The sequence below is a fragment of the Gorilla gorilla genome, chromosome 21 (genome assembly GCF_029281585.2).
Source record: "Gorilla gorilla gorilla isolate KB3781 chromosome 21, NHGRI_mGorGor1-v2.1_pri, whole genome shotgun sequence".
Taxonomy (NCBI): domain Eukaryota; kingdom Metazoa; phylum Chordata; class Mammalia; order Primates; family Hominidae; genus Gorilla; species Gorilla gorilla.
The window spans coordinates 8932356-9004444 of record NC_073245.2 but is presented as its reverse complement, the minus strand read 5'-3'; positions in this window follow the sequence as shown (position 1 = coordinate 9004444).

Below are 72089 nucleotides of genomic sequence, written 5' to 3'. Positions count from 1 at the left end.
ATTTCCATGTTCATTCAGATAGCGGTGTAGCTATTTCCATGTTCATACTGATAGCGGTGTAGATATTTCCATGTTCATACAGATAGCGGTGTAGATATTTCCATGTTCATACAGTTAGCGGTGTAGATATTTCCATGTTCATACAGATGGCGGTGTAGATATTTCCATGTTCATACAGATGGCGGTGTAGATATATCCATGTTCATACAGATAGCGGTGTAGATATTTCCATGTTTATACAGATAGCAGAGTAGTTATTTCCATGTTTATAGAGATAGCTGTGTAGATATTTGCATTGATATACAGATAGCTGTGTAGATATTTGCATGTTCATACAGAAAGCGGGGTAGATGTTTCCATATTCGTACAGATAGCCGTGTAGATATTTCCATGTTCATACAGATAGCGGTGTAGATATTTCCACGTTTATAGAGATGGCGGTGTAGATATTTCCATGTTCATACAGATGGCGGTGTTGATATTTCCATGTTTATAGGGATGGCGGTGTAGATATTTTCATGTTTACACAGAAGGCGGTGTAGATATTTCCATGTTTACACAGATAGCGGTGTAGACATTTCCATGTTTACACAGATGGCGGTTTGGATATTTCCATGATTATGCAAATAGCAGTGTAGATATTTCCATGTTTACACAGATAGCGGTGCGGATATTTCCATGTTTATACAAATAGTGGGGCAGATATTTCCATGTTTATACAGATAGCGGTGTAGATATTTCCATCTTAATACAGATGGCGGTGTAGATATGTCCATGTTCAAACAGATGGCGGTGTAGATATTTCCATGTACATACAGATGGCGGTGTAGATATTTCGATGTTTATAGAGATAGCGCTGTAGTTATTTCCATACTTATAGAGAAATCTGTGTAGATATTTCCATGTATATTCAGATATTTGTGTAGATATTTCCATGTTCATGCAGATAGCGGTGTAGATATTTCCATGTTCATCCAGATGCCGGTGTACATATATCCATGTTCATACAGATTGCGATGAAGATATTTCCATGTTCATACAGATGGCGGTGTAGGTATTTCCATGTTCATACAAATGGCGGTGTAGTAACTTCCATGTTCATAGAGATGGCGGTGTAGCTATTTCCAGGTTCATACAAATGGCGGTGTAGATATTTCCATGTTCATAGAGATGGCGGTGTAGATATTTCCATGTTTGTACAGATAGCAGTGTAGGTATTTCCATGTTTATAGAGATAGAAGTGTGGATATTTCCATTGATATACAGATAGCTGTTTAGATATTTGCATGTTCATACAGATAGCGGTGTAGATATTTCCATGTTCATACAGATAGCGGTGTAGATATTTCCATGTTCATACAGATAGCGGTGTAGATATTTCCATGTTCATACAGATAGCGGTGTAGATATTTTCATGTTCATACAGATAGCGGTGTAGATATTTCCATGTTCATACTCATAGCGGTGTAGATATTTCCATGTTCATACAGATAGCGGTGTAGATATTTCCATGTTCATACAGATAGCGGTGTAGATATTTCCATCTTCGTACAGATAGCGGTGTAGATATTTCCATGTTCATACAGATGGCGGTGTAGATACTTACATGTTCATACAGATGGCGGTATAGATATTTCCATGTTCGTACAGATGGCGGTGTAGGTATTTCCATGTTCATAGAGATGGCGGTGTAGATATTTCCATGTTTATGCAGATAGCGGTATAGATATTTCCATGTTTATACAGATGGTGGTGTAGATATTTCCATGTTTATAGAGATGGCGGTCTAGATATTTCCATGTTTACAGAGATAGTGGTGTAGTTATTTCCAAGTTTATAGAGACAGCATTGTAGATATTTCCATGTTTATACAGATAGCGGTGAAGATATTTATATGTTTATACAGATAGCGCTGTAGATATTTCCATGTTTATACAGATAGCAGTGTAGATATTTCCATGTTTATAGAGATAGTGGTGTAGATAATTTCAATTTTATACAGAGAGCAGTGTAGATATTTCCAAGTTCATACAGATAGCGGTGTAGATATTTCCAAGTTTATAGAGATGGCGGTGTAGATATTTCCATGTTCATATAGATAGCGGTGTAGATATTTCCATGTTCATACAGTTAGCGGTGTAGATATTTCCATGTTCATACAGATGGCGGTGTAGATATTTACATGTTCATACAGATGGCGGTATAGATATTTCCATGTTCATACAGATGGTGGTGTAGATATTTCCATGTTCATATAGATGGCGGTGTAGATACTTCCATGTTTATGCCGATAACGGTATATATATTTCCATGTTTATAAAGATGGTGGTGTAGATATTTCCATGTTTATAGAGATGGCGGTCTAGATATTTCCATGTTTACAGAGATAGTGGTGTAGTTATTTCCAAGTTTATTGAGACAGCGTTACAGATATTTCCATGTTTATACAGATAGCAGTGTAGATATTTCCATGTTTATAGAGATAGTGGTGTAGATAATTTCAATTTTATACAGAGAGCAGTGTAGATATTTCCAAGTTCATACAGATAGCAGAGTAGATATTTCCACGTTTATAGAGATGGCGGTGTAGATATTTCCATGTTCATACAGAGGACGGTGTAGATATTTCCATGTTTATAGGGATGGCGGTGTAGATATTTTCATGTTTACACAGATGGCGGTGTAAATATTTCCATGTTTACACGGATAGCGGTGTAGACATTTCCATGTTTACACAGATAGCGGTGTGGATATTTCCATGTTTATGCAGATAGCAGTGTAGATATTTCCATGTTTATACAGATAGCGGTGCGGATATTTCCATGTTTATTCAGATAGCGGTGCGGATATTTCCATGTTTATACAGATAGTTGGGCAGATATTTCCATGTTTATACAGATAGCGGTGTAGATATTTCCATCTTAATACAGATGGCGGTGTAGATATGTCCATGTTTGTACAGATGGCGGTGTAGATATTTCCATGTTCATACAGGTGGCGGTGTAGATATTTCGAAGTTTATAGAGATAGCATTGTAGTTATTTCCATAATTATAGAAAAATCTGTGTAGATATTTCCATGTATATTCAGATAGCTGTGTAGATATTTCCATGTTCATGCAGATAGAGGTGTAGATATTTCCATGTTCATCCAGATGCCGGTGTACATATATCCTTGTTCATACAGATGGCGGTGAAGATATTTCCATGTTCATACAGATGGTGGTGTAGATATTTCCATGTTCATACAAATGGCAGTGTAGATATTTCCATGTTCATAGAGATGGTGGTGTAGATATTTCCATGTTCATACAAATGGTGGTGTAGATATTTCCATGTTCATAGAGATGGCGGTGTAGATATTTCCATATTTATAGAGATAGCAGTGTAGTTATTTCCATGTATATAGAGATAGCAGTGTTGATATTTCCATTGATATACAGATAGCTGTGTAGATATTTGCATGTTCATAGAGATAGCGGTGTAGATATTTCCATGTTCATACAGATAGCGGTGTAGATATTTCCGTGTTCATACAGATACCGGTGTAAATATTTCCATGTTCATACAGATAGCGGTGTAGATATTTCCATGCCCATACAGATAGCGGTGTAGATAATTCCATGTTCATACAGTTAGCGGTGTTGATATTTGCATGTTCATACAGATGGCGGTGTAGATATTTACATGTTCATACAGATGGCGGTGTAGATATTTCCATGTTCATACAGATGGCGGTGTAGATATTTCCATGTTCATACAGATGGCGGTGTAGGTATTTGTATGTTCATACAGATGGCGGTGTAGATATTTCCATGTTCATACAGATAGCAGTGTAGATATTTCCATGTTCATACAGATAGCGGTGTAGATATATCCATGTTCATACAGATAGCGGTGTAGATATTTCCATGTTCATACCAATAGCGGTGTAGACATTTCCATGTTCATACATTTAGCGGTGTAGATATTTCCATGTTCATACAGATGGCGGTGAAGTTATTTCCATGTTTATACACATGGCAGTGTAGATATTTCCATGTTTGTACCTATGGCAGTGTAGATATTTCCATGTTCATACAGGAGGCGGTGTACATATTTCCATGTTTATACTGGTAGCAGTGTATTTATTTCCATGTTAATAGAGATAGCTGTGTGGATATTTCCATTGATATACAGATAGCTGTGTAGATATTTGCATGTTCATACAGATAGCGTTGTAGATATTTCCATGTTTATAGAGATAGTGGTGTAGTTATTTCCATATTTATTGAGAAATCGGTGTAGATATTTCCATGTATATTCAGATAGCTGTGTAGATATTTCCATGTTCATGCAGATAGCGGTGTAGATATTTCCATGTTCATCCAGATGCCGGTGTACATATATCCATGTTCATACAGATGGCGGTGAAGATATTTCCATGTTCATACAGATGGCGGTTTAGGTATTTCCATGTGCATACAAATGGTGGTGTAGATATTTCCATGTTCATAGAGATGGCGGTGTAGATATTTCCATGTTTATACAGATAGCAGTGTAGTTATTTCCATGTTTATAGAGATACCAGTGTGGATATTTCCATTGATATACAGATAGCTGTGTAGATATTTGAATGTTCGTACAGATAGCGGTGTAGATATTTCCATGTTCATAGAGATAGCGGTGTTGATATTTCCATGTTCATACAGATAGCGGTGTAGATATTTCCATGTTCATACAGATAGCGGTGTAGATATTTCCATGTTCATACAGATAGCGGTGTAGATATTTCCATGTTCATACAGATGGCGGTGTAGATATTTACATGTTCATACAGATGGCGGTGTAGATATTTACATGTTCATACAGATGGCGGTGTAGAGATTTCCATGTTCATACAGATGGCGGTGTAGATATTTCCATGTTCATACAGATAGCGGTGTAGATATTTCCATGTTCATACAGATGGCGGTGTAGATATTTACATGTTCAAACAGATGGCGGTGTAGATATTTCCATGTTCATACAGAAGACGGTGTAGATATTTCCATGTTTATAGGGATGGCGGTGTAGATATTTTCATGTCTACACCGATGGCGGTGTAGATATTTCCATGTTTACACAGATAGCGGTGTAGACATTTCCATGTTTACACAGATAACGGTGTGGATATTTCCATGTTTATTCAGATAGCGGTGCGGATATTTCCATGTTTATACAGATAGCGGTGTAGATATTTCCATCTTAATACAGATGGCGGTGTAGATATGTCCATGTTTGTACAGATGGCGGTGTAGATATTTCCATGTTCATACAGATGGTGGTGTAGATATTTCGAAGTTTATAGAGATAGCGCTGTAGTTATTTTCATATTTATTGAGAAATCTGTGTAGATATTTCCATGTATATTCAGATAGCTGTGTAGATATTTCCATGTTCATGCAGAGAGCGGTGTAGATATTTTCATGTTCATCCAGATGCCGGTGTACATATATCCATGTTGATACAGATGGCGGTGAAGATATTTCCATGTTCATACAGATGGTGGTGTAGATATTTCCATGTCCATACAAATGGCGGTGTAGATATTTCCATGTTCATAGAGATGGCGGTGTAGATATTTCCATGTTCATACTGATGGCGGTGTAGATATTTCCATGTTTATAGGGATGGCGGTGTAGATATTTTCATGTTTACACAGATGGCGGTGTAGATAGTTCCATGTTTACACAGATATCAGTGTAGACATTTCCATGTTTACACAGATAGCGGTGTGGATATTTCCATGTTTATGCAGATAGCAGTGTAAATATTTCCATGTTTATACAGATAGCGGTGCGGATATTTCCATGTTTATACAGATAGTTGGGCAGATATTTCCATGTTTATACAGATAGCGGTGTAGATATTTCCATCTTAATACAGATGGCGGTGTAGATATGTCCATGTTTGTACAGATGGCGGTGTAGATATTTCCATGTTCATACAGATGGCGGTGTAGATATTTCGAAGTTTATAGAGATAGCGCTGTAGTTATTTCGTTATTTATAGAGAAATCTGTGTAGATATTTCCACGTATATTCAGATAGCTGTGTAGATATTTCCATGTTCATGCAGATAGCGGTGTAGATATTTCCATGTTCATACAGATGCCGGTGTACATATATCCATGTTCATACAGATGGTGGTGAAGATATTTCCATGTTCATACAGATGGCGGTGTAGATATTTCCATGTTCATACAAATGGCGGTGTAGATATTTCCATGTTCATAGAGATGGCGGTGTAGATATTTCCATGTTCATACAAATCGCGGTGTAGATATTTCCATCTTCATGGAGATGGCGGTGTTGATATTTCTGTATTTATACAGATAGCAGTGTAGTTATTTCCATGTTTATAGAGATAGCAGTGTAGATATTTCCATTGGTATACAGATAGCTGTGTAGATATTTGCATGTTCATACAGATAGCGGTGTAGATATTTCCATGTTCATCCAGATAGTGGTGTAGATATTTCCATGTTTTTACAGATAGCAGTGTAGATATTTCCATGTTCATACAGATAGCGGTCTAGATATTTCCATGTTCATACAGGTGGCGGTGTAGCTATTTCCATGTTTATACAGATAGCAGTGTAGTTATTTCCATGTTTATAAAGACAGCTGTGTAGATATTTCCATTGATATACAGATAGGTGTGTAGATATTTGCGTGTTCATAGAGATAGCAGTGTAGATATTTCCATGTTCGTACTGATAGCGGTGTAGATAATTCCATGTTCATACAGATGGCGGTGTAGATATTTACATGTTCATACAGATGGCGGTATAGATATTTCCATGTTCGTACAGATGGCGGTGTAGATATTTCCATGTTCATAGAGATGGCGGTGTAGATACTTCCATGTTTATGCCGATAACGGTATAGATACTTCCATGTTTATACAGATGGTGGTGTAGATATTTCCATGTTTATAGAGATGGCGGTCTAGATATTTCCATGTTTACAGAGATAGTGGTGTAGTTATTTCCAAGTTTATAGAGACAGCGTTGTAGATATTTCCATGTTTATACAGATAGCGGTGAAGATATTTCCATGTTTATACAGATAGCGGTGTAGATATTTCCAAGTTTATACAGATAGCAGTGTTGATATTTCCATGTTTATAGAGATAGTGGAGTAGATAATTTCAATTTCATACAGAGAGCAGTGTAGATATTTCCAAGTTCATACAGATAGCGGTGTAGATATTTCCAGATTTATAGAGATGGCTGTGTAGATACTTCCATGTTCATACAGAGGACGGTGTAGATATTTTCATGTTTACACAGATGGCGGTGTAGATATTTCCATGTTTACACAGATAGCGGTGTAGACATTTCCAGGTTTACACAGATAGCGGTGTGGGTATTTCCATGTTTATGCAGATAGCAGTGTAGATATTTCCATGTTTATACAGATAGCGGTGCGGATATTTCCATGTTTATTCAGATAGCGGTGCGGATATTTCCATGTTTATACAGATAGTTGGGCAGATATTTCCATGTTTATGCAGATAGCGGTGTAGATATTTCCATCTTAATACAGATGGCGGTGTAGATATGTCCATGTTTGTACAGATGGCGGTGTAGATATTTCCATGTTCATACAGATGGCGGTTTAGATATTTCGAAGTTTATAGAGATAGCGCTGTAGTTATTTCCATATTTATGGAGAAATCTGTGTAGATATTTCCATGTATATTCAGATAGCTGTGTAGATATTTCCATGTTCATGCAGATAGCAGTGTAGATATTTCCATGTTCATCCAGATGCTAGTGAACATATATCCATGTTAATACAGATGGCGGTGAAGATATTTCCATGTTCATACAGATGGTGGTGTATATATTTCCATGTTCATACAGATGGTGGTGTAGATCTTTCCATGTTCATACAAATGGCGGTGTAGATAGTTCCATGTTCATAGAGATGGCGGTGTAGATATTTCCATGTTCATACAAATGGCGGTGTAGATATTTCCATGTTCATAGAGATGGCGGGATAGATATTTCCATATTTATAGAGATAGCAGTGTAGTTATTTCCATGTTTATAGAGATAGCAGTGTAGATATTTCCATTGATATACAGATAGCTGTGTAGATATTTGCATGTTCATAGAGATAGTGGTGTAGATATTTCCATGTTCATAAAGATAGCGGTGTAGATATTTCCATGTTCATACAGATAGCGGTGCAGATATTTCCATGTTCATACAGATAGCGGTGTAGATATTTCCTTGTTCATACAGTTAGCGGTATAGATATTTCCATGTTCATACAGATGGCGGTGTAGATATTTACATGTTCATATAGATGGCGGTGTAGATATTTCCATGTTCATACAGATAGCGGTGTAGATATTTCCATGTTCATACAGATAGCGGTGTAGATATTTCCATGTTCATACAGATAGCGGCGTAGTTATTTCCATGTTCATACCAATAGCGGTGTAGACATTTCCATGTTCATACATTTAGCGGTGTAGATATTTCCATGTTCATACAGATGGCGGTGAAGATATTCATATGTTCATACAGATGGCGGTGTAGATGTTTCCATGTTCGTACGGATGGCAGTGTATATATTTCCATGTTCATACAGGTGGCAGGGTAGATATTTCCATGTTTATACAGATAGCAGTGTAGTTATTTCCATGTTAATAGAGATAGTTGTGTAGATATTTCCATTGATATACAGATAGCTGTGTAGATATTTACATGTTCATACAGATAGCGGTGTAGATATTTCCATGTTCGTACAGATAGCGTTGTAGATATTTCCATGTTCATTCAGATAGCGGTGTAGATATTTCCATGTTCATACAGATAACGGTGTAGATATTTCCATGTTCATACAGACAGCGGTGTAGATATTTCCATCTTCATACAGTTAGCGGTGTAGATATTTCCATGTTCATACAGATGGCGGTGTAGATATTTTCATGTTCATACAGATGGCGGTATAGATATTTCCATGTTCGTACAGATGGTGGTGTAGATATTTCCATGTTCATAGAGATGGCGGTGTAGATATTTCCATGTTTATGCAGATAGCAGTATAGATATTTCCATGTTTATACAGATGGCGGTGTAGATATTTCCATGTTTATAGAGATGGCGGTCTAGATATTTCCATGTTTTCAGAGATAGGTGTGTAGTTATTTCCAAGTTTATAGAGACAGCGTTGTAGATATTTCCATGTTTATACAGATAGCGGTGAAGATATTTCCTTGTTTATTCAGATAGCGGTGTAGATATTTCCATGTTTATACAGATAGCAGTGTAGATATTTCCATGTTTAAAGAGATAGTGGTGTAGATAATTTCAATTTTATACAGAGAGCAGTGTAGATATTTGAAAGTTCACACAGATGGCGGTGTAGATATTTCGATGTTTATAGGGATGGCAGTGTAGATATTTTCATGTTTACACAGATGGCAGTGTAGATATTTCCATGTTTACACAGATTGCGGTGTGGATATTTCCATGTTTATGCAGATAGCAGTGTAGATATTTCCATGTTTATACAGATAGCGGTGCGGATATTTCCATGTTTATACAGATAGTTGAACAGATATTTCCATGTTTATTCAGATAGCGGTGTAGATATTTCCATCTTAATACAGATGGCGGTGTAGATATGTCCATGTTTGTACAGATGGCGGTGTAGATATTTCGATGTTCATACAGATGGCAGTGTAGATATTTCGAAGTTTATAGAGATAGCGCTGTAGTTATTTCCATATTTATAGAGAAATCTCTGTAGATATTTCCAAGTATATTCAGATAGCTGTGTAGATATTTCCATGTTCATGCAGATAACAGTGTACATATTTCCATGTTCATCCAGATGCCGGTGTACATATTTCCATGTTCATACAGATGGCGGTGAAGATATTTCCATGTTAATACAGATGGTGGTGTAGATATTTCCATGTTCATACAAATGGCGTTGTAGATATTTCCATATTCATAGAGATGGCGGTGTAGATATTTCCATGTTCATACAAATGGCTGTGTAGGTATTTCCATCTTCATAGAGATGGCGGTGTAGATATTTCCATATTTATACAGATAGCAGTGTAGTTATTTCCATGTTTATAGAGATAGCATTGTAGATATTTCCATTGATATACAGATAGCTGTGTAGATATTTGCATGTTCATACAGATAGCGGTGTAGATATTTCCATTTTCATACAGATAGCGGTGTAGATATTTCCATGTTCATACTGATAGCGGTGTAGATATTTCCATGTTCATACAGATAGCGGTGTAGATATTTCCATATTCATACAGATAGCGGTGTAGATATTTCCATGTTCATACAGTTAGCGGTGTAGTTATTTCCATGTTCATACAGATGGCGGTGTAGATATTTACATGTTCATACAGATGGCGGTGTAGATATATCCATGTTCATACAGATAGCGGTGTAGATATTTCCATGTTCATACAGATAGCGGTGCAGATATTTCCATCTTCATGCAGATAGCGGTGTAGATATTTCCATGTTCTTACCGATAGTTGTGTAGATATTTCCATGTTCATACAGTTAGCGGTGTAGATATTTCCATGTTCTTACAGATGGCAGTGTAGATATTTACATGTTCATACAGATGGCGGTGTAGATATTTCCATGTTCGTACGGATGGCAGTGTAGATATTTCCAAGTTCATACAGGTGTCGGTGTAGATATTTCCATGTTTATACAGATAGCAGAGTAGTTATTTCCATGTTTATAGAGATAGCTGTGTAGATATTTGCATTGATATACAGATAGCTGTGTAGATATTTGCATGTTCATACAGAAAGCGGGGTAGATGTTTCCATATTCGTACAGATAGCCGTGTAGATATTTCCATGTTCATACAGATAGCGGTGTAGATATTTCCACGTTTATAGAGATGGCGGTGTAGATATTTCCATGTTCATACAGATGGCGGTGTAGATATTTCCATGTTTATAGGGATGGCGGTGTAGATATTTTCATGTTTACACGGAAGGCGGTGTAGATATTTCCATGTTTACACAGATAGCGGTGTAGACATTTCCATGTTTACACAGATGGCGGTGTGGATATTTCCATGTTTATGCAAATAGCAGTGTAGGTATTTCCATGTTTACACAGATAGCGGTGCGGATATTTCCATGTTTATACAGATAGTTCGTCAGATATTTCCATGTTTATACAGATAGCGGTGTAGATATTTCCATCTTAATGCAGATGGCGGTGTAGATATGTCCATGTTCAAACAGATGGCGGTGTAGATATTTCCATGTACATACAGATGGCGGTGTAGATATTTCGATGTTTATAGAGATAGCGCTGTAGTTATTTCCATACTTATAGAGAAATCTGTGTAGATATTTCCATGTATATTCAGATATTTGTGTAGATATTTCCATGTTCATGCAGATAGCGGTGTAGATATTTCCATGTTCATCCAGATGCCGGTGTACATATATCCATGTTCATACAGATTGCGATGAAGTTATTTCCATGTTCATACAGATGGCGGTGTAGGTATTTCCATGTTCATACAAATGGCGGTGAGGTAACTTCCATGTTCATAGAGATGGCGGTGTAGATATTTCCTGGTTCATACAAATGGCGGTGTAGATATTTCCATGTTCATAGAGATGGCGGTGTAGATATTTCCATGTTTGCACAGATAGCAGTGTAGGTATTTCCATGTTTATAGAGATACCAGTGTGGATATTTCCATTGATATACAGATAGCTGTGTAGATATTTGCATGTTCATACAGATAGCGGTGTAGATATTTCCATGTTCATACAGATAGCGGTGTAGATATTTCCATGTTCATACAGATAGCGGTGTAGATATTTCCATGTTCATACAGATAGCGGTGTAGATATTTCCATGTTCATACAGATAGCGGTGTAGATATTTCCATGTTCATACTCATAGCGGTGTAGATATTTCCATGTTCATACAGATAGCGGTGTAGATATTTCCATGTTCATACAGATAGCGGTGTAGATATTTCCATCTTAGTACAGATAGCGGTGTAGATATTTCCATGTTCATACAGATAGCGGTGTAGGTATTTCCATGTTCATACAGATAACGGTGTAGATATTTCCATGTTCATACTGATAATGGTGTAGATATTTCCATGTTCATACAGATAACGGTGTAGATATATCCATGTTCATACAGATGGCGGTGTAGATATTTCCATGTTCATACAGATGGCGGTATAGATATTTCCATGTTCGTACAGATGGCGGTGTAGGTATTTCCATGTTCATAGAGATGGCGGTGTAGATATTTCCATGTTTATGCAGATAGCGGTATAGATATTTCCATGTTTATACAGATGGTGGTGTAGATATTTCCATGTTTATAGAGATGGCGGTCTAGATATTTCCATGTTTACAGAGATAGTGGTGTAGTTATTTCCAAGTTTATAGAGACAGCGTTGTAGATATTTCCATGTTTATACAGATAGCGGTGAAGATATTTCCATGTTTATACAGATAGCGCTGTAGATATTTCCATGTTTATACAGATAGCAGTGTAGATATTTCCATGTTTATAGAGATAGTGGTGTAGATAATTTCAAATTTATACAGAGAGCAGTGTAGATATTTCCAAGTTCATACAGATAGCGGTGTAGATATTTCCATGTTCATACAGTTAGCGGTGTAGATATTTCCATGTTCATACAGATGGCGGTATAGATATTTCCATGTTCATACAGATGGTGGTGTAGATATTTCCATGTTCATAGAGATGGCGGTGTAGATACTTCCATGTTTATGCTGATAACGGTATAGGTATTTCCATGTTTATAAAGATCGTGGTGTAGATATTTTCATGTATATAGAGATGGCGGTCTAGATATTTCCATGTTTACAGAGATAGTGGTGTAGTTATTTCCAAGTTTATAGAGACAGCGTTATAGATATTTCCATGTTTATATAGATAGCGGTGAAGATATTTCCGTATTTATACAGATAGCGGTGTAGATATTTCCAAGTTTATACAGATATCAGTGTAGATATTTCCATGTTTATAGAGATAGTGGTGTAGATAATTTCAATTTCATACAGAGAGCAGTGTAGATATTTCCAAGTTCATACAGATAGCGGTGTAGCTATTTCCACGTTTCTAGAGCTGGCTGTGTAGCTTTTTCCATGTTCATACAGAGGACGGTGTAGATATTTCCATGTTTATAGGGATGGCGGTGTAGATATTTTCATGTTTACACAGATGGCGGTGTAGATATTTCCATGTTTACACAGATAGCGGTGTAGACATTTCCATGTTTACACAGATAGCGGTGTGGATATTTCCATGTTTAAACAGATAGCTGTGTAGATATTTCCATCTTAATACAGATGGCGGTGTAGATATGTCCATGTTCGTACATATGGCGGTGTAGATATTTCCATGTTCATACAGATGGCGGTGTAGATATTTCGAAGTTTATAGTTATAGCGCTGTAGTTATTTCCATATTTATAGAGAAATCTGTGTAGATATTTCCATGTATATGCAGATAGCTATGTAGATATTTCCATGTTCATGCAGATAGCGGTGTAGATATTTCCATGTTCATCCAGATGCCGGTGTAGATATATCTATGTTCATACAGATGGCGGTGAAGATATTTCCATGTTCATACAGATGGCGGTGTAGATATTTCCATGTTCATACACATGACGGTGTAGATATTTCCATGTTCATAGAGATGGCGGTGTAGATATTTCCATGTTCATACAAATGGCGGTGTAGATATTTCCATGTTCATAGAGATGGCGGTGTAGATATTTCCATGTTTATACAGATAGCAGTGTAGTTATTTCCATGTTTATAGAGATAGCAGTGTAGATATTTCCGTTGATATACAGATAGCTGTGTAGATATTTGCATGTTCATACAGATAGCGGTGTAGATATTTCCATGTTCGTACATATAGCGGTGTAGATATTTCCATGTTCATACAGATAGCGGTGTAGATATTTCCATGTTCATACAGTTAGCGGTGTAGATATTTCCATGTTCATTCAGATAGCGATGTAGATATTTCCATGGTCATACAGTTAGCGGTTTAGATATTTCCATGTCCATAGAGAGGGCTGTGTAGATATTTACATGTTCATACAGATGGCGGTGTAGATATGACCATGTTCGTACAGATGGCCGTGTAGATATTTCCATGTTCTTAGAGATGGCGGTGTAGATATTTCGAAGTTTATAGAGATAGCACTGTAGTTATTTCCATATTTATAGAGAAATCTGTGTAGATATTTCCATGTTCATCCAGATGGCTGTGTAGATATTTCCATGTTCATACACATGGCGGTGTAGATATTTCCATGTTCATAGAGATGGCGGTGTAGATATTTCCATGTTCATAGAGATGGCGGTGTAGATATTTCCATGTTTGCACAGATAGCAGTGTAGGTATTTCCATGTTTATAGAGATACCAGTGTGGATATTTCCATTCATATACAGATATCTGTGTAGATATTTGCATGTTCATACAGATAGCGGTGTAGATATTTCCATGTTCATACAGATAGCGGTGTAGATATTTCCATGTTCATACAGATAGCGGTGTAGATATTTCCATGTTCATACAGATAGCGGTGTAGATATTTCCATGTTCATACAGATAGCGGTGTAGATATTTCCATGTTCATACTCATAGCGGTGTAGATATTTCCATGTTCATACAGATAGCGGTGTAGATATTTCCATGTTCATACAGATAGCGGTGTAGATATTTCCATCTTCGTACAGATAGCGGTGTAGGTATTTCCATGTTCATACAGATAGCGGTGTAGGTATTTCCATGTTCATACAGATAACAGTGTAGATATTTCCATGTTCATACTGATAATGGTGTAGATATTTCCATGTTCATACAGTTAGCGGTGTAGATATATCCATGTTCATACAGATGGCGGTGTAGATATTTACATGTTCATACAGATGGCGGTATAGATATTTCCATGTTCGTACAGATGGCGGTGTAGGTATTTCCATGTTCATAGAGATGGCGGTGTAGATATTTCCATGTTTATGCAGATAGCGGTATAGATATTTCCATGTTTATACAGATGGTGGTGTAGATATTTCCATGTTTATAGAGATGGCGGTCTAGATATTTCCATGTTTACAGAGATAGTGGTGTAGTTATTTCCAAGTTTATAGAGACAGCGTTGTAGATATTTCCATGTTTATACAGATAGCGGTGAAGATATTTCCATGTTTATACAGATAGCGCTGTAGATATTTCCATGTTTATACAGATAGCAGTGTAGATATTTCCATGTTTATAGAGATAGTGGTGTAGATAATTTCAAATTTATACAGAGAGCAGTGTAGATATTTCCAAGTTCATACAGATAGCGGTGTAGATATTTCCATGTTCATACAGTTAGCGGTGTAGATATTTCCATGTTCATACAGATGGCGGTGTAGATATTTACATGTTCATACAGATGGCGGTATAGATATTTCCATGTTCATACAGATGGTGGTGTAGATATTTCCATGTTCATAGAGATGGCGGTGTAGATACTTCCATGTTTATGCTGATAACGGTATAGGTATTTCCATGTTTATAAAGATCTTGGTGTAGATATTTTCATGTTTATAGAGATGGCGGTCTAGATATTTCCATGTTTACAGAGATAGTGGTGTAGTTATTTCCAAGCTTATAGACACAGCGTTGTAGATATTTCCATGTTTGTACAGATAGCGGTGTAGATATTTCCATGTTTATACAGATAGCAGTGTAGATATTTCCATGTTTATAGAGATAGTGGTGTAGATAATTCCAATTTTATACAGATAGCAGTGTAGATATTTCCAAGTTCATACAGATAGCGGTGTAGATATTTCCATGTTTATAGAGATGGCGGTGTAGATATTTCCATGTTCATACAGATGGCGGCGTAGATATTTCGAAGTTTATAGAGATAGGGCTGTAGTTATTTCCATATTTATAGAGAAATCTGTGTAGATATTTCCATGTATATACAGATAGCTGTGTAGATATTTCCATGGTCATGCAGATAGCGTTGTAGATATTTCCATGTTCATCCACATGCCAGTGTAGATATATCCATGCTCATACAGATGGAGGTGAAGATATTTCCATGTTCATACAGATGGCGGTGCAGATATTTCCATGTTCATACAAATGGCGGTGTAGATATTTCCATGTTCAAAGAGATGGCGGTGTAGATATTTCCATGTTCATACAAATGGCGGTGTAGATATTTCTATGTTCATAGAGATGGCGGTGCAGATATTTCCATGTTCATACAAATGGCGGTGTAGATATTTCCATGTTCAAAGAGATGGCCGTGTAGATATATCCATGTTCGTACAGATGGCGGTGTAGATATTTCCATGTTCATAGAGAAGGCGGTGTAGATATTTCCATGTTTACACAGATAGCGGTGTAGACATTTCCATGTTTACACAGATCTCTTTGTGGATATTTCCATGTTTATGCAGATAGCGGTGTAGATATTTCCACGTTTATACAGATAGCGGTGCGGATATTTCCATGTTTATACAGAAAGTTGGGCGGATATTTCCATGTTTATACTGATAGCGGTGTAGATATTGCCATCTTTATACACATGGCTTTGTAGATATATCCATGTTTGTACAGATGGCGGTGTAGATATTTCCATGTTCATACAGATGGCGGTGTAGATATTTCGAAGTTTATAGAGATAGCGCTGTAGTTATTTCCATATTTATAGAGAAATCTCTGTAGATATTTCCATGTATATGCAGAAAGCTGTGTAGATATTTCCATGTTCATGCAGACAGCGGTGTAGATATTTCCATGTTCATCTAAATGCCGGTGTAGATATATCCATGTTCATGCAGATGGCGGTGAAGATATTTCCATGTTCATACAGATGGCGGTGTAGATATTTCCGTGTTCATAGAAATGGCTGTGTAGATATTTCCATGTTCATAGAGATGGCAGTGTAGATATTTCCATGTTTATACAGATAGCAGTGTAGTTATTTCCATGTTTATAGAGATAGCATTGTAGATATTTCCATTGATATACAGATAGCGGTGTAGATATTTCCATGTTCATACAGATAGCGGTGTAGATATTTCCATGTTCATACAGATAGCGGTGTAGATATTTCCATGTTCATACAGATAGCGGTGTAGATAATTCCATGTTCACACAGTTAGCGGTGTAGATATTTCCATGTTCACACAGTTAGCGGTGTAGATATTTCCATGTTCATACAGATGGCGGTGTAGATATTTCCATGTTCATACAGATGGCGGTGTAGATATTTCCATGTTCATACAGATAGCGGTGTAGATATTTCCATGTTCATACAGTTAGCCGTGTAGATATTTCCATGTTCATACAGATGGCGGTGTAGATATTTACATGTTCATACACATGGTGGTGTAGATATTTCCATGTTCGTACAGATGGCGCTGTAGATATTTCCATGTTCGTACAGATGGCGGTGTAGATATTTCCAAGTTCATGGAAATGGCGGTGTAGATATTTCCATGTTTATGCAGACAGCGGTATAGATATTTCCATGTTTATTCAGACGGTGGTGTGGATATTTCCATGTTTATGGGGATGGCGGTGTAGATATTTTCATGTTTACACAGATTGGGGTGTAGATATTTCCATGTTTACACTGATAGCGGTGTAGGCATTTCCATGATTACACAGATAGCGGTGTGGATATATCCATGTTTATGCAGATAGCAGTGTAGATATTTCCATGTTTATACAGATAGCGGTGCGGATATTTCCATGTTTATACATATAGTTGGGCAGATATTTCCATGTTTATACAGATAGTGGTGTAGATATTTCCATCTCAATACAGATGGCGGTGTAGATATGTCCTTGTTTGTACAGATGGCGGTGTAGATATTTCCATGTTCATACAGATGGCGGTGTAGATATTTCGAAGTTTATAGAGATAGCGCTGTAATTATTTCCATATTTATAGAGAAATCTGTGTAGATATTTCCATTTATATTCAGATAGCTGTGTAGATATTTCCATGTTCATGCAGATAGCTGTGTAGATATTTCCATGTTCTTCCAGATACCGGTGTATACATATCCATGTTCATACAGATGGCGGTGAAGATATTTCCATGTTCATACAGATGGCGGGGTAGATATTTCCATGTTCATACAAATGGCGGTGTAGATATTTCTATGTTCATTTAGATGGCGGTGTAGATATTTCCATGTTTATACAGATAGCAGTGTAGTTATTTCCATGTTTATAGAGATAGCAGTGTAGATATTTCCATTGATATACATATAGCTGTGTAGATATTTGCATGTTCATACAGATAGCGGTGTAGATATTTCCATGTTCATACAGATAGCGGTGTAGATATTTCCATGTTCATACAGATAGCGGTGTAGATATTTCCAAGTTCATACAGATAGCGGTGAAGATATTTCCATGTTCATACAGATAGCAGTGTAGATATTTCCATGTTCATACAGTTAGCGGTGTAGATATTTCCATGTTCATACAGAAGGCGGTGTAGATATTTACATGTTCATACAGATGGCAGTGTAGATATATCCATGTTCATACGGATGGCAGTGTAGATATTTCCATGTTCATACAGGTGGCGGTGTAGTTATTTCCATGTTCATAGAGAAGGCGGTGTAGATATTTCCATGTTTATGCAGATAGCCGTACAGATATTTCCATGTTTATACAGATGGTGGTTTAGATATTTCCATGTTTATAGAGATGGCGGTCTAGATATTTCAATGTTTACAGAGACAGTGGTGTGGTTATTTCCAAGTTTATAGAGACAGCATTGTAGATATTTCCATGTTTATACAGATAGCGGTGAAGATATTTCCATATTTATACAGATAGCGGTGTAGATATTTACATGTTTATACAGATAGCAGTGTAGATATTTCCATGTTTATAGAGATAGTGGTGTAGATAATTTCAATTTTATACAGATAGCAGTGTAGATATTTCCAAGTTCATACAGATAGTGGTGTAGATATTTCCACGTTTATAGAGATGGCGGTGTAGATATTTCCATGTTCATACAGATGGCGGTGTAGATATTTCCATGTTAATGGAGATGGCGTTGTTGATATTTTCATGTTTACACAGATGGCGGTGTAGATATTTCCATGTTTACACAGATAGCGGTGTAGACATTTCCATGTTTACACAGATCTCGGTGTGGATATGTCCATGTTTATGCAGATAGCGGTGTAGATATTTCCACGTTTATACAGAGAGCGGTGCGGATATTTCCATGTTTATACAGAAAGTTGGGCGGATATTTCCATGTTTATACAGATAGCGGTGTAGATATTGCCATCTTTATACACATGGCTTTGTAGATATATCCATGTTTGTACAGATGGCGGTGTAGATATTTCCATGTTCATACAGATGGCGGTGTAGATATTTCGAAGTTTATAGAGATAGCGCTGTAGTTATTTCCATATTTATAGAGAAATCTCTGTAGATATTTCCATGTATATGCAGAAAGCTGTGTAGATATTTCCATGTTCATGCAGACAGCGGTGTAGATATTTCCATGTTCATCTAAATGCCGGTGTAGAAATATCCATGTTCATGCAGATGGCGGTGAAGATATTTCCATGTTCATACAGATGGCGGTGTAGATATTTCCGTGTTCATACAAATGGCGATGTAGATATTTCCATGTTCATAGAGATGGCAGTGTAGATATTTCCATGTTTATACAGATAGCCGTGTAGTTATTTCCATGTTTATAGAGATAGCATTGTAGATATTTCCATTGATATACAGATAGCGGTGTAGATATTTCCATGTTCATACAGATAGCGGTGTAGATATTTCCATGTTCAAACAGATAGCGGTGTAGATATTTCCATGTTCACACAGATAGCGGTGTAGATATTTCCATGTTCACACAGATACCGGTGTAGATATTTCCATGTTCACACAGTTAGCGGTGTAGATATTTCCATGTTGATACAGATGGCGGTGTAGATATTTCCATGTTCATACAGATGGCGGTGTAGATATTTCCATGTTCATACAGATAGCGGTGTAGATATTTCCATGTTCATACAGTTAGCCGTGTAGTTATTTCCATGTTCATACAGATGGCGGTGTGGATATTTACATGTTCATTCACATGGCGGTGTAGATATTTCCATGTTCATACAGATGGCGGTGTAGATATTTCAATGTTCGTACAGATGGCGGTGTAGATATTTCCATGTTCATGGAAATGGCGGTGTAGATATTTCCATGTTTATGCAGACTGCGGTATAGATATTTCCATGTTTATACAGACGGTGGTGTGGATATTTCCATGTTTATGGGGATGGCGGTGTAGATATTTTCATGTTTACACAGATTGGGGTGTAGATATTTCCATGTTTACACTGATAGTGGTGTAGCCATTTCCATGTTTACACAGATAGCGGTGTGGATATATCCATGTCTATGCAGATAGCAGTGTAGATATTTCCATGTTTATACAGATAGCGGTGCGGATATTTCCATGTTTATACATATAGTTGGGCAGATATTTCCATGTTTATAGAGATAGCGGTGTAGATATTTCCATCTTAATACAGATGGCGGTGTAGATATGTCCTTGTTTGTACAGATGGCGGTGTAGATATTTCCATGTTCATACAGATGGCGGTGTAGATATTTCTAAGTTTATAGAGATAGCGCTGTAATTATTTCCATATTTATAGAGAAATCTGTGTAGATATTTCCATGTATATTCAGAGAGCTGTGTAGATATTTCCATGTTCATGCAGATAGCTGTGTAGATATTTCCATGTTCATCCAGATACCGGTGTATACATATCCATGTTCATACAGATGGCGGTGAAGTTATTTCCATGTTCATACAGATGTCGGTGTAGATATTTCCATGTTCATACAAATGGCGGTGTAGATATTTCCATGTTCATAGTGATGGCGGTGTAGATATTTCCATGTTTATACAGATAGCAGTGTAGTTATTTCCATGTTTATAGAGATAGCAGTGTAGATATTTCCATTGATATACATATAGCTGTGTAGATATTTGCATGTTCATACAGATAGCGGTGTAGATATTTCCATGTTTATACAGATAGCGGTGTAGATATTTCCATGTTTATACAGATAGCGGTGTAGATATTTCCATGTTTATAGAGATAGTGGTGTAGATAATTCCAATTTTATACAGATATCAGTGTAGATATTTCCTAGTTCATACAGATAGCGGTGTAGATATTTCCACGTTTATAGATTTGGCGGTGTAGATATTTTCATGTTCATACAGATGGCGGTGTAGATATTTCCATGTTTACACAGATAGCGGTGTAGACATTTCCAAGTTTACACAGATAGCGGTGTGGATATTTCCATGTTTATGCAGATATCGGTGTAGATATTTCCATGTTTATACAGATAGCGGTGCGGATATTTCCATGTTTTTACAGATGGGCAGATATTTCCATGTTTATACAGATAGCGGTGTAGATATTTCCATCTTAATACAGATGGCGGTGTTGATATGTCCATGTTCCTACAGATGGCGGTGTAGATATTTCCATGTTCATACAGATGGCAGTGTAGATATTTTGAAGTTTACAGAGATAGCGTTGTAGTTATTTCCATATTTATAGAGAAATCTGTGTAGATATTTCCATATATATGCAGATAGCTTTGTAGATATTTCCATGTTCATGCAGATAGCGATGTAGATATTTCCATGTTCATCCAGATGCCGGTGTAGATATACCCATGTTCCTACAGATGGCGGTGAAGATATATCCATGTTCATACAGATGGCGGTGTAGATATTTCCATGTTCATACAAATGGCGGTGTAGATATTTCCATGTTCATAGAGATGGCGGTGTAGATATTTCCATGTTCATACAGATAGCGGTTTAGATATTTCCATGTTCATAGAGATGGCAGTGTAGGTATTTCCATGTTTATACACATAGCAGTGTAGTTATTTCCATGTTTATAGAGATAGCATTGTAGATATTTCCATTGACATGCAGATAGCTGTGTAGATATTTGCATGTTCATACAGATAGCGGTGTAGATATTTCCATGTTCATACTGATAGCGGTGTACATATTTCCATGTTCATACAGTTAACGGTGTAGATATTTCCAAGTTCATACAGATGGCGGTGTAGATATTTCCATGTTCATACAGATGGCGGTGTAGATATTTACATGTTCAAACAGATGGCGGTGTAGATATTTCCATGTTCGTACGGATGGCAGTGTAGATATTTCCCTGTTCATACAGGTGGCGGTGTAGATATTCCCATCTATTTACAGATAGCTGTGTAGTTATTTCCATGTTTATAGAGATAGCAGTGTAGATATTTCCACTGATATACAGATAGCTGTGTAGATATTTGCATGTTCTTGGAGATAGCGGTGTAGATATTTCCATGTTCATACAGATAGCGGTGTACATATTTCCATGTTCATACACATAGCGGTGTAGATATTTCCATGTTCATACAGATAACGGTGTAGATATTTCCATGTTCATACAGATAGCGGTGTAGATATTTCCATGTTCACACAGATAGCTGTGTAGGTATTTCCATGTTCATACAGTTAGCGGTGTAGATATTTCCATGTTCATGCAGATAGCGATGTAGACATTTCCATGTTCATCCAGATGCCGGTGTAGATATATCCATGTTCATACAGATGGCGTTGAAGATATTTCCATGTTCATACAGATGGCGGTGTATATATTTCCATGTTCGTACAAATGGCGGTGTAGATATTTTCATGTTCATACAGATGGCGGTGTAGCTATTTCCGTGTTCATACAAATGGCGGTGTAGATATTTCCATGTTCCTAGAGATGTCGGTGTAGATATTTCCATGTTTATACAGATAGCAATGTAGATTTTTCCATGTTTATAGAGATAGCGGTGTAGATATTTCCATTGATATACAGATAGCTGTGTAGATATTTCCATGTTCATACAGATTGCGATGTAGATATTTCCATCTTTTACAGATAGCGGTGTAGATATTTACATGTTCATACAGAAGGCGGTGTAGATATTTCCATGTTCGTACGGATGGCAGTGTAGTTATTTCCATGTTCATACAGGTGACGGTGTAGGTATTTCCATGTTCATACAGATCGCAATGTATTTATTCCATGTTTATAGAGATAGCAGTGTAGATATTTCCATTGATATACTGATAGCTGTGTAGATACTTACATGTTCATACAGATGGCGGTGTAGATATTTCCATGTTCGTACGGATGGCAGTGTAGATATTTCCATGTTCGTACAGGTGGCAGTGTAGATATTTCCATGTTTATACAGATAGCAGTGTAGATATTTCCATGTTTATAGAGATAGCAATGTAGATATTTCCATTGATATACATATAGCTGTGTAGATATTTGCATGTTCATACTGATAGCGGTGTAGATATTTCCATGTTCATACAGATGGCGGTGTAGATATTTACATGTTCATACAGACGGCGGTGTAGATATTTCCATGTTCGTAGAGATGGCGGTGTAGATATTTCCATGTTCATAGAGATGGTGGTGTAGATATTTCCATGTTTTTAGAGATGGCGGTGTAGATATTTTCATGTTTACACAGATGGCGGTGGAGATATTTCCATGTTTACACAGATAGCGGTGTAGACATTTCCATGTTTACACAGATAGCAGTGTGGATATTTCCAAGTTTATGCAGATAGCGGTGTAGATATTTCCATCTTTATACAGATAGAGGTGCGGATATTTCCATGTTTACACAGATAGTTGGGCAGACATTTCCATGTTTATACAGATAACGGTGTAGATATTTCCATCTTAATACAGATGGCCGTGTAGATATGTCCATGTTCGTACAGATGGCGGTGTAGATATTTCCATGTTCATACAGATGGCGGTGTAGATATTTCCATGTTCGCACGGATGGCAGTGTAGATATTTCCATGTTCATACAGGTGGCGGTGTAGATATTTCTATGTTTATACAGATGGCAGTGTAGTTATTTCCAAGTTTATAGAGATAGCAGTGTAGATATTTCCATTGATATACAGATAGCTGTGTAGATATTTGCATGTTCATACAGATAGCGGTGTAGATATTTCCATGTTCGTACAGATAGCGGTGTAGATATTTCCATCTTCATACAGATAGCGGTGTAGATATTTCCATGTTCATACAGATAACGGTGTAGATATTTCCATGTTCATACAGATAGCCTTGTAGATATTTCCATGTTCAAACAGTTAGCGGTGTAGATATTTCCATGTTCATTCAGATGGCAGTGTAGATATTTACATGTTCATACCGATGGCGGTGTAGATATTTCCATGTTTGTACAGAAGGCCATGTAGATATTTCCATGTTCATCCAGATGCCGGTGTAGATATATCCATGTCCATACAGATGGCGTTGAAGATATTTCCATGTTCATGCAGATGGCGGTGTAGATATTTCCATGTTCATACAAATGGCGGTGTAGATATTTCCATGTTCATACAGATAGCAGTGAAGATATTTCCGTGTTCATACAAATGGCGGTGTAGATATTTCCATGTTCATAGAGATGGCAGTGTAGATATTTCCATGTTTATACAGATAGCAATGTAGATATTTCCATGTTATAGAGATAGCGGTGTAGATATTTCCATTGATATACAGATAGCTGTGTAGATATTTCCATGTACATACAGATAGCTGTGTAGATATTTCCATGTTTTGCAGATAGCAGTGTAGATATTTCCATGTTCATACAGATAGCGGTGTAGATATTTCCATGTTCATACAGATAGCAGTGAAGTTATTTCCATGTTTATAGAGATAGCAGTGTAGATATTTCCATTGATATACAGATAGCTGTGTAGATATTTACATGTTCATACAGATGGCGGTGTAGATATTTCCATGTTCGTACGGATGGCAGTGTAGATATTTCCATGTTCGTACAGGTGGCGGTGTAGATATTTCCATGTTTTTACAGATAGCAGTGTAGTTATTTCCATGTTTATAGAGATAGCAATGTAGATATTTCCATTGATATACATATATCTGTGTAGATATTTGCATATTCATACTGATAGCGGTGTAGATATTTCCATGTTCATACAGATAGCGGTGTAGATATTTCCATGTTCATACAGATAACGGTGTAGACCTTTCCATGTTCATACAGATAGTGATGTAGATATTTCCATGTTCATACAGTTAGCGGTGTAGATATTTCCATGTTCGTACAGATGGCGGTGTAGATATTTACATGTTCATACAGATGGCGGTGTAGATATTTCCATGTTCGTAGAGATGGCGGTGTAGATATTTTCATGTTCATAGAGATGGCGGTGTAGATATTTTCATGTTTATGCAGATAGCGGTATAGATATTTCCGTGTTTATACAGATGGTGGTGTAGATATTTCCATGTTTATAGAGATGGCGGTCGAGATATTTCCATGTTTATAGAGATAGTGGTGTAGTTATTTTCAAGTTTATAGAGACAGCATTGTAGATATTTCCATGTTTATACAGATAGCGGTGAAGATATTTCCATGTTTATACAGATTGCGGTGTAGATATTTCCATGTTTATACAGATAGCAGTGTAGATATTTCCATGTTTACAGAGATAGTGGTGTAGATAATTTCAATTTTATACAGATAGCAGTGTAGGTATTTCCAAGTTCATACAGATAGCGGTGTAGATATTTCCACGTTTATAGAGATGGCGGTGTAGATATTTCCATGTTCATACAGATGGCGGTGTAGATATTTCCATGTTTTTAGAGATGGCGGTGTAGATATTTTCAAGTTTACACAGATGGCGGTGGAGATATTTCCATGTTTACACAGATAGCGGTGTCGACATTTCCATGTTTACACAGATAGCGTTGTGGATATTTCCATGTTTATGCAGATAGCGGTATAGATATTTCCATGTTTATACAGATAGCGGTGCGGATATTTCCATGTTTATACAGATATTTGGGCAGATATTTCCATGTTTATACAGATAGCGGTGTAGATATTTCCATCTTAATACCGATGGCGGTGTGGATATGTCTATTTTCGTACAGATGCGGTGTAGATATTTCCATGTTCATACAGATGGCGGTGTAGATATTTCGAAGTTTATAGAGATAGCGCTGTAGTTATTTCCATATTTATAGAGAAATGTGTGTAGATATTTAAATGTATATGCAGATAGATGTGTATATATTTCCATGTTCATGCAGATAGCCGCGTAGATATTTCCATGTTCATCCAGATGCTGGTGTAGATATATCCATGTTCATACAGATAGCCTTGTAGATATTTCCATGTTCATACAGTGAGCGGTGTAGATATTTCCATATTCATACAGATGTCAGTGTAGATATTTACATGTTCATACAGATGGCGGTGTAGATATTTCCATGTTCGTACAGATGGCGGTGTAGATATTTCCATGCTCATAGAGATGGCGGTGTAGATATTTCCATGTTTATGCAGATAGCGGTATAGGTATTTCCATGTTTATTCAGATGGTGGTGCAGATATTTCCATGTTTATAGAGATGGCGGTCTAGATATTTACATGTTTATTGAGATACTGGTGTAGATATTTCCAAGTTTATAGAGACAGCGTTGTAGATATTTCCCTGTTTAAACAGATAGCGGTGAAGATATTTCCATGTTTATACAGATAGCGGTGTAGATATTTCCATGTTTATACAGACAGCAGTGTAGATATTTCCATGTTTATAGAGATAGTGGTGTAGATAATTTCAATTTTATACAGATAGCAGTGTAGATATTTCCAAGTTCATACAGATAGCGGTGTAGATATTTCCACCTTTATAGAGATGGCGGTGTAGATATTTCCATGTTCATACAGATGGCGGTGTAGATATTTCCATGTTTATAGAGATGGCGGTGTAGATATTTTCATGTTTACACAGATGGCGGTGTAGATATTTCCATGTTTACACAGATAGCGGTTTGGATATTTTCATGTTTATGCAGATAGCGGTGTAGATATTTCCATGTTTATACAGATAGCGGTGCGGATATTTCAATGTTTATACAGATAGTTGGGCAGATATTTCCATGTTTATACAGATAGCGGTGTAGATATTTCCATCTTAATACAGATGGCGATGTAGATATGTCTATGTTCGTACAGATGGCGGTGTAGATATTTCCATGTTCATACAGATAGCGGTGTAGATATTTCCATGTTCATACAGATAACGGTGTAGATATTTCCAAGTTCATACAGATAGCCTTGTAGATATTTCCATGTTCATACGGTTAGCGGTGTAGATATTTCCATGTTCATACAGATGGCGGTGTAGATATTTACATGTTCATACAGATGGCGGTGTAGATATTTCCATGTTCGTACAGAAGGCGGTGTAGATATTTCCATGTTCATAGAGATGGCGGTGTAGATATTTCCATGTTTATGCAGATAGCGGTATAGGTATTTCCATGTTGATACAGATGGTGGTGTAGATATTTCCATGTTTATAGAGGTGGCGGTCTAGATATTTCCGTGTTTATGGAGATAGTGATGTAGTTATTTCCAAGTTTATAGAGACAGCGTTGTAGATATTTCCATGTTTATAAAGATAGCCGTGAAGATATTTCCATGTTTATACAGATAGCGGTGTAGATATTTCCATGTTTATACAGACAGCAGTGTAGATATTTCCATGTTTATAGAGATAGTGGTGTAGATAATTTCAATTTTTACAGATAGCATTGTAGATATTTCCAAGTTCCTACAGATAGCAGTGTAGATATTTCCACCTTTATAGAGATGGCGGTGTAGGTATTTCCATGTTCATACAGATGGCGGTGTAGATATTTCCATGTTTATAGAGATGGCGGTGTAGATATTTTCATGTTTACACAGATGGCGGTGTAGATATTTCCATGTTTACACAGATAGCGGTGTAGACATTTCCATGTTTACACAGATAGCGGTGTGGATATTTCCATGTATATGCAGATAGAAGTGTAGATATTTCCATGTTCATGCAGATAGCGGTGTAGATATTTCCATGTTCATCCAGATGCCGGTGTAGATATATCCATGTTCATACAGAAGGTGGTGAAGATATTTCCATGTTCATACAGATGGCGGTGTAGATATTTCCATGTTCATACACATGGCGGTGTAGATATTTCCATGCTCATAGAGATGGCTGTGTAGATATTTCCAGGTCCATACAAATGGCGGTGTAGATATTTCCATGTTCATAGAGATGGCGGTGTAGATATTTCCATGTTTATACACATAGCAGTGTAGTTATTTCCATGTTTATAGAGATAGCAGTGAAGATATTTCCATTGATATGCAGATAGCTGTGTAGATATTTGCATGTTCATACAGATAGCGGTGTAGATATTTCCATGTTCATACTGATAGCGGTGTACATATTTCTATATTCATACAGTTAACGGTGTAGATATTTCCATGTTCATACAGATGGCGGTGTAGATATTTCCATGTTCGTAGAGATGGCGGCGTAGATATTTCCATGTTCATACAAATGGCGGTGTAGATATTTCCATGTTCATAGAGATGGCGGTGTAGATATTTCATTGTTTATACAGATAGAAGTGTAGTTATTTCCATGTTTATAGAGATAGCAGGGTAGATATTTCCACTGATATACAGGTAGCTGTGTACATATTTGCATGTTCATACAGATAGCGCTGTAGATATTTCCATGCTCATACAGATAGCGGTGTAGATATTTCCATGTTCATACAGATAGCGGTGCAGATATTTCCATGTTCATACAGTTATCGGTGTAGATATTTCCATGTTCATACAGATGGCGGTGTAGATATTTCCATGTTCATTCAGATTACAGTGTGGATATTTCCATTTTCATACAGATAGCTGTGTAGATATTTCCATGTTCATACAGTTAGCGGTGTAGTTATTTCCATGTTCATACATATGGCGGTGTAGTTATTTACATGTTCATACTGATGGCGTTGTAGATATTTCCATGTTCGTACAGATGGCGGTGTAGATATTTCCATGTTCATAGAGATGGCGGTGTAGATATTTCCATGTTTATGCAGATAGCGGTATAGATATTTTCATGTTTGTACAGATGGTGGTGTAGATATTTCCATGTTTATAGAGATGGCGGTCTAGATATTTCCATGTTTATAGAGATAGTGGTGTAGTTATTTCCAAGTTTATAGAGACAGCGTTGTAGATATTTCCATGTTTATACAGATAGCAGTGAAGATATTTCCATCTTTATACAGATAGCGGTGTAGATATTTCCATGTTTATATAGATAGCAGTGTAGATATTTCCATGTTTATAGAGATAGTGGTGTAGATAATTTCAATTTTATACAGATAGCAGTGTAGATAATTCCAAGTTCATACAGATAGCGGTGTAGATATTTCCACGTTTATAGAGGTGGCGGTGTAGATATTTCCATGTTCATACAGATGGCGGTGTAGATATTTCCATGTTTTCAGAGATGGCGGTGAAGATATTTTCATGTTTACACAGATGGCTGTGGAGGTACTTCCATGTTTACACAGATAGCGTTATAGACATTTCCATGTTTACACAGATAGCGGTGTGTATATTTCCACGTTTATGCAGATAGCGGTGTAGAAATTTCCATGTTTATACAGATAGCGGTGCGGATATTTCCATGTTTATACAGATAGTTGGGCAGATATTTCCATGTTTATAGAGATAGCGGTGTAGATATTTCCATCTTATTACAGATGGCGGTGTAGATATGTCTATGTTCGTACAGATGGCGGTGTAGATATTTGCATGTTCATAGGGATGGCGGTGTAGATATTTCGAAGTTTATAGAGATAGCGCTGTAGTTATTTCCAAATTTATAGAGAAATCTGTGTATATATTTCCATGTATATGCAGATAGTTGTGTAGATATTTCCATGTTCATGCAGATAGCGGTGTAGATATTTCCATATTCATACAGATAACGGTGTAGATATTTCCATGTTTATAGAGGTGGCGGTCTAGATATTTCCATGTTTATGGAGATAGTGGTGTAGTTATTTCCAAGTTTATAGAGACAGCGTTGTAGATATTTCCATGTTTATAAAGATAGCCGTGAAGATATTTCCATGTTTATACAGATAGCGGTGTAGATATTTCCATGTTTATACAGACAGCAGTGTAGATATTTCCATGTTTATAGAGATAGTGGTGTTGATAATTTCAATTTTTACAGATAGCTGTGTAGATATTTCCAAGTTCATACAGATAGCGGTGTAGATATTTCCACCTTTATAGAGATGGCGGTGTAGGTATTTCCATGTTCATACAGATGGCGGTGTAGATATTTCCATCTTTATAGAGATGGCGGTGTAGATATTTCCATGTTTACACAGATAGCGGTGTAGACATTTCCATGTTTACACAGATAGCGGTGTGGATATTTCCATGTATATGCAGATAGAGGTGTAGATATTTCCATGTTCATGCAGATAGCGGTGTAGATATTTCCATGTTCATCCAGATGCCGGTGTAGATATATCCATGTTCATACAGAAGGTGGTGAAGATATTTCCATGTTCATACAGATGGCGGTGTAGATATTTCCATGTTCATACACATGGCGGTGTAGATATTTCCATGTTCATAGAGATGGTGGTGTAGATATTTCCATGTTTATACACATAGCAGTGTAGTTATTTCAATGTTTATAGAGATAGCAGTGTAGATATTTCCATTGTTATGCAGATAGCTGTGTAGATATTTGCATGTTCATACAGATAGCGGTGTAGATATTTCCATGTTCATACTGATAGCGGTGTACATATTTCCATGTTCATACAGTTAACGGTGTAGATATTTCCATGTTCATACAGATGGCGGTGTAGATATTTCCATGTTCATACAGATGGCGGTGTAGATATTTACATGTTCAAACAGATGGCGGTGTAGATATTTCCATGTTCGTACGGATGGCAGTGTAGATATTTCCATGTTCATACAGATGGCGGTGTAGATATTTCCATGTTCATACAGATGGCGGTGTAGATATTTACATCTTCATACAGATGGCGGTGTGGATATTTCCATGTTCGTACGGATGGCAATGTAGGTATTTCGATGTTCATACAGGTGGCGGTGTAGATATTTCCATGTTCATACAGATAGCAGTGTAGTTATTTCCATGTTTATAGAGATTGCAGTGTAGATATTTCCATGGATATACAGATAGCTGTGTAGATATTTACATGTTCATACAGATGGTGGTGTAGATATTTCCATGTTCGTACGGATGGCAGTGTAGATGTTTCCATGTTCGTACTGGTGGCGGTGTAGATATTTCCATGTTTGTACAGATAGCAGTGTAGTTATTTCCATGCTTATAGATATAGCAGTGTAGATATTTCCATTGATATACAGATAGCTGTGTAGATATTTGCATGTTCATACAGATAGCGGTGTAGATATTTCCATGTTCGTACAGATAGCAGTGTAGATATTTCCAAGTTCATACAGATAGCGGTGTAGATATTTCCATGTTCATGCAGATAACGGTGAAGATATTTCCATGTTCATACAGATAGCCTTGTAGATATTTCCATGTTCATACAGTGAGCGGTGTAGATATTTCCATATTCATACAGATGGCGGTGTAGATATTTACATGTTCATAGAGATGGCGGTGTAGATATTTCCATGTTCGTACAGATGGCGGTGTAGATATTTCCATGCTCATAGAGATGGCGGTGTAGATATTTCCATGTTTATGCAGATAGCGGTATAGTTATTTCCATGTTTATACAGATGGTGGTGTAGATATTTCCATGTTTATAGAGATGGCGGTCTAGATATTTACATGTTTATTGAGATACTGGTGTAGTTATTTCCAAGTTTATAGAGACAGCGTTGTAGATATTTCCTTGTTTAAGCAGATAGCGGTGAAGATATTTCCATGTTTATACAGATAGCGGTGTAGATATTTCCATGTTTATACAGACAGCAGTGTAGATATTTCCATGTTTATAGAGATAGTGGTGTAGATAATTTCAATTTTATACAGATAGCAGTGTAGATATTTCCAAGTTCATACAGATAGCGGTGTAGATATTTCCACCTTTATAGAGATGGCGGTGTAGATATTTCCATGTTCATACAGATGGCGGTGTAGATATTTCCATGTTTAGAGAGATGGCGGTGTAGATATTTTCATGTTTACACAGATGGCGGTGTAGATATTTCCATGTTTACACAGATAGCGGTGTAGACATTTCCATGTTTACACAGATAGCGGTGTGGATATTTTCATGTTTATACAGATAGCGGTGTAGATATTTCCATCTTAATACAGATGGCGATGTAGATATGTCTATGTTCGTACAGATGGCGGTGTAGATATTTCCATGTTCATACAGATAGCGGTGTAGATATTTCCATGTTCATACAGATAACGGTGTAGATATTTCCAAGTTCATACAGATAGCCTTGTAGATATTTCCATGTTCATACGGTTAGCGGTGTAGATATTTCCATGTTCATACAGATGGCGGTGTAGATATTTACATGTTCATACAGATGGCGGTGTAGATATTTCCATGTTCGTACAGAAGGCGGTGTAGATATTTCCATGTTCATAGAGATGGCGGTGTAGATATTTCCATGTTTATGCAGATAGCGGTATAGGTATTTCCATGTTGATACAGATGGTGGTGTAGATATTTCCATGTTTATAGAGGTGGCGGTCTAGATATTTCCATGTTTATGGAGATAGTGGTGTAGTTATTTCCAAGTTTATAGAGACAGCGTTGTAGATATTTCCATGTTTATAAAGATAGCGGTGAAGATATTTCCATGTTTATACAGATAGCGGTGCAGATATTTGCATGTTTATACAGACAGCAGTGTAGATATTTCCATGTTTATAGAGATAGTGGTGTAGATAATTTCAATTTTATACAGATAGCAGTGTAGATATTTCCAAGTTCATACAGATAGAGGTGTAGATATTTCCACCTTTATAGAGATGGCGGTGTAGATATTTCCATGTTCATACAGATGGCGGTGTAGATATTTCCATGTTTATAGAGATGGCGGTGTAGATATTTTCATGGTTACACAGATGGAGGTGCAGATATTTCCATGTTTACACAGATAGCGGTTTGGATATTTTCATGTTTATGCAGATAGCGGTGTAGATATTTCCATGTTTATACAGATAGCGGTGCGGATATTTCCATGTTTATACAGATAGTTGGGCAGATATTTCCATGTTTATACAGATAGCGGTGTAGATATTTCCATCTTAATACAGATGGCGATGTAGATATGTCTATGTTCGTACAGATGGCGGTGTAGATATTTCCATGTTCATACAGATAGCGGTGTAGATGTTTCCATGTTCATACAGATAACGGTGTAGATATTTCCAAGTTCATACAGATAGCCTTGTAGATATTTCCATGTTCATACGGTTAGCGGTGTAGATATTTCCATGTTCATACAGATGGCGGTGTAGATATTTACATGTTCATACAGATGGCGGTGTAGATATTTCCATGTTCGTACAGAAGGCGGTGTAGATATTTCCATGTTCATAGAGATGGCGGTGTAGATATTTCCATGTTTATGCAGATAGCGGTATAGGTATTTCCATGTTGATACAGATGGTGGTGTAGATATTTCCATGTTTATAGAGGTGGCGGTCTAGATATTTCCATGTTTATGGAGATAGTGGTGTAGTTATTTCCAAGTTTATAGAGACAGCGTTGTAGATATTTCCATGTTTATAAAGATAGCGGTGAAGATATTTCCATGTTTATACAGATAGCGGTGTAGATATTTGCATGTTTATACAGACAGCAGTGTAGATATTTCCATGTTTATAGAGATAGTGGTGTAGATAATTTCAATTTTTACAGATAGCAGTGTAGATATTTCCAAGTTTATACAGATAGCGGTGTAGATATTTCCACCTTTATAGAGATGGCGGTGTAGGTATTTCCATGTTCATACAGATGGCGGTGTAGATATTTCCATGTTTATAGAGATGGCGGTGTAGATATTTTCATGTTTACACAGATGGCGGTGTAGATATTTCCATGTTTACACAGCGGTGTATACATTTCCATGTTTACACAGATAGCGGTGTTGATATTTCCATGTATATGCAGATAGAGGTGTAGATATTTCCATGTTCATGCAGATAGCGGTGTAGATATTTCCATGTTCATCCAGATGCCGGTGTAGATATATCCATGTTCATACAGAAGGTGGTGAAGATATTTCCATGTTCATACAGATGGCGGTGTAAATATTTCCATGTTCATACACATGGCGGTGTAGATATTTCCATGCATATAGAGATGGCGGTGTAGATATTTCCATGTCCATACAAATGGCGGTGTAGATATTTCCATGTTCATAGAGATTGCGGTGTAGATATTTCCATGTTTATACACATAGCAGTGTAGTTATTTCCATGTTTATAGAGATAGCAGTGTAGATATTTCCATTGATATGCAGATAGCTGTGTAGGTATTTGCATGTTCATACAGATAGCGGTGTAGATATTTCCATGTTCATACTGATAGCGGTGTAGATATTTCCATGTTCATACAGTTAACGGTGTAGATATTTCCATGTTCATACAGATGGCGGTGTAGATATTTCCATGTTCATACAGATGGCGGTGTAGATATCTCCATCTTAATACAGATGGCAGTGTAGATATTTATATGTTTATACAGATGGCGGTGCAGATATTTCCATGTTCATACAGATGGCAGTGTAGATATTTCCGTGTTTATAGAGATAGCGGTGTAGTTATTTCCATGTGTAAAGAGATAGCTTTGTAGATATTTCCATGTATATGCAGATAGCTGTTTAGATATTTCTATTTTCATGAAGATAGCGGTTTAGCTATTTCCATGTTCGTACAGATAGCGGTGTAGATATTTCCATGTTCATACAGATAGCGTTGTAGATATTTCCATGTTTATACAGATAGCGGTGAAGATGTATGCATGTTTACACAGATAGCGGTGTAGATATTTCCATGTTCATACAGATAGCGGTGTAGATATTTCAATGTTCATACAGATAGCGGTTTAGATATTTCCTTCTTAATACAGATAGCGGTGTAGATATTTATATGTTCTTACAGATGGTCGTGCAGATATTTCCATGTTCATACAGATGGCGGTATAGTTATTTACATGTGTAAAGAGATAGCTGTGTAGATATTTCCATGTATATGCAGATACCTGTGTAGATATTTCTATTTTCATGCAGATAGCGGTTTAGATATTTCCATGTTCGTACAGATAGCGGTGTAGATATTTCCATGTTCATACAGATAGCGTTGTAGATATTTCCATGTATATGCAGATTGCTGTGTAGATATTTCTATTTTCATGAAGATAGCGGTTTAGCTATTTCCATGTTCGTACAGATAGCGGTGTAGATATTTCCATGTTCATACAGATAGCGTTGTAGATGTTTCCATGTTTATACCGATAGCAGTGAAGATGTATGCATGTTTACACAGATAGCGGTGTAGATATTTCCATGTTCATACAGATAGCGGTGTAGATATTTCAATGTTCATACAGATAGCGGTTTAGATATTTCCTTCTTAATACAGATAGCGGTGTAGATATTTATATGTTCTTACAGATGGTCGTGCAGATATTTCCATGTTCATACAGATGGCGGTATAGTTATTTACATGTGTAAAGAGATAGCTGTGTAGATATTTCCATGTATATGCAGATACCTGTGTAGATATTTCTATTTTCATGCAGATAGCGGTTTAGATATTTCCATGTTCGTACAGATAGCGGTGTAGATATTTCCATGTTCATACAGATAGCGTTGTAGATATTTCCATGTTTATACAGATAGCGGTGAAGATGTATGCATGTTTACACAGATAGCGGTGTAGTTATTTCCATGTTCATCCAGATGGCTGTGTAGATATATCCATGTTCATACAGATAGCGGTGTAGATATTTCCATGTTCATACAGATAGTGTTGTAGATATTTCCATGTTCATACAGATAGCGGTGTAGCTATTTCCATGTTCATACAGATAGCAGTGTAGATATTTCCATGTTCATACAGATAGCGGTGTAGTTATTTCCATGTGTAAAGAGATAGCTGTGTAGATATTTCCATGTATATGCAGATAGCTGTGTAGATATTTCCGTTTTCATGCAGATAGCGGTGTATATATTTCCATCTTCAAACAGATAGTGGTGAAGATATTTCCATGTTCATACAAATAGCGGTGTAGATATTTCCATGTTTATACAGTTAGCGGTGAAGATGTATGCATGTTTACACAGATAGCGGTGTGGATATTTCCATGTTCATCCAGAGGGCTGTGTAGATATATCCATGTTCATACAGATAGCGGTGTGGATATTTCCTTGTTCATACTGATAGCGGTGTAGATATTTCCATGTTCATACAGATAGCGGTGTAGATATTTCCATGTTCATACAGATATCGGTGTAGATGTTTCCATGTTCATACAGAAAGCGGTGCTGATATTTCCATGTTTATACAGGTAGCGGTGTAGATATTTCCATGTTTATACAGATAGCGGTGTAGATATTTCCATGTTTATACAGCTAGCGGTGTAGATATCTCCAACTTAATACAGATGGCGGTTTAGATATTTATATGTTCATACAGATGGCGGAGCAGATATTTCCATGTCCATACAGATGGCGGTGTAGATATTTCCATGTTTATACAGATAGCAGTATAGATATCTCCTTCTTAATACAGATGGCGGTGTAGATATTTATATGTTCATACAGATGGCGGAGCAGATATTTCCATGTCCATACAGATGGCGGTGTAGATATTTCCATGTTCATACAGATAGCGGTGTAGTTATTTCCATGTGTAAAGAGATAGCTGTGTAGATATTTCAATCTATGTGCAGATAGCAGTGTAGATATTTCCATTTTCATGCAGATAGCGGTGTAGATATTTCCATGTTCAAACAGATAGCGGTGTAGATATTTCCATGTTCATACAGATAGCGGTGTAGATATTTCCATGTTCATACAGATAGCGGTGTGGATATTTCCATGTTTATACAGATAGCGGTGAAGGTCTATGCATTTTTACACAGATAGCGGAGTAGATATTTCCATGTTCATCCAGATGGCTGTGTAGATATTTCCATGTTCATACAGATAGCGGTGTAGCTATTTCCATGTTCATACAGATAGCGGTGTAGCTATTTCCATGTTCATACAGATAGCGGTGTAGATATTTCCATGTTTATACAGATAGTGGTGAATATGTATGCATGTTTACACAGATAGCGGTGTTTATATTTCCATTTTCATCCAGAGGGCTGTGTAGATATTTCCATGTTTATACAGATAGCGGTGAAGATGTATGCATGTTTACACAGATAGCGGTGTAGATATTTCCATGTTCATCCAGATGGCTGTGTAGATATATCCATGTTCATACAGATATCGGTGTAGATATTTCCATGTTCATACAGATAGCGGTGAAGATGTATGCATGTTTACACAGATAGCGGTGTAGATATTTCCATGTTCATACAGATAGCGGTGTAGATATTTCCATGTTCATCCAGATGGCTGTGTAGATATATCCATGTTCATCCAGATGGCTGTGTAGATATATCCATGTTCCTACAGATAGCGGTGCTGATATTTCCATGATTATACAGGTTGCGGTGTAGAAATTTCCATGTTTATACAGATAGCGGTGTAGATATTTCCATGTTTTTACAGATAGCGGTGTAGATATTTCGAGGTTTATACAGATAGCGGTGTAGATATCGCCATCTTAAAACAGATGGCGGTGTAGATATTTATATGTTCATACAGATGGCGGTGTAGATATTTCCATGTTCATCCAGATGGCTCTGTAGATATATCCATGTTTGTACAGATGGCGGTGAAGATATTTCCATGTTCATACAGATAGCGGTGTAGATATTTCCATGTTCATACAGATAGCGGTGTAGATATTTCCATGTTCATACAGATAGCGGTGTAGCTATTTCCATGTTCATACAGATAGCGGTGTAGATATTTCCATGTTCATCCAGATGGCTGTGTAGATATATCCATGTTCATACAGATGGCGGTGTAGATATCTCCATGTTCATACAGATAGAGGGGCTGATATTTCCATGTTCATACAGATAGCGGTGCTGATATTTCCATGTTTATACAGATAGCGGTGTAGATATTTAAATGTTTATTCAGATAGCGGTGTAGATATCTTCAGCTTAATACAGATGGCGGTGTAGATATTTATATGTTCGTTCAGATGGCGGTGCAGATATTTCCATGTTCATACAGATGGCGGTGTAGATATTTCCATGTTCATACAGATAGCAGTGCTGATATTTCCATGTTCATACAGGGAGCGGTGTAGATATTTCCATGTTTATACAGATAGCAGTGTAGATATTTCCATGTTTATACAGATAGCGGTGTAGATATTTCCATGTTTATACAGATAGCGGTGTAGATATCTCCTTCTTAATACAGATGGCGGTGTAGATATTTATATGTTCATACAGATGGCGGTGCGGATATTTCCATGTTCATACAGATGGCGGTGTAGATATTTCCATGTTTATAGAGATAGCGGTGTAGTTATTTCCATGTGTAAAGAGATAGCTGTGTAGATATTTCCATGTATATGCAGATAGCTGTGTAGATATTTCCATTTTCATGCAGACAGCGGTGTGGATATTTCCAAGTTCAAACAGATAGCGGTGTAGATATTTCCATGTTCATACAGATAGCGGTGTAGATATTTCCATGTTCATACAGATAGCTGTGTAGATATTTCCATGTTCATACATATAGCGGTGTAGATATTTCCACGTTCATACAGATAGCGGTGCTGATATTTCCATGTTTATACAGGTAGTGGTGTAGATATTTCCATGTTTATACAGATAGCGGTGTAGATATTTCCATGTTTATACAGATAGCAGTATAGATATCTCCATCTTAATACAGATGGCGGTGTAGATATTTATATGTTCATACAGATGGCGGAGCAGATATTTCCATGTCCATACAGATGGCGGTGTAGATATTTCCATGTTCATACAGATAGCGGTGTAGTTATATCCATGTGTAAAGAGATAGCTGTGTAGATATTTCCATCTATATGCAGATAGCAGTGTAGATATTTCCATTTTCATGCAGATAGTGGTGTAGTTATTTCCATGTTCAAAGAGATAGCGGTGTAGATATTTCCATGTTCATACAGATAGCGGTGTAGATATTTCCATGTTCATACAGATAGCGGTGTGGATATTTCCTTGTTTATACAGATAGCGGTGAAGATCTATGCATTTTTACACAGATAGCGGAGTAGATATTTCCATGTTCATCCAGATGGCTGTGTAGATATTTCCATGTTCATACAGATAGCGGTGTAGCTATTTCCATGTTCATACAGATAGCGGTGTAGCTATTTCCATGTTCATACAGATAGCGGTGAAGATATTTCCATGTTTATACAGATAGCGGTGAAGATGTATGCATGTTTACACAGATAGTGGTGTTTATATTTCCATGTTCATCCAGAGGGGTGTGTAGATATTTCCATGTTTATACAGATAGCGGTGAAGTTGTATGCATGTTTACACAGATAGCGGTGTAGATATTTCCATGTTCATACAGATAGCAGTGCTGATATTTCCATGTTTATACAGATAGCGGTGAAGATATTTCCATGTTTATACAGATAGCGGTGAAGATGTATGCATGTTTACACAGATAGCGGTGTGGATATTTCCATGTTCATCCAGATGGCTGTGTAGATATATCCATGTTCATTCAGATAGCGGTGTAGATATTTCCATGTTCATACAGATAGAGGTGTAGCTATTTCCATGTTCATACAGATAGCGTTGTAGGTATTTCCATGTTCGTACAGATAGCGGTGTAGATATTTCCATGTTCCTACAGATAGCGGTGCTGATATTTCCATGTTTATACAGGTAGCGGTGTAGAAATTTCCATGTTAATCCTGACAGCGGTGTAGATATTTCCATGTTTAAACAGATAGCGGTTTAGATATTTCCAGGTTTATACAGATAGCGGTGTAGATATCTCCATCTTAATACAGATGGCGGTGTAGATATTTATATGTTCATACAGATGGTGGTGTAGATATTTCCATGTTCATCCAGATGGCTCTGTAGATATATCCATGTTCATACAGATAGCGGTGAAGATATTTCCTTGTTCATACAGATAGCGGTGTAGATATTTCCATGTTCATACAGATAGCGGTGTAGATATTCCCATGTTCATACAGATAGCGGTGTAGATATTTCCATGTTCCTCCAGATGGCTGTGTAGATATATCCATGTTCATACAGATGGCGGTGTAGATATCTCCATGTTCATACAGATAGAGGGGCTGATATTTCCATGTTCATACAGATAGCGGTGCTGATATTTCCATGTTTATACAGATAGCGGTGTAGATATTTCAATGTTTATTCAGATAGCAGTGTAGATATCTCCATCTTAATACAGATGGCAGTGTTGATATTTATATGTTCATACAGATGGCGGTGCAGATATTTCCATGTTCATACAGATGGCGGTGTAGATATTTCCATGTTCATACAGATAGCGGTGTAGTTATTTCCATGTGTAAAGAGATAGCTGTGTAGATATTTCCATGTATATGCAGATAGCTGTGTAGGTATTTCCATTTTCATGCAGATAGCTGTGTAGATATTTCCATTTTCATGCAGATAGCGGTGTATATATTTCCATCTTCAAACAGATAGCGGTGTAGATATTTCCATGTTCATACAGATAGCGGTGTAGATATTTCCATGTTTATACAGATAGCGGTGAAGATGTATGCATGTTTACACAGATAGCGGTGTGGATATTTCCATGTTCATCCAGAGGGCTGTGTCGATATATCCATGTTCATACAGATGGCTGTGTAGATATATCCATGTTCATACAGATGGCGGTGAAGGTATTTCCATGTTCATACAGATGGCGGTGTAGTTATCTCCATGTTCATACAGATAGCGGTGTAGGTATTTCCATGTTCATACAGATAGCGGTTTAGATATTTCCATGTTCAAACAGATAGCGGTGTAGATATTTCCATGTTCATACAGATAGCAGTGTAGATATCTCCATGTTCATACAGATAGCGGTGTAGATATTTCCATGTTCATACAGATAGCGGTTTAGATATTTCCATGTTCAAACAGATAGCGGTGTGGATAGTTCCAAGTTCATACAGATAGCGGTGTTGATATTTCCATGCTTATACTGATTGCGGTGAAGATGTATGCATGTTTACACAGATTGCGGTGTAGATATTTCCATGTTCATGCATATAGAGGTGTAGATATTTCCATGTTCATCCAGATGGCTGTGTAGATGTATCCATGTTCATAGAGATAGCGGAGTAGCTATTTCCATGTTCCTACAGATAGCGGTGTGGATATTTCCATGTTCATAGAGATAGCGGTGTAGATATTTCCATTTTCATACAGATAGCGGTTCTGATATTTCCATGTTTATACAGGTAGCGGTGTAGGTATTTCCATGTTTATACAGATAGCGGTGTAGGTATTTCCATGTTTATACAGATAGTGGTGTAGATATTTCCAAGTTTATACAGATAGCGGTGTAAATATCTCCATCTTAATACAGATGGCAGTGTAGATATATATATGTTTATACAGATGGCGGTGCAGATATTTCCATGTTCATACAGATGGCGGTGTAGATATTTCCGTGTTTATAGAGATAGCGGTGTAGTTATTTCCATGTGTAAAGAGATAGCTTTGTAGATATTTCCATGTATATGCAGATAGCTGTGTAGATGTTTCTATTTTCATGAAGATAGCGGTTTAGCTATTTCCATGTTCGTACAGATAGCGTTGTAGATATTTCCATGTTTATACAGATAGCGGTGAAGATGTATGCATGTTTACACAGATAGCGGTGTAGATATTTCCATGTTCATACAGATAGCGGTGTAGATATTTCAATGTTCATACAGATAGCGGTTTAGATATTTCCTTCTTAATACAGATAGCGGTGTAGATATTTTTATGTTCTTACAGATGGTCGTGCAGATATTTCCATGTTCATACAGATGGCGGTATAGTTATTTACATGTGTAAAGAGATAGCTGTGTAGATATTTCCATGTATATGCAGATACCTGTGTAGATATTTCTATTTTCATGCAGATAGCGGTTTAGATATTTCCATGTTCGTACAGATAGCGGTGTAGATATTTCCATGTTCATACAGATAGCGTTGTAGATATTTCCATGTTTATACAGATAGCGGTGAAGATGTATGCATGTTTACACAGATAGCGGTGTAGATATTTCCATGTTCATACAGATAGCGGTGTAGCTATTTCCATGTTCATACAGATAGCGGTTTAGATATTTCCTTCTTAATACAGATGGCGGTGTAGATATTTATATGTTCATACAGATGGTGGTGCAGATATTTCCATGTTCATACAGATGGCGGTGTAGATATTTCCATGTTTATAGATATAGCGGTGTAGTTATTTCCATGTGTAAAGAGATAGCTGTGTAGATATTTCCATGTATATGCAGATAGCTTTGTAGATATTTCCATTTTCATGCAGATAGCGGTGTAGATATTTCCATGTTCAAACAGATAGCGGTGTAGATATTTCCATGTTCATACAGATAGCACTGTAGATATTTCCATGTTTATACAGATAGCGGTGAAGATGTATGCATGTTTACACAGATAGCGGTGTAGATATTTCCATGTTCATACAGATAGCGGTATAGTTGTTTCCATGTGTAAAGAGATAGCTGTGTAGATATTTCCATGTATATTCAGATAGCTGTGTATATATTTCCATTTTCATGCAAATAGCAGTTTAGATATTTCCATGTTCAAACAGATAGCGGTGTAGTTATTTCCATGTTCATCCAGATGGCTGTGTAGATATATCCATGTTCATACAGATAGCGGTGTAGATATTTCCATGTTCATACAGATAGTGTTGTAGATATTTCCATGTTCATACAGATAGCGGTGTAGCTATTTCCATGTTCATACAGATAGCAGTGTAGATATTTCCATGTTCATAGAGATAGCGGTGTAGAAATTTCCATGTTCATACAGATAGCGGTGTTGATATTTCCATGTTTATACAGGTAGCGGTGTAGATATTTCCATGTTTATACAGATAGCGGTGTAGATATTTCCATGTTTTTACAGATAGCGGTGTAGATATATCCATGTTCATCCAGATGGCCGTGTAGATATATCCATGTTCATACAGATGGCGGTGAAGATATTTCCATGTTCGTACAGATAGCGGTGTAGATATTTCCATGTTCTTCCAGATGGCTGTGTAGATATATCCATGTTCATACAGATGGCGGTGAAGATATTTCCATGTTCCTACAGATAGTGGTGTAGATACTTCCATTTTCATACAGATAGCAGTGTAGCTATTTCCATGTTCAAACAGATAGCGGTGTAGATATTTCCATGTTCATACAGATAGCGGTGTGGATATTTCCATGTTCATACAGATAGCGGTGTAGATATTTCCATGTTTATAGAGGTAGCGGTGAAGATCTATGCATGTTTACACAGATAGCGGTGTAGATATTTCCATGTTCATCCAGATGGCTGTGTAGATATATCCATGTTCATACAGATAGTGGTGTAGATATTTCCATGTTCATACAGATAGCGGTGTAGATATTTCCATGTTCATCCAGATGGCTGCGTAGATATATTCATGTTCATACAGATAGCGGTGTAGATATTTCCATGTTCATACAGATAGCGGTGTAGCTATTTCCATGTTCATACAGATATCGGTGTAGATATTTCCATGTTTGTACAGATAGCGGTGAAGATGTATGCATGTTTACACAGATAGCGGTGTAGATATTTCCATGTTCATACAGATAGCGGTGTAGGTATTTCCATGTTCATCCAGATGGCTGTGTAGATATATCCATGTTCATACAGATAGCGGTGTAGATATTTCCATGTTCATACAGATATTGGTGTAGATATTTCCATGTTCATACAGATATCGGTGTAGCTATTTCCATGTTCATACAGATAGCGGTGTAGATATTTCCATGTTTGTACAGATAGCGGTGTAGTTATTTCCATGTTCCTACAGATAGCGGTGCTGATATTTCCATGTTTATACAGGTAGCGGTGTAGAAATTTCCATGTTTATACAGATAGCGGTGTAGATATTTCCATGTTTATACAGATAGCGGTGTAGATATTTCCAGGTTTATACAGATAGCGGTGTAGATATCTCCATCTTAATACAGATGGCGGTGTAGATATTTATATGTTCATACAGATGGCGGTGTAGATATTTCCATGTTCATCCAGATGGCTCTGTAGATATATCCATGTTCGTACAGATGGCGGTGAAGATATTTCCATGTTCATACAGATAGCGGTGTAGATATTTCCATGTTCATACAGATAGCGGTGTAGATATTTCCATGTTCATACAGATAGCGGTGTAGCTATTTCCATATTCACACAGATAGTGGTGTAGATATTTCCATGTTCATCCAGATGGCTGTGTAGATATATCCATGTTCATACAGATGGCGGTGAAGATATCTCCATGTTCATACAGATAGAGGTGCTGATATTTCCATGTTCATACAGATAGCGGTGCTGATATTTCCATATTTATACAGATAGCGGTGTAGATATTTTCATGTTTATTCAGATAGCGGTGTAGATATCTCAATCTTAATACAGATGGCGGTGTAGATATTTATATGTTCATACAGATGGCGGTGCAGATATTTCCATTTTCATGCAGATAGCGGTTTAGATATTTCCATGTTCAGATAGCGGTGTAGATATTCCCATGTTCATAGTGATAGCGGTGTAGATACTTCCATGTTCATACAGATAGAGGGGCTGATACTTCCATGTTCATACAGAGAGCAGTGCTGATATTTCCATGTTTATACAGATAGCGGTGTAGATATTTCCATGTTTATACAGATAGCGGTGTAGATAATTCCATGTTTATACAGATAGCGGTGTAGATATCTCCATCTTAATACAGATGGCGGTGTACATATTTATATGTTCATACAGATGGCGGTGCAGATATTTCCATGTTCATACAGATGGCGGTGTAGATATTTCCATATTCATACAGATAGCGGTGTAGTTATTTCCATGTGTAAAGAGATAGCTGTGTAGATATTTCCATGTATATGCAGATAGCAGTGTAGATATTTCCATTTTCATGCAGATAGCGTTGTAGATATTTCCATGTTCAAACAGATAGCGGTGTAGATATTTCCATGTTCATACAGATAGAGGTGTAGATATTTCCATGTTCATACAGATAGCGGTGTAGATATTTCCATGTTTATACAGATAGCGGTGAAGATCTATGCATGTTTACACTGATAGCGGTGTAGATATTTCCATGTTCATCCAGATGGCTGTGTAGATATTTCCATGTTCATACAGATAGCGGTGTAGCTATTTCCATGTTCATACAGATAGCGGTGTAGCTATTTCCATATTCACACAGATAGCGGTGTAGATATTTCCATGTTCATCCAGATGGCTGTGTAGATATATCCATGTTCATACAGATGGCGGTGAAGATATCTCCATGTTCATACAGATAGAGGTGCTGATATTTCCATGTTCATACAGATAGCGGTGCTGATATTTCCATTTTTATACAGATAGCGGTGTAGATATTTCCATGTTTATTCAGATAGCGGTGTAGATATCTCAATCTTAATACAGATGGCGGTGTAGATATTTATATGTTCATACAGATGGCGGTGCAGATATTTCCATTTTCATGCAGATAACGGTTTAGATATTTCCATGTTCAGATAGCGGTGTAGATATTTCCATGTTCATAGTGATAGCGGTGTAGATACTTCCATGTTCATACAGATAGAGGGGCTGATATTTCCATGTTCATACAGAGAGCAGTGCTGATATTTCCATGTTTATACAGATAGCGGTGTAGATATTTCCATGTTTATACAGATAGCGGTGTAGATAATTCCATGTTTATACAGATAGCGGTGTAGATATCTCCATCTTAATACAGATGGCGGTGTACATATTTATATGTTCATACAGATGGCGGTGCAGATATTTCCATGTTCATACAGATGGCGGTGTAGATATTTCCATATTCATACAGATAGCGGTGTAGTTATTTCCATGTGTAAAGAGATAGCTGTGTAGATATTTCCGTGTATATGCAGATAGCAGTGTAGATATTTCCATTTTCATGCAGATAGCGTTGTAGATATTTCCATGTTCAAACAGATAGCGGTGTAGATATTTCCATGTTCATACAGATAGAGGTGTAAATATTTCCATGTTCATACAGATAGCGGTGTAGATATTTCCATGTTTATACAGATAGCGGTGAAGATCTATGCATGTTTACACTGATAGCGGTGTAGATATTTCCATGTTCATCCAGATGGCTGTGTAGATATTTCCATGTTCATACAGATAGCGGTGTAGCTATTTCCATGTTCATACAGATAGCGGTGTAGATATTTCCATGTTCATACAGATAGCGGTGTAGATATTTCCATGTTCATACAGATAGCGGTGCTGATATTTCCATGTTTATACAGGCAGCGGTGTAGATATTTCCATGTTTATACAGATAGCAGTTTAGATATTTCCTTCTTAATACAGATGACGGTGTAGATATTTATATGTTCGTACAGATGGCGGTGTAGTTATTTCCAAGTTTATACAGATAGCAGTATAGATATCTCCATCTTAATACAGATGGCGGTGTAGATATTTATGTGTTCATACAGATGGCGGTGCAGATATTTCCATGTTCATGCAGATAGCGGTGTAGTTATTTCCATGTGTAAAGAGATAGCTGTGTAGATATTTCCATATATATGCAGATAGCTGTGTAGATATTTCTATATTCATGCAGATAGCGGTTTAGATATTTCCATGTTCGTACAGATAGCGGTGTAGATATTTCCATGTTGATACAGATAGTCTTGTAGACATTTCCATGTTTATACAGATAGCGGTGAAGATGTATGCATGTTTACACAGATAGCGGTGTAGATATTTCCATGTTCATACAGATAGCGGTGTAGATATTTCAATGTTCATACAGATAGTGGTTTAGATATTTCTTTCTTAATACAGATGGCGGTGTAGATATTTATATGTTCATACAGATGGCGGTGCAGATATTTCCATTTTCATACAGATAGCGGTGTAGATATTTCCATGTTTATAGAGATTGCGGTTTAGTTATTTCCATGTGTTAAGAGATAGCTGTGTAGATATTTCCATGTATATGCAGATAGCTGTGTAGATATTTCCATTTTCATGCAGACAGTGGTGTAGATATTTCCATGTTCAAACAGATAGCGGTGTAGATATTTCCATGTTCACACAGATAGCAGTTTAGATATTTCCATGTTCATAGAGATAGCGGTGTAGATATTTCCATGTTCATACAGATGGCGGTGTAGATATTTCCATGTTCATACAGATAGCGTTGCTGATATTTCCATGTTTATACAGGTAGTGGTGTAGATATTTCCATGTTTATACAGATAGCGGTGTAGATATTTCCATGTTTATACAGATAGCGGTGTAGATATTTCCATGTTTATACAGATAGCAGTGGAGATATCTCTATCTTAATACAGATTGCGGTGTAGATATTTATATGTTCATACAGATGGCGGTGCAGATATTTCCATGTTCATACAGATGGCGGTGTAGATATTTCCATGTTCATGCAGATAGCAGTGTAGTTATTTCCATGTGCAAAGAGATAGCTGTGTAGATATTTAAATGTATATGCAGATACCAGTGTAGATATTTCCATTTTCATGCAGATAGCGGTGTAGATATTTCCATGTTCAAACAGATAGCGGTGTAGATATTTCCATGTTCATACAGATAGCTGTGTAGATATTTCCATGTTCATACAGATAGCAGTGTAGTTATGTCCATGTTTATACAGATAGCGGTGTAGATATTTCCATGTTCATCCAGATGGCTGTGTAGATATATCCATGTTCATACAGATAGCGGTGTAGCTATTTCCATGTTCATACAGATAGCGGAGAAGATATTTCCATGTTCATACAGATAGCGGTGTAGATATTTCAATGTTCATACAGATAGCGGTGCTGATATTTCCTTGTTTATACAGGCAGCGGTGTTGATATTTCCATGTTTATACAGATAGCGGTTTAGATATTTCCTTCTTAATACAGATGGCTGTGTAGATATTTATATGTTCATACAGATGGCGGTGTAGATATTTCCATGTTTATACAGATAGCAGTGTAGATATCTCCATCTTAATACAGATGGCTGTGTAGATATTTATATGTTCATACAGATGGCGGTGCAGATAATTCCGTGTTCATACAGATGGCGGTGTAGATATTTCCATGTTCATACAGATAGCGGTGTAGTTATTTCCATGTGTAAAGAGATAGCTGTGTAGATATCTAAATGTATATGCAGATAGCAGTGTAGATATTTCCATTTTCATGCAGATAGCGGTGTAGATATTTCCATGTTCAAACAGATAGCGGTGTAGATATTTCCATGTTCATACAGATAGCGGTGTGGATATTTCCATGTTCATACAGATAGCGGTGTAGATATTTCCATGTTTATAGAGGTAGCGGTGAAGATCTATGCATGTTTACACAGATAGCGGTGTAGATATTTCCATGTTCATCCAGATGGCTGTGTAGATATATCCATGTTCATACAGATAGTGGTGTAGATATTTCCATGTTCATACAGATAGCGGTGTAGATATTTCCATGTTCATCCAGATGGCTGCGTAGATATATCCATGTTCATACAGATAGCGGTGTAGATATTTCCATGTTCATACAGATAGTGGTGTAGCTATTTCCATGTTCATACAAATAACGGTGTAGCTATTTCCATGTTCATACAGATAGCAGTGTAGTTATTTCCATGTTCATACAGATAGCGGTGTAGATATTTCCATGTTCATACAGATAGCCGTGCTGATATTTCCATGTTTATACAGGCAGCGGTGTAGATATTTCCATGTTCATACAGATTGCGGTGCTGATATTTCCAGGTTTATACAGGTAGCGGTGTAGATATTTCCATGGTTATGCAGATAGCGGTGTAGATATTTCCATGTTTATACAGATAGCGGTGTAGATATTTCCATGTATATTCAGATAGCAGTGTAGATATCTCCGTCTTAATACAGATGGCGGTGTAGATATTTATATGTTCATACAGATGGCGGTGCAGATATTTCCATGTTCATACAGATGGTGGTGTAGATATTTCCATGTTCATACAGATAGCGGTGTAGTTATTTCCATGTGTAAAGAGATAGCTGTGTAGATATTTCCATGTATATGCAGATAGCTGTGTAGATATTTCGGTTTTCATGCAGATAGCGGTGTAGATATTTCCATCTTCAAACAGATAGCGGTGTAGATATTTCCATGTTCATACAGATAGCGGTGTAGATATTTCCATGTTTATGCAGATAGCGGTGAAGATGCATGCATGTTTACACAGATAGCGGTGTGGATATTTCCATGTTCATCCAGAGGGCAGTTTAGATATATCCATGTTCATACAGATAGCGGTGTAGATATTTCCTTGTTCATACTGATAACGGTGTAGATATTTCCATGTTCATACAGATAGCGGTGTAGATATTTCCATGTTCATACAGATAGCGCTGTAGATATTTCCATGTTCATACAGATAGCGATGCTGATATTTCCATGTTTATACAGGTAGCGGTGTAGATATTTCCATGTTTATACAGATAGCGGTGTAGATATTTCCATGTTCATACAGATAGCGGTGAAGATGTATGCATGTTTACACAGATAGCGGTGTAGATATTTCCATGTTCATCCAGAGGGCTGTGTAGATATATCCATGTTCATACAGATAGCGGTGTAGATATTTCCATGTTCATAGAGATAGCGGTGTAGATATTTCCATGTTCAGACAGATGGCGGTGTAGGTATTTCCATGTTCATACAGATAGCGGTGTAGTTATTTCCATGTGTAAAGAGATAGCTGTGTAGATATTTCAATGTATATGCAGATAGCTGTGTAGATATTTCCGTTTTCATGCAGATAGCGGTGTATATATTTCCATCTTCAAACAGATAGCGGTGTAGATATTTCCATGTTCATACAGATAGCGGTGTAGATATTTCCCTGTTTATACAGATAGCGGTGAAGATGTATGCATGTTTACACAGATAGCGGTGTGGATATTTCCATGTTCATCCAGAGGGCTGTGTAGATATATCCATGTTCATAGAGATAGCTGTGTAGATATTTCCTTGTTCATACTGATAGCGGTGTAGATATTTCCATGTTCATACAGATAGCGGTGTAGATATTTCCATGTTCATACAAATAGCGGTGTAGATATTTCCATGTTCATACAGAAAGCGGTGCTGATATTTCCATGTTTATACAGGTAGCGGTGTAGATATTTCCATGTTTATACAGATAGCGGTGTAGATATTTCCATCTTTATACAGATAGCGGTGTAGATATTTCCATGTTTATGCAGATAGCGGTGTATATATCTCCATCTTAATACAGATGGCGGTGTAGATATTTATATGTTCATACAGATGGCAGTGCAGGTATTTCCATGTTCATACAGATGGCGGTGTGGATATTTTCATGTTCATACAGATAGCGGTGTAGCTATTTCCATGTGTAAAGAGATAGCTGTGTAGATATTTCCATGTATATGCAGATAGAAGTGTAGATATTTCCATTTTCATGCAGATAGCGGTGTAGATATTTCCATGTTCAAACAGATAGCGGTGTAGATATTTCCATGTTCATCCAGATGGCTGTGTAGATATATCCATGTTCATACAGATAGCGGTGTAGATATTTCCAAGTTCATACAGATAGCGGTGTAGATATTTCCATGTTCATACAGATAGCAGTGAAGATATTTGCATGTTTATACAGATAGCGGTGTAGATATTTCCATGTTTATACAGATAGCAGTGTAGATATTTCCATGTTTATAGAGATAGTGGTGTAGATAATTTCAATTTTATACAGAGAGCAGTGTAGATATTTCCAAGTTCATACAGATAGCGGTGTAGATATTTCCACGTTTATAGAGATGGCGGTGTAGATATTTCCATGTTCATACAGAGGACGGTGTAGATATTTCCATGTTTATAGGGATGGCGGTGTAGATATTTTCATGTTTACACTGATGGCGGTGTAGATATTTCCATGTTTACACGGATAGCGGTGTAGACATTTCCATGTTTACACAGATAGCGGTGTGGATATTTCCAGGTTTATGCAGATAGCAGTGTAGATATTTCCATGTTTATACAGATAGCGGTGCGGATATTTCCATGTTTATTCAGATAGCGGTGCGGATATTTCCATGTTTATACAGATAGTTGGGCAGATATTTCCATGTTTATACAGATAGCGGTGAAGATATTTCCATCTTAATACAGATGGCGGTGTAGATATGTCCATGTTCATACAGATGGCGGTGTAGATATTTCGAAGTTTATAGAGATAGCGCTGTAGTTATTTCCATATTTATGGAGAAATCTGTGTAGATATTTCCATGTATATTCAGATAGCTGTGTAGATATTTCCATGTTCATGCAGGTAGCGGTGTAGATATTTCCATGTTCATCCAGATGCCGGTGTACATATATCCATGTTCATACAGATGGCGGTGAAGATATTTCCATGTTCATACAGATGGCGGTTTAGGTATTTCCATGTTCATACAAATGGCGGTGTAGATATTTCCATGTTCATAGAGATGGTGGTGTAGATATTTCCAGGTTCATACAAATGGCGGTGTAGATATTTCCATGTTCATAGAGACGGCGGTGTAGATATTTCCATGTTTATACAGATAGCAGTGTAGTTATTTCCATGTTTATAGAGATACCGGTGTGGATATTTCCATTGACATACAGATAGCTGTGTAGATATTTGCATGTTCGTACAGATAGCGGTGTAGATATTTCCATGTTCATACAGATAGCGGTGTTGATATTTCCATGTTCATACAGATAGCGGTGTAGATATTTCCATGTTCATACAGATAGCGGTGTAGATATTTCCATGTTGATACAGATAGCGGTGTAGATATTTCCATGTTCATACAGATGGCGGTGTAGATATTTACATGTTCATACAGACGGCGGTGTAGATATTTCCATGTTCATACAGATGGCGGTGTAGAGATTTCCATTTTCATACAGATGTCAGTGTAGAGATTTCCATGTTCATACAGATGGCGGTGTAGATATTTCCATGTTCATACAGATAGCGGTGTAGATATTTCCATGTTCATACCGATAGCGGTGTAGTCATTTCCATGTTCCTACAGTTAGCGGTGTAGATATTTCCATGTTCACACAGATGGCGGTGTGGATATTTCCATGTTCATACAGCTGGCGGTGTAGATATTTCCATGTTTATACACATAGCAGTGTAGTTATTTCCATGTTTATAGAGATAGCAGTGTATACATTTCCATGTTCATACAGACAGCGGTGTAGATATTTCCATGTTCATACAGTTAGTGGTGTAGATATTTCCATGTTCATACAGATGGCGGTGTAGATATTTCCATGTTCATACAGATGGTGGTGTAGATATTTCCATGTTTATGCAGATAGCGGTATAGATATTTCCATGTTTATACAGATGGTGGTGTAGATATTTCCATGTATATATAGATGGCGGTCTAGATATTTCCATGTTTACAGAGATAGTGGTGTAGTTATTTCCAAGTTTATAGTGACAGCGTTGTAGATATTTCCATGTTTATACAGATAGCGGTGAAGTTATTTCCATGTTCATACAGATGGCGGTGTAGATATTTCCATGTTCATACAAATGGCGGTGTAGATATTTCCATGTTCATAGAGATGGCAGTGTGGATATTTCCATGTTCATACAAATCGCGGTGTAGATATTTCCATCTTCATGGAGATGGCGGTGTAGATATTTCTGTATTTATACAGATAGCAGTGTAGTTATTTCCATGTTTATAGAGATAGCAGTGTAGATATTTCCATTGATATACAGATAGCTGTGTAGATATTTGCATGTTCATACAGATATCGGTGTAGATATTTCCATGTTCATACAGATAGCGGTGTAGATATTTCCATGTTCATACAGATAGCGGTGTAGATATTTCCATGTTCATACAGATAGCGGTGTAGATATTTAAATGTTCATAGAGTTAGCGGTGTAGATATTTCCATGTTCATATAGATGGCGGTGTAGATATTTACATGTTGATACAGATGGCCGTGTAGATATTTCCATGTTCATACAGATAGCGTTGTAGATATTTCCATGTTCATACAGATAGCGGTGTAGATATTTCCATGTTCATACAGATAGCGGTGTAGATATTTCCATGTTCATACCAATAGCGGTGTAGACATTTCCATGTTCATACATTTAGCGGTGTAGATATTTCCAAGTTCATACAGATGGCGGTGAAGATATTTCCATGTTTAAAGGGATGGCGGTGTAGATATTTTCATGTTTACACAGATTGCGGTGTAGATATTTCCCTGTTTACAGAGATAGCGGTGTAGACATTTCCATGTTTACACAGATAGCGGTGTGGATATTTCCATGTTTATGTAGATAGCAGTGTAGATATTTCCATGTTTATACAGATAGCGGTGCGGATATTTCCATGTTTATACTGATAGTTGGGCAGATATTTCCATGTTTATACAGATAGCGGTGTAGATATTTCCATCTTAATACAGATGGCGGTGTAGATATGTCCATGTTTGTACAGATGGCGGTGTAGGTATTTCCATGTTCATACAGATGGCGGTGCAGATATTTTGAAGTTTATAGAGATAGCGCTTTAGTTATTTCCATATTTTTAGAGAAATCTGTGTAGATATTTCCATGTATATTCAGATAGCTGTGTAGCTATTTCCATGTTCATGCAGATAGCGGTGTAGATATTTCCATGTTCATCCAGATGCCTGTGTACATATATCCATGTTCATACAGATGGCGGTGAAGATATTTCCATGTTCATACAGATGGTGGTGTAGATATTTCGATGTTCATACAAATGGCGGTGTAGATATTTCCATGTTCATAGAGATGGCGGTGTAGATATTTCCATGTTCATACAAATGGCGGTGTAGATATTTCGATGTTCATAGAGATGGCGGTGTAGATATTTCCATATTTATAGAGATAGCAGTGTAGTTATTTCCATGTTTATAGAGATAGCAGTGTAGATATTTCCATTGATATACAGATAGCTGTGTAGATATTTGCATGTTCATAGAGGTAGCGGTGTAGATATTTGCATGTTCATAGAGATAGCGGTGTATATATTTCCATGTTCATACAGATAGCGGTGTAGATATTTCCATGTTCATACAGATAGCGGTGTAGATATTTCCATGTTCATACAGATAGCGGTGTAGATATTTCCATGTTCATACAGTTAGCGGTGTAGATATTCCCATGTTCATACAGAGGGCGGTGTAGATATTTCCATGTTCATACAGATAGCGGTGTAGATATTTCCATGTTCATACAGATAGCGGTGTAGATATTTCCATGTTCATACAGATTGCGGTGTAGATATTTCCATCTTTATACAGATAACCATGTAGATATTTCCATTTTTATAGAGATAGTGGTGTAGATAATTTCAATTTTATTCAGATAGCAGTGTAGATATTTGCAAATTCATATAGATAGTGGTGTAGATATTTCCACGTTTATAGAGATGGCGGTGTAGATATATCCATGATCATCCACATGGCGGTGTAGATATTTCCATGTTCATACAGGTGGCGGTGAAGATATTCCCATGTTCATACAGATGGCGGTGTAGATATTTCCATGTTCATACAGATAGCGGTGTAGATATTTCCATGTTTATACAGATAGCGGTGCGGATATTTCCATGTTTATACAGACAGTTGGGCAGATATTTCCATGTTCATACAGATGGCGGTGTAGAAATTTCCATGTTCATACGGATGGCGGTGTAGATATTTTGAAGTTTATAGAGATAGCGCTATAGTTATTTCCATATTTATAGAGAAATCTGTGTAGTTATTTCCATGTATATGCAGATAGCTGTGTAGATATTTCCATGTTCATGCAGATAGCGGTGTAGATATTTCCATGTTCATCCAGATGCCGGTGTAGATATTTCCATGCTCATACAGATGGCGGTGAAGATATTTCCAAGTTCATACAGATGGCGGTGTAGATATTTCCATGTTCATACAAATGGCGGTGTAGATATTTCCATGTTCATAGAGATGGCGGTGTAGATATTTCCATGTTTACAGAGATAGTGGTGTAGTTATTTCCAAGTTTATAGAGACAAAGTTGTAGATATTTCCATGTTTATGCAGATAGCGGTGAAGATATTTCCATGTTTATACAGAGAGCCGTGTAGGTATTTCCATGTTTATACAGATAGCAGTGTAGATAATTCCATGTTTATAGAGATAGTGGTGTAGATAATTTCAATTTTATACAGAGAGCAGTGTAGATATTTCCTAGTTCATACAGGTAGCGGTGTAGATATTTCCACGTATATAGAGCTGGTGGTGTAGATATTTCCATGTTCATACAGATGGCGGTGTAGATATTTCCATGTTTATGGGGATGGCGGTGTAGATATTTTCATGTTTACACAGAGGGCGGTGTAGATATTTCCATGTTTACACAGATAGCGGTGTAGACATTTCCATGTTTACACAGATGGTGGAGTGGGTATTTCCATGTTTATGCAGATAGCAGTGCAGATATTTCCATGTTTATACAGATAGTTGGGCAGATATTTCCATGTTCATACAGATAGCGGTGTAGATATTTCCATGTTCATACAGTTAGCGGTGTAGATATTTCCATGTTCATTCAGATGGCGGTGTAGATATTTCCATGTTCATACAGATGGCGGTGTAGATATTTCCATGTTCGCACAGATGGCGGTGTAGATATTTCCATGTTCGCACAGATGGCGGTGTAGATATTTCCATGTTCGCACAGATGGCGGTGTAGATATTTCCATGTTCATAGAGATGGCGGTGTAGATATTTCCATGTTTATGCAGATAGTGGTACAGATATTTCCATGTTTATACAGATGGTGGTGTAGGTATTTCCATGTCTATAGAGATGGCGGACAAGATATTTCCGTGTTTATAGAGATAGTGGTGTAGTTCTTTCCAAGTTTATAGAGACAGCGTAGTAGATATTTCCATGTTTATACAGATAGTTGTGAAGATATTTCCATGTTTATACAGATAGCGGTGTAGATATTTCCATGTTTATACAGATATCAGTGTAGATATTTCCATGTTTATAGAGGTAAAAGTGTAGATAATTTCAATTTTATACAGATAGCAGTGTAGATATTTCCAAGTGCATATAGATAGCGGTGTAGATATTTCCTCGCTTATAGAGATGGCGGTGTAGATATTTCCATGTTCATACAGATGGCGGTGTAGATATTTCCATGGTTATAGGGATGGCGGTGTAGGTATTTTCATGTTTACACAGATGGCGGTGTAGATATTTCCATGTTTAAAAGATAGCGGTGTAGACATTTCCATGTTTACACAAATAGAGGTGTGGATATTTCCATGTTTATGCAGATAGCGGTGTAGATATTTCCATGTTTATACAGATAGCGGTGCGGATATTTCCATGTTTATACAGATGGGCAGATATTTCCATGTTTATACAGATAGCGGTGTAGATATTTCCATCTTAATACAGATGGTGGTGTACATATGTCCATGTTCGTACAGATGACAGTGTAGATATTTCCATGTTCATATAGATGGCGGTGTAGGTATTTCGAAGTTTATAGAGATAGCGCTGTAGATATTTCCATATTTATAGAGAAATCTGTGTAGATATTTCCATGTATATGCAGATAGCTGTGTAGATATTTCCATGTACATGCAGATAGCAGTGTAGATATTTCCATGTTCATCCAGATGCCGGTGTAGATATATCCATGTTCGTACAGATGGCGGTGAAGATATATCCATGTTCATACAGATGGCGGTGTAGATATTTCCATGTCCGTACAGATGGCGGTGTAGATATTTCCATGTTCATAGAGATGGCGGTGTAGATATTTCCATGTTCATACAAATGGCCGTGTAGATATTTCCATGTTCATAGAGATGGCGGTGTAGATATTTCCATGTTTATACAGATAGCAGTGTAGTTATTTCCATGTTTATAGAGATAGTGGTGTAGATAATTTCAATTTCATGCAGATAGCTGTGTAGATATTTACATGTTCATACAGATAGCGGTGTAGATATTTCCATGTTCATACAGATAGCGATGTAGATATTTCCATGTACATACAGATAGCAGTGTAGATGTTTCCATGTTCATGCAGATAGCGGTTTAGATATTTCTATGTTCATACCAAGAGCATTGTAGATATTTCCATGTTCATACAGATAACGGTGTAGATATTTCCATGTTCATACAGATAGCGGTGTAGATATTTCCATGTTCATACAGTTAGCGGTGTAGAAATTTACATGTTCATACAGATGGCGGTGGAGATATTTAAATGTTTGTACGGATGGCAGTGTAGATATTTCCATGTTCGTTCAGATAGTGGTGTAGATATTTCCATGTTCATACAGATAACGGTGTAGATATTTCCATGTTCATACAGATAGCGGTGTAGATATTTCCATGTTCATACAGATAGCGGTGTAGATATTTAAATGTTCATAGAGTTAGCGGTGTAGATATTTCCATGTTCATATAGATGGCGGTGTAGATATTTACATGTTGATACAGATGGCCGTGTAGATATTTCCATGTTCATACAGATAGCGTTGTAGATATTTCCATGTTCATACAGATAGCGGTGTAGATATTTCCATGTTCATACAGATAGCGGTGTAGATATTTCCATGTTCATACCAATAGCGGTGTAGACATTTCCATGTTCATACATTTAGCGGTGTAGATATTTCCAAGTTCATACAGATGGCGGTGAAGATATTTCCATGTTTAAAGGGATGGCGGTGTAGATATTTTCATGTTTACACAGATTGCGGTGTAGATATTTCCCTGTTTACAGAGATAGCGGTGTAGACATTTCCATGTTTACACAGATAGCGGTGTGGATATTTCCATGTTTATGTAGATAGCAGTGTAGATATTTCCATGTTTATACAGATAGCGGTGCGGATATTTCCATGTTTATACTGATAGTTGGGCAGATATTTCCATGTTTATACAGATAGCGGTGTAGATATTTCCATCTTAATACAGATGGCGGTGTAGATATGTCCATGTTTGTACAGATGGCGGTGTAGGTATTTCCATGTTCATACAGATGGCGGTGCAGATATTTTGAAGTTTATAGAGATAGCGCTTTAGTTATTTCCATATTTTTAGAGAAATCTGTGTAGATATTTCCATGTATATTCAGATAGCTGTGTAGCTATTTCCATGTTCATGCAGATAGCGGTGTAGATATTTCCATGTTCATCCAGATGCCTGTGTACATATATCCATGTTCATACAGATGGCGGTGAAGATATTTCCATGTTCATACAGATGGTGGTGTAGATATTTCGATGTTCATACAAATGGCGGTGTAGATATTTCCATGTTCATAGAGATGGCGGTGTAGATATTTCCATGTTCATACAAATGGCGGTGTAGATATTTCGATGTTCATAGAGATGGCGGTGTAGATATTTCCATATTTATAGAGATAGCAGTGTAGTTATTTCCATGTTTATAGAGATAGCAGTGTAGATATTTCCATTGATATACAGATAGCTGTGTAGATATTTGCATGTTCATAGAGGTAGCGGTGTAGATATTTGCATGTTCATAGAGATAGCGGTGTATATATTTCCATGTTCATACAGATAGCGGTGTAGATATTTCCATGTTCATACAGATAGCGGTGTAGATATTTCCATGTTCATACAGATAGCGGTGTAGATATTTCCATGTTCATAGAGATGGCGGTGTAGATATTTCCATGTTTATGCAGATAGTGGTACAGATATTTCCATGTTTATACAGATGGTGGTGTAGGTATTTCCATGTCTATAGAGATGGCGGACAAGATATTTCCGTGTTTATAGAGATAGTGGTGTAGTTCTTTCCAAGTTTATAGAGACAGCGTAGTAGATATTTCCATGTTTATACAGATAGTTGTGAAGATATTTCCATGTTTATACAGATAGCGGTGTAGATATTTCCATGTTTATACAGATATCAGTGTAGATATTTCCATGTTTATAGAGGTAAAAGTGTAGATAATTTCAATTTTATACAGATAGCAGTGTAGATATTTCCAAGTGCATATAGATAGCGGTGTAGATATTTCCTCGCTTATAGAGATGGCGGTGTAGATATTTCCATGTTCATACAGATGGCGGTGTAGATATTTCCATGGTTATAGGGATGGCGGTGTAGGTATTTTCATGTTTACACAGATGGCGGTGTAGATATTTCCATGTTTAAAAGATAGCGGTGTAGACATTTCCATGTTTACACAAATAGAGGTGTGGATATTTCCATGTTTATGCAGATAGCGGTGTAGATATTTCCATGTTTATACAGATAGCGGTGCGGATATTTCCATGTTTATACAGATGGGCAGATATTTCCATGTTTATACAGATAGCGGTGTAGATATTTCCATCTTAATACAGATGGTGGTGTACATATGTCCATGTTCGTACAGATGACAGTGTAGATATTTCCATGTTCATATAGATGGCGGTGTAGGTATTTCGAAGTTTATAGAGATAGCGCTGTAGATATTTCCATATTTATAGAGAAATCTGTGTAGATATTTCCATGTATATGCAGATAGCTGTGTAGATATTTCCATGTACATGCAGATAGCAGTGTAGATATTTCCATGTTCATCCAGATGCCGGTGTAGATATATCCATGTTCGTACAGATGGCGGTGAAGATATATCCATGTTCATACAGATGGCGGTGTAGATATTTCCATGTCCGTACAGATGGCGGTGTAGATATTTCCATGTTCATAGAGATGGCGGTGTAGATATTTCCATGTTCATACAAATGGCCGTGTAGATATTTCCATGTTCATAGAGATGGCGGTGTAGATATTTCCATGTTTATACAGATAGCAGTGTAGTTATTTCCATGTTTATAGAGATAGTGGTGTAGATAATTTCAATTTCATGCAGATAGCTGTGTAGATATTTACATGTTCATACAGATAGCGGTGTAGATATTTCCATGTTCATACAGATAGCGATGTAGATATTTCCATGTACATACAGATAGCAGTGTAGATGTTTCCATGTTCATGCAGATAGCGGTTTAGATATTTCTATGTTCATACCAAGAGCATTGTAGATATTTCCATGTTCATACAGATAACGGTGTAGATATTTCCATGTTCATACAGATAGCGGTGTAGATATTTCCATGTTCATACAGTTAGCGGTGTAGAAATTTACATGTTCATACAGATGGCGGTGGAGATATTTAAATGTTTGTACGGATGGCAGTGTAGATATTTCCATGTTCGTTCAGATAGTGGTGTAGATATTTCCATGTTCATACAGATAACGGTGTAGATATTTCCATGTTCATACAGATAGCGGTGTAGATATTTCCATGTTCATACAGATAGCGGTGTAGATATTTAAATGTTCATAGAGTTAGCGGTGTAGATATTTCCATGTTCATATAGATGGCGGTGTAGATATTTACATGTTGATACAGATGGCCGTGTAGATATTTCCATGTTCATACAGATAGCGTTGTAGATATTTCCATGTTCATACAGATAGCGGTGTAGATATTTCCATGTTCATACAGATAGCGGTGTAGATATTTCCATGTTCATACCAATAGCGGTGTAGACATTTCCATGTTCATACATTTAGCGGTGTAGATATTTCCAAGTTCATACAGATGGCGGTGAAGATATTTCCATGTTTAAAGGGATGGCGGTGTAGATATTTTCATGTTTACACAGATTGCGGTGTAGATATTTCCCTGTTTACAGAGATAGCGGTGTAGACATTTCCATGTTTACACAGATAGCGGTGTGGATATTTCCATGTTTATGTAGATAGCAGTGTAGATATTTCCATGTTTATACAGATAGCGGTGCGGATATTTCCATGTTTATACTGATAGTTGGGCAGATATTTCCATGTTTATACAGATAGCGGTGTAGATATTTCCATCTTAATACAGATGGCGGTGTAGATATGTCCATGTTTGTACAGATGGCGGTGTAGGTATTTCCATGTTCATACAGATGGCGGTGCAGATATTTTGAAGTTTATAGAGATAGCGCTTTAGTTATTTCCATATTTTTAGAGAAATCTGTGTAGATATTTCCATGTATATTCAGATAGCTGTGTAGCTATTTCCATGTTCATGCAGATAGCGGTGTAGATATTTCCATGTTCATCCAGATGCCTGTGTACATATATCCATGTTCATACAGATGGCGGTGAAGATATTTCCATGTTCATACAGATGGTGGTGTAGATATTTCGATGTTCATACAAATGGCGGTGTAGATATTTCCATGTTCATAGAGATGGCGGTGTAGATATTTCCATGTTCATACAAATGGCGGTGTAGATATTTCGATGTTCATAGAGATGGCGGTGTAGATATTTCCATATTTATAGAGATAGCAGTGTAGTTATTTCCATGTTTATAGAGATAGCAGTGTAGATATTTCCATTGATATACAGATAGCTGTGTAGATATTTGCATGTTCATAGAGGTAGCGGTGTAGATATTTGCATGTTCATAGAGATAGCGGTGTATATATTTCCATGTTCATACAGATAGCGGTGTAGATATTTCCATGTTCATACAGATAGCGGTGTAGATATTTCCATGTTCATACAGATAGCGGTGTAGATATTTCCATGTTCATACAGTTAGCGGTGTAGATATTCCCATGTTCATACAGAGGGCGGTGTAGATATTTCCATGTTCATACAGATAGCGGTGTAGATATTTCCATGTTCATACAGATAGCGGTGTAGATATTTCCATGTTCATACAGATTGCGGTGTAGATATTTCCATCTTTATACAGATAACCGTGTAGATATTTCCATTTTTATAGAGATAGTGGTGTAGATAATTTCAATTTTATTCAGATAGCAGTGTAGATATTTGCAAATTCATATAGATAGTGGTGTAGATATTTCCACGTTTATAGAGATGGCGGTGTAGATATATCCATGATCATCCACATGGCGGTGTAGATATTTCCATGTTCATACAGGTGGCGGTGAAGATATTCCCATGTTCATACAGATGGCGGTGTAGATATTTCCATGTTCATACAGATAGCGGTGTAGATATTTCCATGTTTATACAGATAGCGGTGCGGATATTTCCATGTTTATACAGACAGTTGGGCAGATATTTCCATGTTCATACAGATGGCGGTGTAGAAATTTCCATGTTCATACGGATGGCGGTGTAGATATTTTGAAGTTTATAGAGATAGCGCTATAGTTATTTCCATATTTATAGAGAAATCTGTGTAGTTATTTCCATGTATATGCAGATAGCTGTGTAGATATTTCCATGTTCATGCAGATAGCGGTGTAGATATTTCCATGTTCATCCAGATGCCGGTGTAGATATTTCCATGCTCATACAGATGGCGGTGAAGATATTTCCAAGTTCATACAGATGGCGGTGTAGATATTTCCATGTTCATACAAATGGCGGTGTAGATATTTCCATGTTCATAGAGATGGCGGTGTAGATATTTCCATGTTTACAGAGATAGTGGTGTAGTTATTTCCAAGTTTATAGAGACAAAGTTGTAGATATTTCCATGTTTATGCAGATAGCGGTGAAGATATTTCCATGTTTATACAGAGAGCCGTGTAGGTATTTCCATGTTTATACAGATAGCAGTGTAGATAATTCCATGTTTATAGAGATAGTGGTGTAGATAATTTCAATTTTATACAGAGAGCAGTGTAGATATTTCCTAGTTCATACAGGTAGCGGTGTAGATATTTCCACGTATATAGAGCTGGTGGTGTAGATATTTCCATGTTCATACAGATGGCGGTGTAGATATTTCCATGTTTATGGGGATGGCGGTGTAGATATTTTCATGTTTACACAGAGGGCGGTGTAGATATTTCCATGTTTACACAGATAGCGGTGTAGACATTTCCATGTTTACACAGATGGTGGAGTGGGTATTTCCATGTTTATGCAGATAGCAGTGCAGATATTTCCATGTTTATACAGATAGTTGGGCAGATATTTCCATGTTCATACAGATAGCGGTGTAGATATTTCCATGTTCATACAGTTAGCGGTGTAGATATTTCCATGTTCATTCAGATGGCGGTGTAGATATTTCCATGTTCATACAGATGGCGGTGTAGATATTTCCATGTTCGCACAGATGGCGGTGTAGATATTTCCATGTTCGCACAGATGGCGGTGTAGATATTTCCATGTTCGCACAGATGGCGGTGTAGATATTTCCATGTTCATAGAGATGGCGGTGTAGATATTTCCATGTTTATGCAGATAGTGGTACAGATATTTCCATGTTTATACAGATGGTGGTGTAGGTATTTCCATGTCTATAGAGATGGCGGACAAGATATTTCCGTGTTTATAGAGATAGTGGTGTAGTTCTTTCCAAGTTTATAGAGACAGCGTAGTAGATATTTCCATGTTTATACAGATAGTTGTGAAGATATTTCCATGTTTATACAGATAGCGGTGTAGATATTTCCATGTTTATACAGATATCAGTGTAGATATTTCCATGTTTATAGAGGTAAAAGTGTAGATAATTTCAATTTTATACAGATAGCAGTGTAGATATTTCCAAGTGCATATAGATAGCGGTGTAGATATTTCCTCGCTTATAGAGATGGCGGTGTAGATATTTCCATGTTCATACAGATGGCGGTGTAGATATTTCCATGGTTATAGGGATGGCGGTGTAGGTATTTTCATGTTTACACAGATGGCGGTGTAGATATTTCCATGTTTAAAAGATAGCGGTGTAGACATTTCCATGTTTACACAAATAGAGGTGTGGATATTTCCATGTTTATGCAGATAGCGGTGTAGATATTTCCATGTTTATACAGATAGCGGTGCGGATATTTCCATGTTTATACAGATGGGCAGATATTTCCATGTTTATACAGATAGCGGTGTAGATATTTCCATCTTAATACAGATGGTGGTGTACATATGTCCATGTTCGTACAGATGACAGTGTAGATATTTCCATGTTCATATAGATGGCGGTGTAGGTATTTCGAAGTTTATAGAGATAGCGCTGTAGATATTTCCATATTTATAGAGAAATCTGTGTAGATATTTCCATGTATATGCAGATAGCTGTGTAGATATTTCCATGTACATGCAGATAGCAGTGTAGATATTTCCATGTTCATCCAGATGCCGGTGTAGATATATCCATGTTCGTACAGATGGCGGTGAAGATATATCCATGTTCATACAGATGGCGGTGTAGATATTTCCATGTCCGTACAGATGGCGGTGTAGATATTTCCATGTTCATAGAGATGGCGGTGTAGATATTTCCATGTTCATACAAATGGCCGTGTAGATATTTCCATGTTCATAGAGATGGCGGTGTAGATATTTCCATGTTTATACAGATAGCAGTGTAGTTATTTCCATGTTTATAGAGATAGTGGTGTAGATAATTTCAATTTCATGCAGATAGCTGTGTAGATATTTACATGTTCATACAGATAGCGGTGTAGATATTTCCATGTTCATACAGATAGCGATGTAGATATTTCCATGTACATACAGATAGCAGTGTAGATGTTTCCATGTTCATGCAGATAGCGGTTTAGATATTTCTATGTTCATACCAAGAGCATTGTAGATATTTCCATGTTCATACAGATAACGGTGTAGATATTTCCATGTTCATACAGATAGCGGTGTAGATATTTCCATGTTCATACAGTTAGCGGTGTAGAAATTTACATGTTCATACAGATGGCGGTGGAGATATTTAAATGTTTGTACGGATGGCAGTGTAGATATTTCCATGTTCGTTCAGATAGTGGTGTAGATATTTCCATGTTCATACAGATAACGGTGTAGATATTTCCATGTTCATACAGATAGCGGTGTAGATATTTCCATGTTCATACAGTTAGCGGTGTAGATATTTCCATGTTCATACAGATGGCGGTGTAGATATTTCCATGTTCATACAGATGGCGGTGTAGATATTTCAATGTTCGTACAGATGGCGTGGTAGATATTTCCATGTTTATGCAGATAGCGGTATAGATATTTCCATGTTCATACAGATGGCGGTGTAGATATTTCCATGTTCATACAGATGGCGGTGTAGATATTTCCATGTTCGTACAGATGGCGGTGTAGATATTTCCATGTTCATACAGATGGCGGTGTAGATATTTCCATGTTCGTACGGATGGCAGTGTAGGTATTTCCATGTTCATACAGGTGGCGGTGTAGATATTTCCATGTTTATACCGATAGCAGTGTAGTTATATCCATGTTTATAGAGATAGCAGTGTAGATATTTCCATTGATATACAGATAGCTGTGTAGATATTTGCGTGTTCATACAGATAGCGGTGTAGATATTTCCATGTTCATACAGATAACGGTGTAGATATTTCCATGTTCATACAGATAGCGGTGTAGATATTTCCATGTTCATACAGATAACGGTGTAGATATTTGCATGTTCATACAGATAGCGGTGTAGATATTTCCATGTTCATACAGTTAGCGGTGTAGATATTTCCATGTTCATACAGATGGCGGTGTAGATATTTACATGTTCATACAGATGGCGGTATAGATATTTCCATGTTCGTACAGATGGCGGTGTAGATATTTCCATGTTCATACAGATGGCGGTGTAGATATTTACATGTTCATAGAGATGGCGGTATAGATATTTACATGTTCATACAGACGGCGGTGTAGATATTTCAAAGTTTATAGAGATAGCGATGTAGTTATTTCCATATTTATAGAGAAATCTGTGTAGATATTTCCATGTATATTCAGATAGCTGCGTAGATATTTAAATGTTCATGCAGATTACGCTGTAGATATTTCCATGTTCATTCAGAAGCCGGTGAACATATATCCATGTTCATACAAATGGCGGTGAAGATATTTCCATGTTCATACAGATGGCGGTGTAGGTATTTCCATGTTCATACAAATGGCGGTGTAGATATTTCCATGTTCATAGAGATGGTGGTGTAGATATTTCCAAGTTCATACAAATGGCGGTGTAGATAATTCCATGTTCATAGAGATGGTGGTGTAGATATTTCCATGTTCATACAGAGGGTGGTGTAGATATTTCCATGTTTATAGGGATGGCGGTGTAGATATTTTCATGTTTACACAGATGGCAGTGTAGATATTTCCCTGTTTACACAGATAGCGGTGTAGACATTTCCATGTTTACACAGATAGCGGTGTGGATATTTCCATGTTTATGCAGATAGCAGTGTAGATATTTCCATGTTCATACAGATGGCGGTGTAGATATTTACATGTTCATACAGATGGCGGTGTAGGTATTTCCATGTTCATACAGATAGCGGTGTAGATATTTCCATGTTCATACAGATAGCGGTGTAGATATATCCATGATCATACAGATAGCGGTGTAGATATTTCCATATTCATACCAATAGCGGTGTAGACATTTCCATGTTCATACATTTAGCGGTGTAGATATATCCATGTTCATACAGATGGCGGTGAAGTTATTTCCATGTTTATACAGACGGCAGTGTAGATATTTTCATGTTTACACAGATGGCGGTGTAGATATTTCCATGTTCATACAGATGGTGGTGTAGATATTTCCATGTTCATACAAATGGCGTTGTAGATATTTCCATGTTCATAGAGATGGTGGTGTAGATATTTCCATGTTCATACAAATGGTGGTGTAGATATTTCCATGTTCATAGAGATGGCTGTGTTGATATTTCCATATTTATAGAGATAGCAGTGTAGTCATTTCCATGTTTATAGAGATAGCTGTGTGGATATTTCCATTGATATACAGATAGCTGTGTAGATATTTGCATGTTCATACAGATAGCGGTGTAGATATTTCCATGTTCGTACAGATAGCAGTGTAGATATTTCCATGTTCATACAGTTAGCGGTGTAGATATTTCCATGTTCATTCAGATGGCGGTATAGATATTTCCATGCCCATACAGACGGCGGTATAGATATTTCCATGTTCGTACAGATAGCGGTGTAGATATTTCCATGTTCATACAGTTAGCGGTGTAGATATTTCCATGTTCATACAGATGGCGGTTTAGATATTTCCATGTCGATACAGATGGCGGTATAGATATTTCCATATTCGTACAGATAGCGGTGTAGATGTTTCCAAGTTTATACAGATAGCGGTATAGATATTTCCATGTTTCTACGGATGGAGGTGTGGATATTTCCATGTATATAGAGATGGCGGTCTAGATATTTCCATGTTTACAGAGATAGTGGTGTAGTTATTTCCAAGTTTATAGAGACAGCGTTGTAGATATTTCCATGTTTATACAGATAGCAGTGAAGATATTTCCATGTTTATACAGATAGCGGTGTAGACATTTCCATGTTTATGCAGATAGCAGTGAAGATATTTCCATGTTTATAGAGATAGTGGTGTAGATAATTTCAATTTTATACAAAGTGCAGTGTAGATATTTCCAAGTTCATACAGATAGTGGTGTAGATATTTCCAGGTTCATACAAATGGCGGTGTAGATATTTACATGTTCATACAAATGGCGGTATAGTTATTTCCATGTTCGTACACATGGCGGTGTGGATATTTCCATGTTCATACCAATAGCGGTGTAGATATTTCCATGTTCATACAGTTAGCGGTGTAGATATTTCCATGTTCATAGAGAAGGCGGTGTAGATATTTACATGTTCATACAGATTGCGGTGTAGATATTTCCATGTTCGTACGGATGGCAGTGTAGATATTTCCATGTTCATACAGGTGGCGGTGTAGATATTTCCATGTTCATACAGATAGCGGTGTAGATATTTCCATGTTCATACAGATAGCGGTGTAGATAATTCCATGTTCATACAGTTAGCTGTGTACATATTTCCATGTTCATACAGATGGCAGTGTAGATATTTACATGTTCATACAGATGGCGGTGTAGATATTTCCATGTTCATACAGATAGCGGTGTAGATATTTCCATGTTCATACAGATAGCGGTGTAGATATTTCCATGTTCATACAGATAGCGGTGTAGATATTTCCATGTTCATAGAGATAACGGTGAAGATATTTCCATGTTCATACAGATGGCGGTGTAGATATTTCCATGTTTGTACGGATGGCAGTGTAGATATTTCCATGTTCATACAGGTGGCGGTGTAGATATTTCCATGTTTATACAGATAGCACTGTAGTTATTTCCATGTTAATAGAGATAGCTGTGTGGATATTTCCATTGATATACAGATAGCTGTGTAGATATTTGCATGTTCAAACAGATAGCGGTGTAGATATTTCCATGTTCGTTCAGATAGCGGTGAAGATATTTCCATGTTTATACAGATAGCGGAGTAGATATATCCATGTTTATACAGATATCAGTGTAGATATTTCCATGTTTATAGAGATAGTGGTGTAGACAATTTCAATTTTATACAGAGAGCAGTGTAGATATTTCCAAGTTCATACAGATAGTGGTGTCGATATTTCCAGGTTCATACAAATGGCGGTGTAGATATTTCCATGTTCTTCCAGATAGCGGTTTAGTTATTTCCATGTTCATTCAGATAGCGGTGTTGATATTTCCATGTTCATACAGATAACGGTGTAGATATTTCCATGTTCATACAGATAGCGGTATAGATATTTCCATGTTCGTACAGATGGCGGTGTAGATATTTCCATGTTCATAGAGATGGCGGTGTAGATATTTCCATGTTTATGCAGATAGCGGTATAGATATTTCCATGTTTATTCAGATGGTGGTGTAGATATTTCCATGTTTATAGAGATGGAGGTCTAGATATTTCCATGTTTACAGAGATAGTGGTGTAGTTATTTCCAAGTTTATAGAGACAGCGTTGTAAATATTTCCATGTTTACACAGATAGCTGTGAAAATATTTCCTTGTTTATACAGAGAGCGGTGTAGATATTTCCATGTTTATACAGATAGCAGTGTAGATATTTCCATGTTTATAGAGATAGTGGTGTAGATAATTTCAATTTTATACAGAGAGCAGTGTAGATATTTCCAAGTTCATACAGATAGCGGTGTAGATATTTCCACGTTTATAGAGATGGCGGTGTAGATATTTCCATGTTCATACAGATGGCGGTGTAGATATTTCCATGTTTATAGGGATGGCGGCGTAGATATTTTCATGTTTACACAGATGGCGGTGTAGATATTTCCATGTTTACACAGATAGCGGTGTAGACATTTCCATGTTTACACAGATAGCGGTGTGGATATTTCCATGTTTATGCAGATAACAGTGTAGATATTTCCATGATTATACAGATAGCGGTGCGGATATTTCCATGTTTATACAGATAGTTGGGCAGATATTTCCATGTTTATACAGATAGCGGTGTAGATATTTCCATCTTAATACAGATGGCGGTGTAGACATGTCCATGTTCGTACAGATGGCGGTGTAGAATTTCCATGTTCATACAGATGGCGGTGTAGATATTTCGAAGTTTATAGAGATAGCGCTGTAGTTATTTCCATATTTATAGAGAAATCGGTGTAGATATTTCCATGTATATTCAGATAGCTGTGTAGATATTTCCATGTTCATGCAGATAGCGGTGTAGATATTTCCATGTTCATCCAGATGCCGGTGTACATATATCCATGTTCATACCGATGGCGGTGAAGATATTTCCATGTTCATACAGATGGCGGTTTAGGTATTTCCATGTTCATACAAATGGCGGTGTAGATATTTCCACGTTCATAGAGATGGCATTGTAGATATTTCCAGGTTCATACAAATGGCGGTGTAGATATTTCCATGTTCATAGAGATGGCGGTGTAGATATTTCCAAGTTTATACAGATAGCAGTGTAGTTATTTCCATGTTTATAGAGATACCAGTCTGGATATTTCCATTGATATACAGATAGCTGTGTAGATATTTGCATGTTCATACAGATAGCGGTGTAGATATTTGCATGTTCATAGAGATAGCGGTGTAGATATTTCCATGTTCATACAGATGGCGGTGTAGATATTTCCATGTTCATACACTTAGCGGTGTAGATATTTCCATGTTCATACAGATGGCGGTGTAGATATTTACATGTTCATACAGATGGCGGTGTAGATATTTCCATGTTCATACAGATAGCGGTGTAGAGATTTCCATGTTCATACAGATAGCGGTGTAGATATTTCCATGTTGATACAGATAGCGGTGTAGATATTTCCATGTTCATACTAATAGCGTTGTAGACATTTCCATGTTCATACAGTTAGCGGTGTAGATATTTACATGTTCATACAGATAGCGGTGTCGATATTTCCATGTTCATACAGATAGCGGTGTAGATATGTCCATGTTCATACAGATAGCGGTGTAGATATTTCCATGTTCATACAGATAGCGGTGTAGATAATTCCATGTTCATACAGTTAGCGGTGTAGATATTTCCATGTTCATACAGATGGCGGTGTAGATATTTCCATGTTCATACAGATGGCGGTGTAGGTATTTCCATGTTCATACAGATAGCGGTGTAGATATTTCCATGTTCATACAGATAGCGGTGTAGATAATTCCATGTTCATACAGTTAGCTGTGTAGATATTTCCATGTTCATACAGATGGCGGTGTAGATATTTACATGTTCATACAGATGGCGGTGTAGATATTTCCATGTTCATACAGATAGCGGTGTAGATATTTCCAAGTTCATACAGATAGCGGTGTAGATATTTCCATGTTCATACAGATGGCGTTGTAGATATTTCCATGTTCATACCAATACCGGTGTAGACATTTCCATGTTCATACATTTAGCGGTGTAGATATTTCCATGTTCATACAGATGGCGGTGAAGATATTTCCATGTTCATACAGATGGCGTTGTAGATATTTCCATGTTTGTACGGATGGCTGTGTAGATATTTCCATGTTCATACAGGTGGCGGTGTAGATATTTCCATGTTTATACAGATAGCAGTGTAGTTATTTCCATGTTAATAGAGATAGCTGTGTGGATATTTCCATTGATATACATATAGCTGTGTAGATATTTGCATGTTCATACAGATAGCGGTGTAGATATTTCCATGTTCGTACAGATAGCGGTGTAGATATTTCCATGTTCATACAGATAGCGGTGTAGATATTTCCATGTTAATACAGATAACGGTGTAGATATTTCCATGTTCATACAAACAGCGGTGTAGATATTTCCATGTTTATACAGATGGTGGTGTAGATATTTCCATGTATATAGAGATGGCGGTCTAGATTTTTTTCTTGTTTACAGAGATAGTGGTGTAGTTATTTCCAAGTTTATAGAGACAGCGTTGTAGATATTTCCATGTTTATACAGATAGCAGTGAAGATATTTCCATGTTTATACAGATAGCGGTGTAGATATTTCCATGTTTATACAGATAGCAGTGTAGATATTTCCATGTTTATAGAGATAGTGGTGTAGATAATTTCAATTTTATACAGAGAGCAGTGTAGATATTTCCAAGTTCATACAGATAGCGGTGTAGATATTTCCACGTTTATAGAGATGGTGGTGTAGAT